Source organism: Salvia hispanica, chromosome 2 (genome assembly GCF_029641045.1).
Source record: "Salvia hispanica isolate PSC_SH4W2 chromosome 2, Shi_PSC_v1, whole genome shotgun sequence".
Classification (NCBI taxonomy): domain Eukaryota; kingdom Viridiplantae; phylum Streptophyta; class Magnoliopsida; order Lamiales; family Lamiaceae; genus Salvia; species Salvia hispanica.
In genome coordinates, this window is record NC_142693.1 from 19,450,137 (window position 1) to 19,521,106 (window position 70,970).

At 36.3% G+C, this 70,970-nt stretch overlaps 7 protein-coding genes and 2 pseudogenes across 11 annotated transcripts; 4 read left to right on the top strand and 5 right to left on the bottom strand.

Annotated features, from left to right (window-relative positions):
- The first annotated feature begins 6,591 nt into the window (after positions 1-6,591).
- LOC125214895 (uncharacterized) lies at positions 6,592-10,918 on the top strand (annotated as a pseudogene). The gene is made up of 6 exons (XR_016135114.1): positions 6,592-6,764; positions 6,860-6,950; positions 8,561-9,021; positions 9,103-9,252; positions 9,372-9,925; positions 10,021-10,918. The product of XR_016135114.1 is annotated as an uncharacterized LOC125214895 (transcript).
- A 6,669-nt stretch (positions 10,919-17,587) lies between these two features.
- Positions 17,588-21,622, top strand: LOC125188598 (uncharacterized). The gene is made up of 5 exons (XM_048085545.2): positions 17,588-17,840; positions 19,100-19,570; positions 19,700-19,849; positions 19,946-20,577; positions 20,709-21,622. The coding sequence occupies exons 1-5, from the start codon at positions 17,759-17,761 to the stop codon at positions 21,312-21,314; spliced, it is 1,941 nt and encodes a 646-aa protein (XP_047941502.2). The 5' UTR covers positions 17,588-17,758; the 3' UTR covers positions 21,315-21,622.
- Positions 21,623-23,031: 1,409 nt separating this feature from the next.
- GRL (transcription activator) lies at positions 23,032-33,083 on the bottom strand. Its single transcript, XM_048098451.2, has 24 exons — positions 32,891-33,083; positions 31,520-31,971; positions 31,339-31,413; positions 30,880-30,960; positions 30,316-30,396; positions 30,133-30,215; positions 29,789-29,873; positions 29,461-29,586; positions 29,199-29,306; positions 28,987-29,031; positions 28,194-28,336; positions 27,676-27,808; positions 27,396-27,506; positions 27,171-27,249; positions 26,608-26,801; positions 26,333-26,478; positions 26,023-26,104; positions 25,841-25,951; positions 25,591-25,716; positions 25,368-25,507; positions 25,192-25,288; positions 24,110-25,101; positions 23,813-24,025; positions 23,032-23,744 (listed from the first exon to the last, which is right to left on the bottom strand). The coding sequence occupies exons 2-24, from the start codon at positions 31,922-31,924 to the stop codon at positions 23,249-23,251; spliced, it is 4,152 nt and encodes a 1,383-aa protein (XP_047954408.2). The 5' UTR covers positions 31,925-31,971; positions 32,891-33,083; the 3' UTR covers positions 23,032-23,248.
- Positions 33,084-38,052: 4,969 nt separating this feature from the next.
- Positions 38,053-40,205, bottom strand: LOC125207260 (glycine cleavage system H protein 2, mitochondrial-like). The gene is made up of 3 exons (XM_048106530.2): positions 40,046-40,205; positions 39,110-39,369; positions 38,053-38,321 (listed from the first exon to the last, which is right to left on the bottom strand). Exons 1-3 carry the CDS (start codon positions 40,119-40,121, stop codon positions 38,193-38,195), a joined length of 465 nt encoding a protein of 154 aa, XP_047962487.1. The 5' UTR covers positions 40,122-40,205; the 3' UTR covers positions 38,053-38,192.
- Positions 40,206-40,847: 642 nt separating this feature from the next.
- LOC125209540 (Tetratricopeptide repeat (TPR)-like superfamily protein) lies at positions 40,848-44,212 on the bottom strand. The gene is made up of 8 exons (XM_048109145.2): positions 44,079-44,212; positions 43,556-43,734; positions 43,246-43,478; positions 42,671-42,920; positions 42,445-42,590; positions 42,155-42,360; positions 41,810-41,934; positions 40,848-41,661 (listed from the first exon to the last, which is right to left on the bottom strand). Coding segments are annotated over exons 1-8 (1,776 nt in total). The 5' UTR covers positions 44,081-44,212; the 3' UTR covers positions 40,848-41,026.
- A 731-nt stretch (positions 44,213-44,943) lies between these two features.
- Positions 44,944-49,646, top strand: LOC125201728 (DCD (Development and Cell Death) domain protein). Of its 3 annotated transcripts, none has more exons than XM_048099963.2 (3): positions 44,944-45,074; positions 45,898-46,307; positions 46,405-49,646. In XM_048099963.2, exons 2-3 carry the CDS (start codon positions 45,906-45,908, stop codon positions 49,321-49,323), a joined length of 3,321 nt encoding a protein of 1,106 aa, XP_047955920.2. In that variant the 5' UTR covers positions 44,944-45,074; positions 45,898-45,905; the 3' UTR covers positions 49,324-49,646. The 3 variants fall into 3 exon arrangements, with proteins under 3 accessions (XP_047955920.2, XP_088922026.1, XP_047955919.2); XM_089065900.1 differs by having other exon boundaries at positions 44,953-45,227; XM_048099962.2 differs by having other exon boundaries at positions 44,953-45,193.
- Positions 49,647-50,934: 1,288 nt separating this feature from the next.
- Positions 50,935-56,428, top strand: LOC125203119 (uncharacterized protein At4g19900-like). Of its 2 annotated transcripts, none has more exons than XM_048101408.2 (6): positions 50,935-52,833; positions 53,463-54,707; positions 54,922-55,071; positions 55,296-55,430; positions 55,591-55,785; positions 56,092-56,428. In XM_048101408.2, exons 2-6 carry the CDS (start codon positions 53,500-53,502, stop codon positions 56,276-56,278), a joined length of 1,875 nt encoding a protein of 624 aa, XP_047957365.1. In that variant the 5' UTR covers positions 50,935-52,833; positions 53,463-53,499; the 3' UTR covers positions 56,279-56,428. The 2 variants fall into 2 exon arrangements, with proteins under 2 accessions (XP_047957365.1, XP_088922326.1); XM_089066200.1 differs by having other exon boundaries at positions 50,935-51,481.
- A 183-nt stretch (positions 56,429-56,611) lies between these two features.
- Positions 56,612-57,888, bottom strand: LOC125203133 (protein EXORDIUM-like 7 pseudogene; annotated as a pseudogene).
- Positions 57,889-66,416: 8,528 nt separating this feature from the next.
- On the bottom strand, positions 66,417-66,942 carry LOC125203142 (cytochrome C oxidase biogenesis Cmc1-like protein). Its single transcript, XM_048101439.2, has one exon. It carries the CDS (start codon positions 66,890-66,892, stop codon positions 66,602-66,604), a length of 291 nt encoding a protein of 96 aa, XP_047957396.2. The 5' UTR covers positions 66,893-66,942; the 3' UTR covers positions 66,417-66,601.
- Positions 66,943-70,970: the final 4,028 nt, after the last annotated feature.

Here is a 70,970-nt window from a genome sequence, read left to right on the forward strand (position 1 = left end):
TGAATGCTAGGGAGCATCGACTGTATGCACTGGGAGTGGAAGAATTGTCTGACTGCGTGGAGAGGCCAATTTACCAGTGGCTATAAGGGCACCCACCTGACGATGATCCTCGAAGTCGTCACGGACCATCGCCTATGGATCTGGCATGCATACTGAAGGAACTGGCAGCGAAAGCGGTGCGACGGATTAACATAATTTAAAAATTATTAATCGCACAAATAAATCACATAATAATCAGATCTATTTAGCATATTATTTAGACAAAATCTATTCGCGTAATTCTCAAATGTATCATGCTCATAACTTGAATTAATCATGCTTTAAGAATATTGAAACCTAAAACATGCTTTTCTACGGAGCAGAAATAATACCTAATTAATTCTCCAAAGAATTGAAGATGGCTAGCAGCTTCTCCACGTGATGCTTTGAATAGTAGACCACAAATCTTCTCTCTGGTTCCCGAACTGTACTCCGATATCAGTGTGGGTTGATCTCACCAGAATACTAGGACTTAAATAAAGAAGACAGAAGAAATTCTTTTGGGAATAGGACGAAAAATTCGAGCTCCACTCTATAGGGGGGGGGGACGAAAATTTGATTATTAAAACTTATGATTTCTGTCTCCCTTATTCTTCTATTTATATTAAGTTCCTTTTGGGTCCAGACAGGGATCTATGGAAGGTTTTGGATATGAGCTCATCCAATTTACTTTTAACTAATTAAATTGAACCCACAATTTAATATAAGCTTTAATTGGAATATTACGAGCAGCCACTACAGAAGTAATATTGAACTCTCCCCATCCAAATCCGAAATTATAAGTAATCCGGGTTTCCGTTTAACTTTCATTTCTCGCGCTTAAGATAAAAATGTCCATTAATTAATTAGTGTCTGCTATGGTCTTAATTAATTAACTTCTTATTAATTCCAAGAGTGGACTTAGCATGAAACACTTATTTAATATTCATAGAGTAATCAAACTTCAACTAGCTAGGTTTCGAATAATAAAACCTTGTTTCGCGCTCCTCTTGAGGACATTATCAAACGAGACTCACCTCGCGCACGATTCAACATAATAGCAATCCTAGCACCGCTAGATATTAATCACCACTACCCAATATATCAGGATCATTGGGTTACGAAAAACCTGCACCATTTGATAAGTCAAAGTAATGCATAATCAATACCGTATACTCAATGCTAACCTACATTGATTAATAAACAAATATTTATCAAGACCTCGCCTTTCAATAGATAGCCTAAGGACAAATCTTGCTGTTAGATTCGTTCAGTGCTATACCACACCAATGTCATCTTTTTTCAGTAAGGCTTAGAAATATGTGGACTGACATTGCAACCTTTCTCGATGGATAGTCTAATTCCAACTAGGTTGTGAAATTCATATTTTTCTTTGTTTAGGACTGACCGTGTTACCTTAAAGTGGACGCCGCCCACAACCGGTCTACTAAAACAAAGACTTAGACTTTGTTAAGGTAACTTATACATTTAAACATGCATAAACATCCATTAAATGTAAAACATAACAACATTATGACAAAAATAATCTGTTTTATTCCTTGGAAAATAAAATAAGAGTTTTACAGTATTCAATCACTCGAAACGTGATTTCTAGTATACAAACTCTAACACATACTTCGGTGTAGCCGGGTCGAACAACGACATCAACGTTCTCAACTCGTCCACCCTCTTCGCCGATCAATGCAGGGGTTGCGGCCTGTCCATCGAGTTGACTGCCAACGGCCGTAGATATCATATGGGGTACAACTTGGCCGATGGGATATACCCAAGGTGGCATGTCTTTGTGAAGACGATCAGCTGCCCAATTGGGCAGAGGAGAGTGTTGTTTGCGGCAAAGCAGGAGGTTGCACGGAAGGATGTGGAAAGGGATTTTGGTGTGCTCCAATCGCGGTGGGCAATAGTGAAAGATCCAGCGCATGTGTGGTTCAAGGAAGTCATCGCCGATATCATGTATGCGTGCATCATCTTGCACAACATGATAGTCGAACAAGAAGTTGGACATGTCACCGATTGGATCGATGATGAAGCCGGATCTAGCTCCAGCACGGTGACCCCGCCTGTCACTCGAGGATTACCGATGGGCTTCGGTGAGGTTCTAGAGAGACAGACCTCAATGCGCAGCCAACAAGACCATGCAGCGCTGATGAACGACATGATTGAAGAAGTTTGGAAGCGCCAAGGCCATTGAGGATTTGTAGTTTTTTTATTTCGTAATGTAAAATTTGAACTTTGAATGGAATGAAGTTGTTTTCTCCAATTTTTGTTTTTGTAGTGTTTTAAATATTCAAAAAATAAATAAAAAGCTTAGGGCAGGACTTAGGGCGGGCTATGGTCCACCCCATTGCAGGTGGCAGGGGCGGAGAATAAAATGCTGATGTGGCGGTGCATAGGGCGGGGCTTAGGGCGTCGCATCCTCCGCCCCATTATGAATGCCCTTATCTTGGAACGTCCTAAAAAGAAATGTGAGCAGATTATCTTGGGACGGGGGGAGTATTTATTTATGAAGTCAGTGAATCATTCTCTTCTTTACTTGAAAACTTATTAGTACTAGAATAAATAAATAAATAAGTTTCATTTTCTTGACTACATGAAATTTTGGTCATTGGTTTTCTGTTTTCATAAATACAGTACTTCCTCCGTTCCATTCAAAATGGCCACTTTTCCTTTTTTTGTTTGTCCCAATCAAGATGATCACTCAAGAATATGGCCATCTTGAATGGGACAGATGAAGTACTTTCTTTGTTCCATAAAAACAAACATTGTTTCCATTTTGATCCGTCTTGTAAATAGTCATTTACTATTTTTAGTTATTATTTTCTCTAATGAGACTGACCTCATTCTTTATTAACAGTGTTCTAATCATTTATTTGTTTATATCTCTTACTCCCTCCGTGCCATGGAAGATGACTCACTTTCCTTTTTAGTTTGTCCCAATCAAAATGATCCATTATTTAAAATGGAAATACTTTTATCTCTACTTTATTCCTTCTCTCTTACTTTACTCTCTCCTCTTACCACACAAAATAGAACTGCATAAAATCCCGTGCCGCCCAAGGAAGGGATCATCTTCCTTGGGACGGAGGGAGTATTTTAGCAGATATGCATTACCACCCAAGAATGTCACTTTTATGGAAAGAAATAAGTAATATTTAGTAGTTCTACAATACATTTCTATTTGAGATTAGTGCGGTTTGTGTACCAAATTTTCTCAAAAACTTAATTTTAAATAAATGTTCTCGCCCCTCAACTCTCACAATATTTTGAAAAATTTTCCAAAATCAAGAATTTAGTCACGAGATGATTAAATATCGTGAAAATAAATGTTTTTAAAACTAAACTAAAATTAGAGACATTTTTTATATTAACCAATTCTTTATTTTTTCGATCGATTAAAAGGAATAAATGAAAGATTTTGTTGTTTCTTCAACAATTTCTGATATCTGATGGACCAGTCAGTAGGATTCAAAATTTAACTCAAAAATAAATAATAAAGGCAAAACTAACACAAAAATCCGCATTGAGGGGACGTCCTAATAGAACATCCACAATGGAGCGCCCTATCGTCCACCCTATTGGGCGCTCTATCCTCCGCCACATCAGCATTTTATCCTCCTACCCATCCACCTACAGTGGGATGCTCTATATCCTGCCATATACTCCGCCCTATATCATTTTATTTATCTTTTGTACTCCCTCTGTCCCATGTTACTTGCACTCTTCCATAGCCATTGCATTGCTAGGTGAAGAGAGACAATGAGTTCCGGACGTTGATGTCGTTGTTCGTGTTGGGGTTTGTATACTAAAAGATGCTTCGAGCGTACATGCCTTTGTACAGTCAGCTTGTGCATGTATACGAGAAACGGCACGTCCACTTGTTTACCTAATTTTGAGAATAAATAATATAATATAATGGTTTATTATTGAAATATGATAAACAAGTCTAAGGCTTTTTACTAAGAAGGTCAAGTAGGGAAATTCGATTAATCTCCTCGTGAGTTTTCCAGTAGGGGACTTGACCAGATCTAGTAAGAAGAAAAACGTATTCACAACCTAGATAGGCTTTGGCTACCTATTGGTACGGTTGCGGTGTTTGTGATAATTCTCTCTTACCTAAGACGGGATTAGTAACACCGGTGTGGTAAAGCACTGAAAGGATCTAATATGAAATGTATTCTTTATTTTTATCTACTGTAAGAATATTTTTCAGAAATTTTAGTATTTTCTAGTCTATGGAATTAATATCAATATTGTTTATTCAGTCATACGCCATTTTGACTTATCAATGTGAGAGTTTGTACGTAACTCAAGTTCATGATATCTTGGGTGGTAGTAATTGAATAACATGAAGGTAATGGAATATTATTTCATAGAATTCACGTGCCCAGTATTGTATGATTAAATCCCTAAGGGGTGATCCCCAAGAGGTGTTTGAAAAGGGAATTTATTATTCAGAAAACTGCGCAGTAGGAATTTATTCCACGAATAATAAATAAAGTTTCAAACTAGAAAACTCTTTGGAGAATTAATTTAATTCTAGTCACATAGCAGACAAAAGAATTAAATTGACGGATCAAGATAATCTTAAACGCGGAAAATATTATAAAATAAAATGGACCCAAGTTTTTTGTAATTTGGTGATTTAAGTGGGGTGCAATATTATTCTTTAGTGGAACAAAATAATACTCCATTGATAATATATTAAATCATGGGTCATTTGATTTAATTAGTAATTTATCTAATGGGTGAGCCCAACACTTAAATCATTCCATTGATCCCCTTACTAGCCCATTAAGTCTATTATAAATAGTGAGGAGTATGGAAAACCCTAGCACTCCATTCAACACAACTCTCCTCCCCAAAACCCTAGTAGCCGTCGCCGGCTATCTCTCTCTCTCCTTGCCTCGGTTTTCGTGCTTTGGCACGTGGGAGAATTAGGGTTTTGTTTTGTTCTTGTTCTATCCTAATTCATAGGATTGGATCAAGACAATATCGAGTTTGTGATTGGTTTTCTTTAGATCTCTTCAAAGCTATTTGTTGATTATTCAAGATCCGCCCACACGGATGGATGATCAAAGACAAGGGAATAGTATGGAAGATACATGGTCGATAAACCAAGGATCTCCGGGTGGTGCAGCAAGCAATGTCAATCCGATGTCGGATTATGAGGTAACAATCGAATCTACATCAAATATGCATGATTATGTGTTGATCTGATGTTGTATCTATAGATCTATGTTTATTGCATAAAATTGGAGTCGAATGCATAATCACCTAAATAGATCCGTTAAGGACCTGTTTGTTTTCCGTGTCTTCCGCTGCGGTAGCCCCAACAGTTCGACCCTGCCACACCAAAGTAAGCATGCCAGATTCAAAGCCAATGGTCAGCGATGGCTTCGAGGATCATCGTCGGGTGGTTGCCCTTGTATCCACTAGTAAATTGGCCTTTCCACGCCGTCGGACAATTCTTCCACTCCCAGTGCATACAATCTATGCTCTCTAGCATTCCAGGAAAGTCGTGCACCGTCTCATGCATGTTCGTCAGGGCCTAGCAATCTTCAGTAGTCAGCTTTCGCAAATATGTGTTGCGGAAAGCCTCCACAACTCCCCTACAAAATTTCTTTAGGCACTCGCGGCCAGTTGTCTCCCCGACGTGAAGGTACTCGTCAAACATGTCCGTCGTGGTAACGTAGGCCAATTGACGGATCGCAATTGTGCACTTCTGCACCGGCGTAAGTCCGGGTCCGCCGATGCCATCTTCTGGAAGTATTGATCACGTGCCTCTACTGTGTGGACAATGCGGAGAAAAAGATCCCGCCGCATTCTAAACCTACGGTGAAAAACCGTCGTGCCCCACCGTGGTTCCTCGGCAAAATAGTCTGCGAACAGACGTTAGTGAGCTAAGTCGTGCTCGCGGCGGACAATCGTCTAACGTCAAATCGGCTTTGAGCTTGGACCTGCTCCGCCGCTTCACGCTCGCGCTCCATTTCGGCCAAGCACTCTGCCGCAGCCTAATGAACGCAATCGAATAAGGCCCTCCAAGGTACTCCAGTCGTCGTCGGGTCTCATTTTTTTAGTGAAAGAAAGATTGGTGTGTGGGGAAAAGAGAATTGATGAGAGATAGGAGAGAAAAGCGTGGAAAATGGAATGAGAAATGTGAGGTATATATAGATAAAAATTAAAAAAAATTAAAAAAAAAAAGGAAAACGTGTTACATCGTCTGCGGTATCTTCCGCATGACCCCTAATAGGGCGGACAATACCGCGGACGATGCGTGTTCCGAGGCACATTGTCCGCGAACGATGCATCGGGCATCGTCCGCCTTGCTACAGTGGCGGACGATAGCACGCCCGATGCGGATGCTCTTAGAATACTAAGAATGTGCCCTTTAGATATGTGAAACGATATTTGAGTGTGGTCCGCACCATGCGAACACGACAAAACTTTATAACTAATGGTTTATATTTCAATGGTCATAATTTTTTCATCACCTTGTGGAAATTGCTAGTGATGATAAAGCAAATCTGTCGACGAATATGGAAATTACGATGACATTTCTGCAAATTAGAATATTCAAAAAGAAAAAAATAAATTAATTGGATACTCTCTTTATAATTAGGGTTTTCCAACTCACTAACATTAAGTGAGAAGAATCCAACCTTGTTCTCTCTAAAAATAGTCTCTCTGCAAAAACCGATCTTGAATTCTTCTCTCTTTCTCTGTTCAAGGCAGTAGTTTCTCATCCTTTTTCTTTAGGTGCATTAATTGTTAATTAATTATTTTGTGATAAATATGCATTAATTTCTGTATTTGTTTTGTGTAGCCTGCATATTATTCCGTGGGGATTTTTGTCTCAAAAATGCTGGGAAGACAACATGAAAATGTGAATGAAAATGGTTATTCCTCATCCGATCGTAAGTGTTTTTTTTTCATATGAAATTAATGAAATGATTCTAATCGTAATTAAGAGCTTTTTCTCACATGAAATTAAGGGAAAATTGGAGGTTTTTTAAGAGGAAATATTAATTGAGACGTTTATCTAAAAATACTTTGATTAGTCATAAAACAAATTAATTTATTTTTAAAAGTAAAATGGAAAAATTGAACTAGTAAACTAAATAGGAAAAGTGATAATACATCGACCGTAAAGAATTTGTCATTAAATATAACACACACATAAAAAAAATACTATATCTCGACAGTTTGGGGTGGAATTGTTAGTTATGTGTGGACTGGAGACTTAGGTCAATAGACATTTTGAAATTATTCTGTTTGCTGAAAATTCGAGATAAAATAGGATATTATTCATGTGTTTTCAAGCTATAGTTGGTCACGAAATTTATGAGACATATTTGTAGAACTGCGCCAAAGAATTTCATTTATAAATCTTTGATAATCGAGCATAACTTGGTCGAGTGTGTCGATCTCTCCAATCTTTCATTAGTTATTTTTAGTGGACTTTATAAAACAAAAACGAGCAAAATTACATTTGTATATGTAAAAATTAAACAAAAATACAAAATACTCCCTCTGTCCCGGATAATTCGTCTCACTTTGACCGCGCACAGGTTTTAAGAAATATAATAAAAAGTGAGTTGAAAAAGTTAGTGGAATGTGAGTCCTACTTTTATATATTAGTTTTATAATAAAATATAAGTAGAAATGAGTTAGTGGAATATGGGATCCACTACTTAAAAATGGTAAAAAGTGAAATTGGACAAATTATGTAGGATGGACCGAAATGAAAAATTGAGACAAATTATCTGGGACGGAGGAGTACTACTCATCTGTCCCATTCAAGATGTTTCAACCAATATGTGATATCCTCATTAAAATATTCTCTCTGTCCTAAGGTACTTGAGTCGTATTCCATTTTTGGTTGTCCAAGTTACTTGAGTCATTTCTTTTTTTTCTAAAAACAAAACATTTAATCGCACGTACTTTATTCTTTCTTTGACTTTACTCTCACTCATCTCTCTTACTTTATTCTCGTACTTTATTTAATTCACTAAGCTTAACTTTCTTAAATCTCGTGTCGAAATTAAACGCTTCAAGTAATGTGGGGTGAAGGGAGTATTCCTCAAAAAATCCCTACTTCATCACATTCAACAACTCTGCCCAAAGGAATCTGTCGATAAGAAAGTATCAATTATCTTAAATGAGACGAAAGGAGAATTATTAAATAATTGCTTTAGCGATCTTAGTGTTGAGTCTCAGTCTTTGTTCAGACCCTGCCTCATGGTGTGATTGGGTCGCGTCGGCCTGACCCAGACCCTACCCCTTTAGAATTAGCATTTTTATAAAAATTAATTGTCAAATTTTTGTTGAGAACACTAATTAATAGTAGTACTTAAAGAATAACCGCCAATTTCATTCAATATAACAGTCACTTTTATTTATAGTAAATAGTATTATCAAAATGTCACTTTTACTATAGCCAATGATTCAGTTTAATTAGATTTAAAATTCCACAAGGTCTTTTAAATCGAGCAATCTAACGAATCATTCTCGAACATTCAAGCAGGTGAAAGAAGACCATCGACCGATACCGTTGCGCTACACCGAGCCGCACTGATGGGCAACTGGGATGCTGCTTGGGAGCTTTTAAGCAGAAACGAAAACTTGATCAGAACCGCTATAACAGAAGGAGGTGAAATTGCACTGCACGTAGCTGCAGTTGAAGGCCATGAAATTTTTGTCACAAAATTATTGGAAAATATTGAAATAGATGACATGGAAACTCTTGCACTGCACTATGCTTTGCTGCAGCTGCTGGACACACTAAAATTGCTCAAATTATGTTACAAAAACACCCAGATTTGGCAAATATTAAGGGTGAGAATGGTGTTTGGCCGCTCTATATGGCTGCATTGCTAGGATTTGGTGAAATGGCTAACTTTCTCTACCATAAGTCAAATCTCGGATCATGGACCCCACTAGAAAAGGTCAACATGCTGACTTCAGCAATTGAGTCTGAGTTGTACGGTAAGGTCGTCTTAACTGGCATTAACAATATTGTACTCATAGCATTCTATTATGACATCTTATAATGTGTGAATTAACTAGATTTAGCTAAGAGGATCGTGGGCGACGATAAAACGTTAGCTGTGGCTAAAGACATAAATGGCGAGACACCGTTGCAAGTGCTTGCCCGGTGTCCATCTGCATTTTCTTGTGACAACGGCCCAGGATTTTGGAACAAGATTGCAATAAATGGTTAGTATTTATGTATGGATCCAATCATCCAATCGTTATCTTGTTTTCTTTTTTTGGTTATATAGGATTTATAATTTTTTCAACATAATGACAAGGGTTTAATTACTTAATATATTTAGTACTGCCCTGTATGAAGAAGACAGCGATTGACGACATGAATGCAAGGTGTAATGCCAAAAGATTAATGTATTATTTGATGGATGCTGCTAAATTATGTAAAGAAGATATTGAAATAGGAGGAGCTGTTGAGCCAGCACATGTTGAAGCAACAGTAGTTGTTGAGTCAGCACATATTGAACCAACAACTCATGTTGAGTCAGCAGATATTGAAGCAGATGAAGATAGGGTTACGGATTTTTCAACATCATTTTTTACAGCAGTGGATGCGGGAAATGATGTATTCTTGGTGGAATTATTCAAAAACGACCATGATTTATTGTACAAAGTTAACGAGAAATCACATAGCATATTTCATGTTGCGGTTTTGCGTTGCAACGTCAATGTGTTCAATTTGATGTATGAGTTGGGTGGTACCAAAGATCTGATAGCAACGTACATAGATGATGAAGGTAATAACATATTGCACTTGGCGGGAAACTTGGCTCCTCAAAATAAGCTTGACACTATTCCCGGGGCTGCTTGGCAGATGCAACGGGAAGTATTGTGGTTCAAGGTATGAAATGCGATACTACATTGGATTTTTCGTGTTAGTCTCTCACTTTATATCGAAAGATACGAAATGTAACATGAAAATATAAAACTTTTCAGGAGGTCGAGAAGCTCGTACAGCCCTCTTACAGACACAAGAAGAATAAGAAAGGGCAAACGCCTCACGAATTATTTGTAGCCGAGCACAAAGGTATACGAGCGGAAGGGGAGAAATTCATGAAGCAAACCGCGAAATCGTGTATGCTGGTGACGATACTGATCGCGACCGTAGTGTTCACAACGGCTTTCACTGTCCCCGGCGGATACAACAATAGCGGCGTCCCAATTCTCGAGAACAAGAGGATGTTCGTGATCTTCCCTCTGTCGGAGGCAGTGGCGATGCTCTCCTCGCTCACCTCGATGCTCATGTTCCTCTCGATCCTCACTTCCCGCTACTCTTACGAGGACTTCCTCAAAGCGCTGCCGATTTGGATGGTGGTGGGTGTGTCGGCGCTCTTCTTCTCCATCGTGGCGATGATGGCGGCGTTCTGCTCGTGCTTGCTGTTTTTCGAGCACGGTTGGGTGTCGGCGACACTGCTCTTGACTTTCTTCGGAAGTGTGCCGATAATGTTTGTGGTGTTAAAGTATCATCTCTTGAAGACTATACTGCTTTGTACCTATAGTTGTACTTGGTTGTTCCGGTCGCACAACCGGTTGCACTCCTAGGAATTTGCTTGGGATGCACCGTACAACTAGTTGCACTCTTATGTATTATCACTTATATAGCTCTAATTAAAGCACCTAGTTATGTCTATTGTAATGTAGTAGTGTACAAATATGTTTATGCATGAGGTTGGTAGTCCTACCTTTTATTCAAAGTTGATTATTAGAGGATCCACAATGGTCGGCGAGCGACCGGCTAGCCGATTCCCGGCGCTGATTATTAGAGCATCCACAATGTTTATGTATGAGGTTGGTAGTCCTACCTTTTATTCAAAGTTTTGAAATTTATACTCCATTCGTCCCGCTTTAGCAGTCCCATTGACTTTTCTGCCCTCTTTTTGTAAAAATTATAAGAAATAGTTAAAGAGGAGAAATGATAAATTAAGAGAGAGAATAATATAGAGAAAAGTCTTATCTACATTATTGTCTCTCTTACTTTACCATTTCTCTATTTTAACTATTTTTTATCATTTTTATAAAAAGAGGGCAGAAAAGTCAATTGGAGCGGAACGGAGGGAGTAATATTTTTATTGGTTTGAGTTTTTTTTATTTTAAAAGTAAATCTAATCTTTTTCATACCAAACCCTAAAATCATGCAAACAGTTTGAGTATTGGTAAAATTCCAATAACATGTATACGCATACAACAGTTTTAAATTTGCGTGAAATATTTTTAAAATAATCAACATAATTTCGCATGAAATGTTTAAAAATCCAATTACAAGTACTATATATATTATAGAAATATTACTTATTAAAGTATTATTAAAATATCAGAAAAATCAATTTCATTTGTATAGACAAATTTGATTTCAAGATTCTGTATATTAGTTGCTAATTGATTTAATATACTGAAAATATTATATATAATTGTAGAAAAATAGGAATGATTAAAATGGGATATAGAAAATATGATTTTTCAAAGTAGAAGAAGATAACAATTTTCTGTTATTATTATAAATTCTTCGAATGTGATATTTTAAAAGGTATTCACTGTTACATTTCTTTTCTATATAAATAGAATTTGTTATGTCACTCAAATGCATTGTATATAACATTCTCTATTTCTTGAATGAATGAAGTAGTTTTTCATCTTCTTTTTTCTTGATATGTATCTATGTGTGTGTGTCACATCGTCTTTATATTAGTACATCAATCATACAACACCACTACATACGACCACAATTTCCATATTAATTTAATTAATTTCTATAGATTTTTCCTCTCTAATTTCATAATACTACTAAGTAGCCAGTACATCAACAACTCCAATATTACTATATATATATCAGTTAAATTAGTTGAATTGATATAAGGAACAATGGAAGAATACCTTACTATTTGGGAATAATATTCTCGAAACCCAGTGAGTCCAATTCCTAAACATTGGACATATTGAAAGGAAATATATTGATGGGCATTAGTCCTATTTGGAAATAATGAATTCTATTTCCTATCAATATATCCAATATATTTAGGAATTGGACTCACTAGGGTGTGAAGAATAAAATACATTATTCCTAAATAGGTATTATCCCATTGTTCCTTGTATCAATTCGGCTAATTTAACTGATATATATAGTGATATTGGATTTGTTGATGTATTAGCTAGTTAGTAATATTACTTAAAGAGGAAAAATCTTAAGAAATTAACAATGGAAATTGTGGTCATATGTAGCGGTGTAATGTATTTGTTCATAGCGACAAAATTGAAAAACATTGATATAAGCAACAATGGGAGAATACCTAGCTATTTGGGAATAATGAATTATATTTTCCAAACTCTGTGAGTCCAATTCCTAAATATTGGATATATTTGATGGGAAATATATTGATGGCACTAGTCCTATTTGGGAATAATGCATTCTATTTCCAATCAACATATTCAATATATTTAGGAATTGGACTCACCAGGGTTTGAAGAATAGAATACATTATTCCCAAATAGGTATTATCCCATTGCTCCTTATATCAATACTGCTAATTTGACGGATATATGAATATTGGACTTCTTGATGTACTAGTTAGTTAGTAGTATTACTTAAAAGAGGAAAAATATTTTCATATCGACAAAAACAAAAAATGGTGAATTCTTGGTGGAGCTATTAAAATATGACCACAATTTATTATATTGAGTAAACAAAGACAGACACAATATATTTCGTGTTGTGTTTTCATGCTATTACGTCAATGTGTTCAATTTGATGTATAAGTTGGATGGTACCACAGACTTGATAGCAACCCAGATGCTAATGGTAACAACATGTTGCATTTGGCGGGAAAATTTGCTCCTCACCAGCAGCTCGAACACATTGACGTAGCAATCGAATACCGCAATATGAAATATATTGTGTCTGTCCTTGTTTACTCTGTACAGTAAATTGTGGTCATATTTTAATAGATCCACCAAGAATTCGTTGTTTCCCGATTTTGCTGCTATGAACAATAATTCCGACAAATCTGGAGCGGCGGCTTCGACATCTTGCATACACTATTCAACAGCATCCCATAAAAATTCACTCCACACTATTCAACAGCATCCCACAAAAATTCACTCCACTATTGTTTAGACTTCACAGTTTACTTTCATGTTGTGTGTATTTGAATTCTTCACGTAGATTAATACTAAAAATATTTTGATGAATTAAATATTGTTAAGACACATGGAGAAAAAGAAAACAAAAGTTAGAATTTAGTCGATCGTATTTCTAATTTATACTCCTGTCACATTACCATACGATTTTATACACAAAACACAATTTTCTTGATCTAGCTATCTAAATCATAGTAGGAATTGTAAATAAATGATGTGCACAACTAACAATTTCTTGTAATTAACTTTGTCCCAAAATCCTTGGTCTTTGTCACAAGAAAATATCAATGGCTTCCGCGCTTGCACTTGCAAAAGTGTCTCGCCCGTAGCCATCTTTAGTCGTGGCTTACATTTTATCTTCTTCCACCATCCTCAGTGATCTTCTTCTGCCTTCTCGAGAATATTTGACAATGACTCGTTTAAATTGCTTGACATTGGTGGAATTTTGAATTTAGAAGGGTTTGGACTCAAAGACAGAACCAAGTCCAATATTTGAGAATTTCCTTAACAGGTCGGGTTTGAGTTAGACCTTCTAATAATGACAAAGCCTGCACGATTTGTCGCTCTTAATTTCATGTGTGTGTGGTATTGTGTAGGCCTGCTTATTCGGCCGGTTCCGGTTCTAACCGGATCGGTTGACCGGTTAACTGATTTTAAATTTTTACAAATCCTAGAACCGGAACCGATCGGTTCCGGTTTGGAACTGGCCGGTTAAGAACCGGTCGATTCCGGTTCCGAACCGGAACCGATGTGTAATTTTAAGTCGAATTTATTAATAATTTTAAATAGTTCAATACTAAAAAAAAAATCCAACATCTAGAAATATAACAAATAATCCTTAAGAATTCAAATAAATACACAAAAATACAAACCAACAATACAATAATATTCATATATGGATAAGAGTGATGCCAAGTGTACTAGGTCGGACTAGTTTATGTTAGCAATTTTTTAATTCCATTTTCTCTTTTTCTGGCCAAACAAATATTCAATGGAATTTCCAATACTAATTAACCTTGTTGTGATTTTTTGCTTTATAACGGAACAGTTAATAAATTGTTCACAAACACGTTAAAATCGTATGTTAAATGAATTATTACATAAATTTGTTATAAAGTTAAATTTCTATCATATGAAATGATATTGTATTTGTAAAAGTTCTTTTGGAAATTAATAAAACAAACTTATGATGTTCTACTCATTCTAGTTTGTTCATAAAAAATGTATTGGGGAAATAATTGTAGATTCAAAGTATCACGGTTTAAACATTTTAAATACTTCAGAGCTCGCAAATCTAACAATGTTTAAATCTAACAATCAATCAATGTTTTAAATTATTTTACTTTAATTCAAAATTAATTCAATTAAATTAGATTTATTAGTATATTAAATTATAAAATAAAATAAAATTGGATTATAATCCGGTTAGGAACCGGTCGGTTCCGGTTCGGAACCGGAACCGATTTTATTTAAAAAGTTAGAACCGGTACCGGAACCAATACCGATTTTTTTCGGTTCCGATTCCTCAATTAACCGGCCGATTCCGATTCCGATTCCGGTTAACCGAGAACCGGAGAACCGATTAAGCACCCCTAGTATTGTGTGAATGGAATGTGGATATGACAAAGAATCTTTTCTTCATAAAGAAATAATCTTTAGATTATTATAAAATGCAAATGTTCATGAATATATAAAAACTACTCTATGATATCACATGTGGTGTGAAGATTCAATCTATATATACAATCAAAAGCAATTAATACATTATGTCACAACAACCTACTTAAACTCCACTGAATCGACTTGAAATTATTCTTCATATATTAATTTATTGTAAATTACTAATATATGGGGCCTATCTATACTATATTAAGAAGGCAAATTTATGGTAAAGAATCACAAATTCAAATTCCATTTGATATCTGAATTCTACATCGACCAATTGTATTAAGTTATATACCTCTCTGCAATTTCCTCCACCTTCCACAATATAGATTTTGTGTCCCTTTGTTGAGGTTGATTTTATTGGCCACCATTATTATTTCTTTCAATAATTTTACTTTGGTCTATATATTTATTGACTCGAAAAGTAGAAAATACATCACGCTTGTACTTGGCCTCTTTAAGAGAAATTAAAATTTATTGTTTGAATTTAATATGAAATTAATATGCACTATCCTCTACCAATGTCTATACCACTCACTTCAATTTTTTTTATTTAAAGAGAATTAATAATAGGTTTGGTGAATCGAATCTCACATGTTTGAATGAAGGAGATGCTTTTTACTAAGATGTGCTTCATCGACTCAAATCTAGACTTAATGTTAATAGTCGAGGTCCATCAAAAAGTCTTATTTAATAGTAATATTAATTTTTTAGTGTGGAATTTTATGCAATGTTATTTAGGAAAAATATATGTTATTTTGAGTGATATGTCTAATAAGAAAAATATAATATTTGGAGTAAACGAAGAGAGTACTGAACTGAATTGTATAGTACTATATTCATAAAATATTCAAATATATTAATTTGGAAAATGACCCTACTTTTAATGAGAGATGGACTATTAAAAATTACAAAATCATATGCACTTTCGGCTTTAATATGCAAATTCGGTCGAGTATGATTAGTCAGATTCCGCGGGTTCGATACATTTATGTTCAAACCAAAGAGGAAAAAAAATAATTTGCATTTGACGTTAGCCTAAATACATGTACTATTAGAGTCTAGTTTCCCAAAATCGAAAAATCAATGTACGCACCATTCGCCTTTTATAGCATGTTTAGTATTTTATATTATCTTCTTTAAGTATTTTGGGTTGATTTAAATTGTGACAGAACTTCCCTTTTATAGAACTTCTTTAAGTATCTTCTTCAAGTTTCAATCCTACTTAATAGTTGTAAACAACGTTAACACAAAATAAATATATTTTAAAAAATAAATAATATAGCCGCCAGCCCCACCCCAAGCTGAGGATCTCCATCGAAAAAACAAATACTACTTTAATTTCCAATATTCCATGCATGATGCATCTATCACATATTCACATATGATATTTAATTGGTAGAGATGTCATATATAGATTGTTAGGTACAGACCTATATATTTATTTATGGAGTCAGTGAATCATTCTCTTCCACTCAAAAATATTAGCATTAGGATAAATAAATAAATAAATATGTTTCATTTTCTTGACTGCATGAATTTTTGGGTCATTGGTTCTCTGTTCACATAATACATACTCCCTGTAAATAAAAACAACCATTGTCTCTGTAAACATAGTCCATTTTTATTTTTGATAAAAAAAAAATTATCTAATGAGACATACCTTATCCTCTAGTAACAGCGTTCCAATTATTTATTTATTTATTTATATCTCTCGTATTTTATTAATTGTGCATTAAACCTCGTCTCATCCCAAAATATCAATTTTTATGGAACGAAGTGAGTACTTCCTTCGTTCCCTCGTAGTTGAGTCATTTTCACTTTATTCTCTTTTTTACTTTTTTATCTTACTTTATTCTCTCTATTCTATTCTATTCTATTCATTTTTACTTTATTCTCTCTCTTATTTTTTTATCTATTTATTTAACACACTCAACATCTCTTCCTTAATCTCCGTACGGATTTCACCTCAACTAGGGGATGGAGGGATTAATATTTAGTAGGAGTACTATAAATATTATTTGAGATATGTGCGGTTTGTTTCCCAAATTTTTGCAAAAACTTAATGTTAAATTATAAACGCTCTCAACTTTCACAATATTTTAAAAAATATTCCAAAATCGAGAATTTAGTCATGAGATGATGAGTCACACCTCCGAAATCTAGGTTTTGGGGTATTTTTTAAATATCATGAAAATTAATGTTTTTAAAATTAAACGTAAATTAGAGACATTTTTAAAGAATATATTAACCATTTCTTTATTTTTCGTTTGATGGGAAGGGATAAAAGAGAGATCTTGTTGTTTCTTCAACAATTTCTGATATCTAGTGAACCTATCAATAGGACTTCAAATGAACACAAAAAAAATTTTATGAAGGCAAAATTAACGCAAAAATCCGCATTGTGGGGATGTCCTGTTAGAATACTAAGAATGTGCCCTTTAATGTTTTGAAACGATACTTGTGTGTGGTCCGCACCATGCGAACACGACAAAAATTAATAATTAATGGTTTATATTTCAATGGTCATAATTTTTCATCACTATGTGGAAATTGCTACTGATGATAAAGCAAATGGTCGACGAATATGGAAATTACGATGACATTTCTGCTTATTAGAATATTCAAAAAGAAAAAATTAATTATTGGATCCTCTCTTTATAATTAGGGTTTTCAACTCACTAACATTCATTAATTGAGAAGAATCCAACCTTCTTCACTCTAAAAATAGTTTCTCTGCAAAATCCGATCTTGAATTCTTCTCTCTTCAAGGCAGTAGTTTCTCATCCTTTTCTTTAGGTGCATTAGTTTTTAATTATTTTGTGATAAATATGAACTAATTTATGTATTTGTTTTTGTGTAGCCTGCATAATATTCCATGGGGATTTTTATATCAAAAATACTGGGAAGACAACATGAGGGGATAAATCTGAATGAAAATGGTTATTCCTCATCTCATCGTAAGTGCTTTTTTCACATGAAATTAATGGAATAACTGAGATTCTTCTCTAATTTTAATTGCTTTTTTCACATGGGAAATCGGAGATTTTTTAAGAGAGAATATGAATTAAGACCTTTTTTTCTAAAAAAATGTAAATTAGTCATAAAACAAAATTAATTTATTAAAAGTAATTAAAATGGAGAAATACAGTATTAGTAAAATAAATAGGAAACGTGATGATATGACCGTACAACGATTTTTTTATTCATTTCGTTTGCCATGTCATGTAAATTTGTCATTAATTACATACAATACATATAAAAATAAAATATAGTATATATACTATTCCCTCCGGCCCACTGAAAATGACCACATTCTTGAGTGGCACGGAGTTTTAGGTGAAATATTTGTTTGTGATAGATTACAAAAAAAGTGATTGAATATATTAATGAGGAGAGAGGGATTTAATTCTAAATATAGAAAGTGAACATCTTAAATGGGACAAATTAAAAAGGAAATGTGGACATTTTGAATGAGACGAGGGGAGTATATGTCAACATTTTGTGGTGGAATTGTTAGTTATGTGTGGACTAGAAGACTTAGGTCAACACTCAACAGACATTGAAATTATTCTGTTTGCTGAAAATTCAAGATATAGACAAGTTCATTTATTTTTTTAATTTATTCATGTGATTTCAAGCTATAGTTAGTAACGAGATTTTGAGACAGATGTATAACTCCGCCAAAGAATTTCATTTATATATCTTTATAAATCAAGTGTAACTTGGTCGAGTGTGTCGAACTCTCATCTTTCGTTAGTTATTTTTAGTGGACTTATTAATAAAACAAAAACGAACAAAATTACATTTTTATATGTAAAATAACTAACAAAATGCAAAATATAGTCCAATAATATTGCATCTGTCACATTCAAGATGTCGATCTTAAAAAAGTGATTATCTTAAATGGGACGAAATGGATAAGTTTTTAAAAATTGCTTTAACGATCCCAGAGTTGTGTTGTGGTCTTTGATAAGTCTCTGCCCAGATCCTAGCCCTTAGGAATATACTTATTCATCAAATTAGTATCATTTTTATGAAAAACTATAGTCATTTTTTATTGAGAAAACTAATACACTTTCTTAAAGAATAACTGTCACTTTTATTTATAAATATTATTATCAAAATGTCACTTTTATTATAGCCTAAATTTATTTTTAATACTATAATTTGAAATCGAGCAATCTGGCAAACAAATCATTCTCGAACATTTGAGTAGGCGAAAGAAGACAACGGACCGACAGGGTTCTACACAGAGCTGCATTAAAGGGCGACTGGAATGATGTTGAAGAGCTTTTGACTGAAAATGAAGACTTGGCCAAAACCGCCATAACGGAAGGAGGTGAAATCGCACTGCACATAGCTGCAGTCGAAGGCCATGAAACTTTCGTTTCAAAATTATTGGAAATTCTCGACATAGATGACGTGGCAACTTTGAACATGAATGGGTGCACTGCACTATGCTTTGCTGCCGCTGCTGGCCACGTTGAAATTGCTCGAATTATGTTACAAAAACACCCAAATTTGGCGGATATTAAGGGTGAAACTGGTGTTTGGCCGCTCTATATGGCTGCATTGCAAGGATTTGAAGAAATGGCTGACTTTCTCTACCGTAATTCAAATATCGGACTGTGGACCCCACTAGAAAAGGTCAACATGCTGACGTCAGCAATCGACTCTGAGTTGTACGGTAAGGTCGTCTTAATTGGAATTAGCATTATGCAATTCAAATCTTCTATATTGCATTCTATTATGACATCTTATATTACTATATTCGTTGCATTCAAGTATGACATCCTATAATGTGTGAATTAATTAGATTTAGCTATGAGGATCGTGGACGAAGATAAAACGTTAGTTGTGGCTAGAGACATAAATGGCGAGACACCATTGCAAGTGCTTGCGCGGAGTCCATCAGCATTTTCTTGTGACAACGGCCAAGGATTTTGGGACAAGATTGTAAGAAATGGTTAGTAATTTATGTATGGATCCAATAATTATCTTGTTTCTTTATAGTAATTTTTTTCTGCTTAGTGACAAGGTCTTAATTTCTTAATATTTTTAGTACTGCCCATGAAAAAATCGGCGATCGATATGAATGCAAGGTGTAATGCCAAAAGATTAATGAATTGTTTGTGGGATGCCGCTGAGTTATGTAAAGAAGATATTGAAGCAGCACGTACTGAAACGGTCGGAGTTATTGAGCAAGCACATGTTGAAACAACGACAGTTGTTGAGACAACACATGCTGAAACAACGGTAGTTGTTGAGTCAACACATGCTGAAATAGTTACTCCCGCTGAATCAGTAGAAATTGATCAAGCAGCGGGAGCTACTGAGTCGGAAGATATTGAAGCAAACGAAGCTAGGGCGGTAGATTCTTCAACATTATTTTTTATAGCAGCGGAGTCAGGAAATGATGAATTTATAGTGGAATTATTCAAAAATGACCATAATTTATTGTACAAAGTGAATGATAACTCACATAGCATATTTCATGTTGCGGTTTCGCGTCGCTACGTCAATGTGTTCAATTTGATGTATGAGTTGGGTGGTACGAAAGATTTGATAGCAACATACATAGATGATGAAGGTAATAACATATTGCACTTGGCGGCAGAATTGGCTCCTCAAAATCAGCTCGACTGCATTCCCGGGGCTGCTTGGCAGATGCAAAGGGAAGTACTGTGGTTCAAGGTACAAAATTTTCTACTATTATATTTCATACTCCCTCCTTCCTGTAAAAAATATGAAATTTCTACTTTATCAACTTTTTTCTTTCTAATGATGTGTGGTCATCCTCCATGAACTATACTTCAAATTCTCAGGCTGTCGAGAAGCTCGTACGGCCCGCATTCAAACATAAAAAGAACAAAGAAGGGAAAACGCCTCGCGAATTATTTGTAGCCAAGCACGAAGGCCTCCGTGCTGAAGGGGAGAAATTCATGAAGCAAACCGCGAAATCGTGCATGGTGGTGACGGTGCTCATCGCGACGGTGGTGTTCACAACGGCCTTCACCGTCCCAGGCGGTTACAACAGCAACGGCGCCCCTATCCTGGAGAACAAGAGGATGTTCGTGATCTTCCCAGTGTCGGAGGCGGTGGCGACGCTATCCTCGCTCACCTCGATGCTCATGTTCCTCTCGATCCTCACGTCCCGCTACTCTGACGAGGACTTCCTCACGGCACTTCCAATTTGGATGGTGGTGGGCGTGTCGACACTCTTCTTCTCCATTGTAGCGATGATGGTGGCGTTTTGCTCGTGCTTGTTGTTCTTCGAGCACGGGCGGGCGGCAGCCGCCCTGCTCTTGGTTTTTTTTGGAAGTGTGCCGATAATGTTCGTGGTGTTGAAGTATCGCCTCTTGAGGACTATACTACGTTGTACCTATAGTTGTACTGGGTTGTTCCGATCGCACAACCGGTTGCACTCCTAGGTATCTACTTGGGATGCGATATGTACCGTACATTTGGTTGCACTACTAGGGATTTGCTCGCGATGCCGGATGTACGTACAACCGGTAGCACTCTTAGATATTATCACTTATATAGCGCTCTAATTAAAAGCACTTAGGTTGTCTCATAGTGTAATGCATTAGTGAAACTGGGTGTAATGTATCTACTCGGGATGCGAGATGTATCGTACAACCGGTTGTACTCCTAGGTATTTGCTCTGGATGAGGGATGTACCGTACAACCGTCACTCTCTTAGGTATATAATCACTGGGGAGTGTTATATTGCTAACTCAATACTTAATTTTTAACTACAACTAAATAATAGTCATTAGATATTCAAATTAAGAGCCTAGATCATTAGCCTCGGAATGTCAACACGATAAAAAAAAACGTCAATAAGGGTATTAAGGTCAATTTACAACAAATTAGGTATAACTAACTTTTGAAAAATATCCCATAATTTTAAAACGCATATAACTTTCTCAATTTATATTATTTTTTCGCACAAAATATATCAAATTAAAGAAAATTTCATAAGGATTCTAACGAGATCTCACTTGCATATGTTCCGATGTCAAAATTTGAAAAAAAAAATTAAATTTTTTAAATTTTTTCGTACAGCAACAATATCAACATGATATATAAAATATGTCAATATAATACATGTAGGTGGCGTTCAGTTGCCATGACTAATTATCATGAGACTATCCATCTAGGATTAAGTTGTGGGATTATTTTAGTTGGAGGTGGAGACTATGACTAATAATCATGAGACTATCCATCTAGGATTAAGTTGTGGGGGTCAATCTTATGAACCAAACATGATACATATTTAATCATGAGATTTAGTCTAGCCAACCGAACACCCCCGTAGAATGTCAATATAAACTACTACCTCCGTCCACCAAAATTTGTCCCACTTTGACTCGGCACGGGTTTTAAGAAATGTAATGGAAAGTGAGTTGAAAAAGTTAGTGGATTGTGGGTCCTACTTTAATATATTAGTTTTATAATAAAATATGAGTAGGAATGAGTTAGTGGAATATGGGGTCCACTACCAAAAATGGTAAAAGTGAAATGGGACAAATTTTGGGGACGGACGGAAATGGAAAAATGGGACAAATTTTGGTGGACGGAGGTAGTATGTGTTAACATTCTCAAAGCATTGTGTTGATATTTACGAATCACTATATCGACAGTTTCATCTAAAACCCTAATTTGGTAGTTTTTTTATCTTTTTCAGTTTAATTAATAAAAATGAAAATTACACGTGGCAAATTGTATACCACAAGTTTTTTAAAATCCTACGATTTTAAATTAGTTGTGGTTAGCAATTAAATAACGGGTTAGCAATTGATCATCCCTATAATCACTTAATCACTTGTATAGCTCTAATTAAAGCACTTAGTTATGTCATGTTGTAATGTAATATTGTACAAATATGTTAATGTATGTGGTTGTTTGTCCTACCTTTTAATCCAAGTTGATTATTAAGCATACTGCATACATAATACTATCATTTTCTTGACTTTCTTTTTCCTGTGGAAAGGTGGGGTAATGGAAAGAGAGGCTGGCATTCCAAAGTCAGTTGTAACTTTTATTTGAAACTTAATTATTGATTATTCCTTGTCTTTTTTCATAAATACAATTCACTTCATCGAGTTGATTATGACTCGAAATGAAAATGTAGAATATGAGAATCACAAACTAAATACTAGTATCCTTCCATTGTGACATTTAAATTTATGTTCATGTACAGTACTAAATAAATAAAAACATAAAGAAGAGTTATTTTTACATTAAGATTGAAGTGTTATTACAGGCAAAAAAACCACTTAAACTAGGAATATAAATAATGTTATAATAGAAGTTGTACAAAATATACAAAATTGCTTCACGATTGTTACAGCTCTCTTCATTTATATGATATAGGGCCGGATCTCGAAACAGCAAATCTGGGCAAGGGACTGGGACCAGTGCTAGTTGACGTGGACCCTCCGGCGAATTTCGGTTTGTGGCTTTGGCTGTAATCCAAGGGCCCGGATCGCCTGACATTCCTATTTCTGCTATCGATGCTTCTCGTACCAAAACTGTCCATCTCATACTGATCTTGACCGTGGGTGGACGACGGTTTGGGATAGCCCGAGTCGAGTGTGTTGGACAGTGGAGTTGATGAATCGCCACGCGGTTGCCTCAGCGATGGGGATCCATGAGCAAGGGACATGGCCGGAGAATGCCTTGGCGAAGAACCACTTATTTGTGCGAAGGGGGTGGAAGAATTCGAGTAGCATTGGCTGTAGATGGAGCGAAGAATGGTGTAAGGCACGTGAGACTCCAACGTGCTCCGTGGAATGTGTGGTGAGATCTCGCAGATTTGATCGAGAAAGATCAGCTTCGCCACAAGGTGGGACCTGCATAAACCAAGATGAGTATGTGTAGGGAGGGAGAGCTGATCAAATTGTGACATTTTTCGAATTACCTATTGCTTTCACTCCAAGAGTCCAGAATTATTACTGCTGAGAATTTGATGAAAAGCTGCATTGTGGATTTTATGCTTGCATCGATGGAAGCGTAGTTTGGTGCCTCGGGGTCCAATGATTCGCTAATGTGTCCGTTTGAAAGTGAGTGTTTCTGTCGATACTCTCTTTCGAGCCTCACGAGTTCACTTCCCGCAATCACTGCACATATGCACCTGATAAAAGGTTTTTTAGTCTCTAGATTTTGAGATCATTTTTATGTAATCTGCATAAAACAAGTGCCTATTGCATTTGCATACCTGGCTAAACAATGAACGTTGTTGCTGAAGCCTCCAGTTTCGACGTTGAAAGCAGTTGTATACCAGATATTAGATGTCATAAAAGTTGCAAATAGATACGGCAGCAAGCTCCATGATCCGTCAGTTGCACCCCCGACCTCTTCCAGTATCAATCTGATCCATGCGAAGTCGTGATCACCAGCCACGTTTACAGAGTTCGCTACTCTTCTCATTCTCCTGATCTCCTTGTTTTCCGGTATTTCATCAGGTAAGTGATTTGCAACACCCGTTAGCAGCGAATGAATCAGAGGAGCGCCTTCTTTTAAAACAATACCCGAAGCTTCGGCCAGAAGGGAATCGAAAGCAATGGCTTGCCCCGCCTGGATGCAAAACCTAACCATCGTATCCATATCAACTATCTGCTTTATATTCGCTTCCGTTTCTATCCTATCACCAGAATGCATACTCCCTGCAACTGCCTCCAGATTCTCACGATTTGCACGCAATGTTGTGTCAATGCAGTTCAGTAGAGCTGCAGTGTGCTCTTTTAGCATCCGATCCAGCCTGTCAACTCCGTAGCTCCCAAAAGTTCGAACAAAGGCTTTTAATTCCGTGAGGTCAGTTACTGACTCGGCAAAGTATCCACCAACTGGCCTTGTGCTCTTAAAGCATCGATGAAGAGGTGCAAAGAGGATTCCGGCACCAGCCACATCCTTAACAATGTTTTCTATGTACCAATTGCATACAGCTTCAGTAGCTGAGCCTGTCTGCTGTTCCGCGGGTTTTTCAAACAACTGTAGAGATGAAACAGGACCTGAGTAGGTCTCTGCAAGGAGAATTTCACGAATGCCATTGGTGAGGTCCATGCTGACATGTTGCTCTGCTAGATGAACTATGGAAGTATGTCTACGGATTAGTGACTCTAAGACTGATGGTCTCTGAAGATCGGAATCAGTTTTCAAGACAGTGAGCAATCTCCTTTTGAAGTTCCCTAGGATGCATTCTCTCATATACTGCATCACAAATGGAAATGAATTGAGAAAGATTCAGGTATGGGAATCTAAAAAATCAGCAACTTATATAACCAAAATGGGACGTTTTACCTCTCTGAGAACAAAAACATGGTTTAAAACACATATAGGCTCCATGTCATTCAGGACAGAACAGAGATTTGTCAACCTCTGCATTGCAGCTTCTAACCTGTCATCGAAACAGAAAATAGAAAATTTGCAACCTAGATAGCATAGAGGAAAAGAGGATAAAACAAAAGGAAACTCACATTTTGATGGAGCTGTTGTTTTCTGGATAGCTCTCATAGCCTGGTAAATGAAAACCATATGAACCCTTTGGAGACTTTGCTGAAGGAATGGATAATCTGGATGTCAAGTTCATGAGATTCGCTGCTTGGTCTGGGAGAAGCTGAAACTTACACAAAATTAATACAAGAAGAGCAATATGTAAACTATGGTTCGTAGCTCAGAAGCAAACAGAGAAGTAGCAACCTGCATCTCCAGGGAACCGAATCCTCCATCAGAGTCGAGAATATTAATTAAACCTTCCAATCCTCCCATTATAGATTCAATAAGGGACTCAACATATAGAACAGCGTCACGGCCAATTTTAGTCACCTATATGTAAAAGAGTTGAAATTATGGACTCTGACGGGAAGTCTAGCACTAAAAACTAGAACAAAATAACACCACTTATTGACTATGACTTGACTAATGTGAGGCACTGAGTTTTTGAAGATACCTCCTCTGGAACAATTGGTGAAGCACATTCCGGGAAACTGCTAGCAACACCAAGCCAAGCACAGCAATGTTGGGGACGACCCTCGGGCCCAAACATGGTGTTGCGGAAAACCTACAGTACCAGTTAAGTCAGATTGACAGTATATTGTATTCTTATAAGATTTTGTACATTATGCAACTTACGGCTGTAAGATGTAGATGGTAGAAGTAAAGTTTCTTCAAACCCCCAAATTTTGTTAATTGAGTTTCAAGCTCATCAACACATCTGCATATGTTCAAAATGTGTCAAACTTTTCATACTCAAAAACTTTTGCGTTATGTACTGATCAGTCAAGGGGTGTTGTTAACATAAGAGCAACCATAGAGTATTTTACATAGAGGAAACAAGAGAAACGATTCTAAGAAGTTTTCCAAGACAACTTTGTTCAAATTAAAAAGTAACCAGACTGCATGTACAACATTCTTTCAGAAGATGTTTGGTTAAAGTGAGAACCTGGACCAATTGTATGCAGCATTTCCTTCTGACAGCAACCCCTCTTTGCCAGTGGATACAGTCGCTTTCTCTAAATGTCTAATGTTGATTGATGAACGAGCAGAAGTGACAATCATCAACACGGTTAACCAATCTTTGCGTAACTCCTGAATGTCAGAAAACAATCTGTAACTAGAAGCAAAACTAAACTGAAGAAGTGATGAAGCAACAGTATTTCTAGAACTTGGAAAAACTATGGGTCGATAGAATGAGCAGCAAAGGAATAAACAGCATACCGATAAATCACATGAGATTGTGGAAATATTTTCTCCCTGAGGTTTTGGTATGTTTTCTAGATGTTGAACAATCCTTTGGAAAAGTCCCTTTAAGGTAGCATCTAGGTCAAGTGCCACCATTCCAGGAGTGCCAAGCAGGAAACGGATTCTACCAGCACAGGATGATAGGTATGATAAGGCATAGCCTCTAATGGCTGAGAGAAACAAATTTCTAGATTTCAGTAATAAATCAAATAAAAAGGAGAGTTCAGATTATGCCACTTTGTTTTCCAGCAACCAATGTTAGCGGTGACACACTATTGCTGCAATAAAAGTGAAAAATCTCAGGAGGGCTCTACAAAGCTACTCTACAACACAATGCTATGTTGGAAGTATTATCAGGCCCATCAGATCAGAATCAAAATAATTAATTCCATGTTTTGACATCAATTTTGGAAGTTGATTACTGCAATGAATGAAAAGTTCAGCCATATGCTATAGGTTACACGGAAAAATATTTACAGTCTCATGCAAATCCAACATAAACTTCAAGGTCTGAAAATTTCCTCCACAAGGAACCTAACCTGCAATATACTTGCGGACCAGACAGCAAAGCCGGTCCATCCCATCCAATAAGAAACCAATGGTTGGGTCGTTTGGATCCTGTAATTGTAAATTAAGTAAAAAGATGAAGTGTTTAGATGCCAAAAAAATCAAGAAAGGTAAAATGATTATATTTCAATAAAATAAACAGATCCAACAAAGAACAGCCCCACGACAAAAATACATTTGCAAGAAACTTTTCTTACATTTTCTACTGACACAACTCGAGCTGTTTTGGATTTAGAAGATGCTACTCCGACATGCTGAAAGTACCATAAAACCTCACTCTGTGCAAAAGCCAAGGCAGAAAAAACCATCTGCATAACCAGCAGCAGATAAAACTTAATATATACGTTGACCTGCCGTCGTCTAACATAATGTAAGTGAATTACTTGCTCCTTTCTTTCTCTGATCCATACTCTCTCAAACAAGATACATAGTCCAAATGAGGATATTGGAAATTCATTATGCCATAGACATGCACACCTGGATATTAGGAGCTAATAAACTGGGTTGATCAGTGAAGAACAGGACCATTCTTCCAATTTCCTGCTTTAACATTACTCTCCTTTCGTGGTGTATGCCATCACAGGAGTAAAGGGCTTGCTCGTGTACCTCACTGTACAGTAAAAAACCACATCAAAAAGGTAATTTGAAGAGGTATAATCATAATTTTATAAAAGATCCAAATAATATATAACAGTTCTGAGAGGAAAGCTTAAGGGAGAAAACTGAATTATGTCCAAATAAGAAATATGTTTGTGCTGAAAATGTAATGAAGCTATGGCCTATGTGTAGAAGTTTCTGAATACAAGTAATTGCCAGTGTGTTTTTATGTGTGTTATAAGCAGATTTTCCAGCAATGTGGTAGATTATAGGCAGGTGATACAATGTTGGCATATCTTCTGATCTTAATATGCAAAGCTTTAGGTGATGTTTCTTCCCAAATAGGCACACAGTCACCAGATATCAATAAGTTAGATAAGAAAGTCTGCATGTAATACCTGATCATTTTCTCTACCTGCTTTGCAACACTATACTCTAGGTCTGCTTCTTTTTGCTTCGTTCGTCCAGACTTTGCCATCTTTTTCGATTCCAATATTCGTGGTAAAACGTATAGCTGATAGTCCTCGTGCAATAATATATGCTGCACAAACAAAACAGAAGGTTTAGGGAAGCTGTTCCATACTAATCCAAAAGAAACAAAAGCAGTCACAATCACCTAGTTTGGGATTTAAAATAGATGAAAAGATACCAAACTATATCAATAGGAAAAGCTGAGTGCAATACAGAAATTTCTGCCCTTGTAACTAAATGGAAAATATCCCAATCTCAACATGAATAGTAGAGACCAAAAACTTTACCATCCATTAAAGGGGGAGATTGGTAACTTTTATGTAGCTGGTCATGGGAGGTGCAGAGAAATCTAGTTGTAAAATCCTCTTCACCACATTACCAGCAGTTATTGTTGTTAAGCAATACTTGCATTGCTTAAAGTTCATTATAATTAGAAGCTCAGAACCCAGTTTTCTTATAACTTTTACAAAAAAAAGCCTCATTATCAACACAAAATAGAACTAGCCGCCATAATGCAAACCTCTAATAGTCAGGATAAGCAGGTTCACAGCAAGGAATATACAGAGTATAGAACATTTAGTTTCATACAAATGATTAATGGAAAGAGGTTTGAAGGACTAGCAGTTCTCCATAGTTTACAACATCCTTCTATTCCTTGCAAAGTGCAGAATACATAATACCCAGACATAAAGTGTCCCTTAAGTAGGATATAAGACTTACTTCATCCCTGAATAGTGTAAGAACTAAGTTTTCCTTCAGCACAACCTGATATGAGAATGAGAAACACACATGAAGGACTGTCAGCTATAACTAGAGGACTGCATCCAGTAAATCAAAGAATGGAAAATATAGCATGCAACCAAAAGTACCATGGACGGCATAATAATAAACATTATAAAGACAAAGAAGAAAAGGGTGGCAACATAGTGTACCAAAGCAATGTCAATGCTGGTCACTCTAAGAAGCTCATCCGGACAAACCAAATATCCAAACAGCACCCACTCACGATAAGAAGTAACATTTGCAAGGTCCTGTGCTCTCTGCATGTATTGTGAAAGAGGTAAAAAAGACTCAGTCATATTTATTGCATAGCTTTCTTTGTAGATACAATTTGTCAATTACATGGTAAGTCATTCTGCAACCTTCCGGAACATGCAATAATGCATTAATATCAAAAAATAGATGACTTGTTACCATTGGATGTGCAGAGTTTGTAAGTATGTCAGGGTATCTAGGATGAAATGGACTCAGAAAACCCTCATTCCGCAGCTTCCTTGTATCTGTAGATAAAAAGATAATTGGGCCCACAGCCTCTAAAACCTGATATAAGAATTTGCAGAATTAAAAACAGTGAACCCGCTGAACAGTACAAAAACAGCACAAGCAAACTCTCTATTTCTAAGGAAGCGAAGGGCCATGAAAATAATTAATTAACATTGGTTGGAGGACTAAGGATCTAAGAGAGAAATTTAATTTGCAAAGGAAGAAATGTAGGATTGTAGGTTGAGAAAGAGAATATAACCTCTCCGATTCTAGGACTAACAAAATTAAGATCTTCATGTAACCCCTTCAATGGTGGATCATAAGAATCTACAAATTGAATTAATCTGCAAGTCAAAAGAGAAAAGCAGATTAGCAGAGTTGTAATAAAAAATCAGGCATTCAAGAAAGAAAAACAAATAACAGTTTGTATGACTTTTCTTTAATAAGAACCTGAAATTTATGTTGTACAATTAATCATATGATTCATATCATCTACAAGACTACAATAGCATATTTCTTCAGAAAGAATATGTTCTCAAACACATAAAGCATGTCAGGAAATCCCCCTCAAAAGGTCTTGTATATGATAAGAAGTTATCTCACCTATGGTAAAAGTCACAATCACGATCATTCCGTGCCATGGAGTGCAAAAGATTGTATGTTTGCAGCATCATTTTCCTAGGTATCTGTAGTGCAAATATTTGTTCATGTAAGAGACAAAATCAACTTAATTTTCAGCTGAAAAGATGAAAGGAAACAGATCAGTGATGCCTGCCATAGACTCACCTTCTGAGAATATAGATTAACACGAATAAACGAGCAAAAGAGATCCATAAACGCATGTAGTATGAGAGAGTTTTGGTGTGGCTGCAAGGAAGGCAGTAAAACTATTAAAAAGTTATTGGTAATACAGTGTCGAATGTCGATAATAATTCTTTGGAGAATATCACATGAGTTCTATACATATATAGCATGGGTAGTAATAAAATGCAAACTCATATATTGTACAAACTCCAAACTATGATCTGGACCATTAAAAAATATCAACAGATGACAAAATAGTAGCAACAGAAAATGTCAACACAGTGTCAACACAATATCAACACAGCATCAACCGTTGACACTGTGTCGACATTTTCTGTTGATACTATTTTGTCATCTATTGATATTTTTTAATGGTCCAGATCATAGTTTGGAGTTTGTACAATATTTAGAGTTTGCATTTGATTACATTTCTATATGGCCTTGTAGATAACAAATGTGTAACCATCACATGGATATTGTAACATTCGTAGTTTCGTACATCTCCAGCTTTTCAACAAGAAAATTAATATTGTTTCCATTCCATACCAGCAAGGTAATCACAGTACTGCTTAGGTCCAGAATAAGTCGCAAAGATTGTTCTCGGAATGCCATCAGGTCAAGAAGTAGCTGATGCAGAGATGGAAATAACCATGAAGTAAGTCATATGTAATTTGATATCAGATAAGCTAATGGGACAAAAAATAATTCTGAAGTTTTTTGTATGAACATTTAATGCTTTTCGGAATGAGTATGCCTGCAAAATACTTCACAGATGCCTGAATGGATCTACCCCTAATCTAACCAAATCATAGCAAAAAGGAAAAACATAATAGTCTTAAACATATATAGTTACTTTGTAGTAAACTTTTAACAGAAGCAGATTGTTATCAACCAAAACAGTTATCCCTGTCAACTACAAATAGAATGCCACAAAATGCAACATGGAAATTAAAGCATAAATAGCACAATAAAGGTCCCCCAACCCCAACAGGAACATTATCTTACCTGAATCCATGGCTCCATGCTCTGTAAATGAACCTCGGCACTATCATTAATGGCATCCAAAGCAAGCTTGTCAACCTACCACAGAATTTCATGAAACACTGACACTTTAAAGCCAATTCACATGGCACAAAATTGGATAGAATGTTTCTGAGACCAACGAAAAGGGATCTATAAGTGCTACCCGTTCGAGCTGCAGTTTGCTGTGATGTTCAGGAAACTTCTTCTCTAGCAAAGTACAAATCTTCGGGTAGTTAGGGAACAGACCAGCTTTCCAAAACGCTTCAGAGTAGATATGATTAACCAAATCAGGATAATCCAAAATCTGATTAAGTCTATACATTTTCGCCATTAGCCCTTCAGCTACATGAGTGAGCTGGTAAACCCATTGCATGTTCAGACCCTTCTGGGATGAACTACTTGAGTTTTGACTAGTCATTCCTTCGGCTCCAGCATTACTCCTGGATGCTGCATCAAGACCCAAGTACTCAGTCCACCTAGTCGGACCCTCCCATTCTCTCGACCTCACTGATCCTTGTGTGGATGATAATACATCTTGAGCTGGGAAATTCGGTCTGGACTTTGCCATCTCTGTCACTCTCAAGCAGAATTCTCAGCCAAAAACAACTCTCCTTCCTGCTTCATAACCCCATCTTCACGTAATCAGATAATTTACATGATTATCCAAATTAAAATTACCCATTCATTTTTCCAAACATAAACTCTCCAAGAATCTGCAACTGACATTTCTTTAACATAGATAATTTACTACTTTCGGGATGGAATTGGAAACCTCAGATCGTATAAACATGTATTATACCTGATCAACTCATGAACTAACTAGTAGCTTACTAAGATATCTTGACTTCCAATACACAATTTCAACGATTAGACATCCCTGGACTTTTTCCACCATTCTATTTCCTAAGTGCCACATGAAACAAACAATAAACACACAAACAAATGCAGAATCCCCGATCACGACAAGCAATTGACCGTCCCCGCCGACAACCTCAAATAAACACATTTAGGAATTACACACACATCAATAAGTAATTTCAAAATTCTCTCTCTGGCCTCTGCGTGTATAATTACTAGTAAGACAGAGGGAGAATGCCATTAAGTTGAATTCTCAACCAAATACCACTCTTATTCCTGGTTCATACCCCATCTTTCAGATATCAAGCGGAGTAATTCACAAGATTATTCAAATTTCCTAATTAACACAGATAAATTCACTACTTTCAGGAAGGAATCGAAACCTCGCATCGTACTATAAACATGTACACACCACAGCTTCAGCACAAAAACATCTCCAATTCCTATACACAAGTAGAACAATTAGGCATCCCCGGACTCTCTACACTATGCTCTTTTCCAAATGCCGCCAAAAAAACACATAAACGAACACCTTAATCCCAATCACAACAAGCAATTGGCCGTCTACCTCAAACAGACACATTTGGCGATCACACACGGCAATAAGTAATTCGAAAATCCTCGCTGCACAGTAAGAATACCATTAAGTTGAAATGAGGAGGTTACTGGAGCTCACCATCAAAATTGTGCGCGAGTGAAAACAGCTCCTTCGAGCTCAGATCCAGCTGCTGCAACTGCAACTTCAACTTCAGCTTCAACTATTACTCTCTACGCTGTAAATGCCGGTAGTAGCAGAAATTACTCAAGCTGATTTTGTGAGCAGATTGTTTAGAGAGAGAAAGCAAAATGCTTCCTTCCCAGCACGATGCGACCCAATTTTATTTTCCTCTCTCTTTTGGACTCGTGTTTTTCTTTAATTCGAGTATTAACCCCATTTTTTCTTCAAATTTCATCTGCGCCCCTCTTGTAATTGCAAATAATTTAAGAAATTTATAAAATAAAAACAATAATAATAAATTGTCTAATGAATCATATCTTTATATGTATTAGTTTTATTATATTGAATGTATGATATATTTACTAAAAATGGTATAAAAGAAAAAAAGTAAATAAAAAAGAAAAATGACATAATTATTTGCAAATAGTTAAAATATTAGCCTGTTTTTTGGCTAAGTTTTAAAAATAATTTCTTTTTTGGTTATTTAGAAAATATATGATCTTTGGACTCAATTTGTAGGAGATGACATGAAATCTTTTAGTCAGAAACGTGTAAAGTCTAAGCACGATGTGCATATTCTAATTTATTTCGTAATTTAAGTGTGGAATATATTTTCTACTTAGCATCTAAACAAAACAACATAAGAATTCTGAACACGAGTAATTTATTTTGTAATTTAATTCGCAATATATTTTTTATTTAAATATTATAACAATGTTGACGTGATACCAAAAATATTTTTCGAACATATAGACTCTTACCATATTTGCAATTACGAATTACGATTATGTTATACTCTCTATGTCCCGCTGTCTCATTGACTTTTCTACCCTCTCTTTATGAAAATGATAAAAAATAGTTAAAGAGAAGAAATGGTAAATTAAGAGAGAGAATAATATAGAGAAGAGTTTTATCTACATTATTGTCTCTCTTACTTTATCATTTCTCCACTTTAACTATTTTTTATCATTATTACAAAAAGAGAGCAGAAAAGTCAATGGGACTGCTAAAGCGGGACAGAGGGAGTAGTTTACAAGATTAATCTATATTTACGATTCAACCATAATCACATACTGTGAAGTGTGAACTATAAACATGGGTGTAATAAAATTTTAATTAATAAATAGGGATAAAATCATTAAGTGAGATTGATTTTTTATCAATCCCACAACTTTAGACTTTAACAATTTTTTCAATTGTCACGTAGCCAAGAAAATCTAATGTCCTGCATGTCTTATTTTTTAATGTATAGTCGACTTTTGGGAATTTTTTCTACAAGAATGAACAAAGATGAACTTATAAGACATAAATGCATACGTACATCAAAAAATGAAAACAAATAAGTAGAATGCTAGTAGATTTTTGGTCATTTAAGAAAATTATCAAAATTATACTATATAATTGGTTATTTTTTAAAAATTATCATTCTTATAAATGGCGTTAGTAAATTTAGAAATCGTATAATCACACTAGCAATGGTAGCTCTCATTCATTAGAAAAAAATCATGAAGAGAAAAAAATCATGAAGAAATATATGGTAAGATGATTACATCTAATCAGTACGGCATTAATGTTTAATAATAGCACTAATCATGATGTTAGAGAATAGTAAATCGCATTTTATTTACCACAAATTACGTCACTCTTCGATAAATACTTGGAAGATTACAAAAACAATGACGTAAAAATGATATCAATACCAATATCAAATTTTTAAATGAGAAAGTGGACAACATACTTAACTTTCACATCAAGCCTGAATCATTAAATATTTACTGTCACACACAGCAAAAATTAGCTAGCATACTAGGCTTAATCAAAATTATTACACAGGCACAAAAAAATTCAAAAATGTAGTACACAACTTTCTACAAAGATGAAATGGAAATTAACATGAAATAATGACTACTTGATGAAGATTGCTAACTATAATCATAGCTTCAAAATGAATGTTTTATACATGAAGATTGCTAACTTTCTACTAGAGACAAAAACGCAACCAATTGGAATCTTGATTTAGTAGATCATATGTATCAATATATGTAAGAAATGGCAGAAAAAGGTGAGACATTATTTAGCAAGGAAAAAGAATTCAGTAGCAAAAAGTATACAAGTAGTTATGTAGATGGATGAGTTCTACCTATCCCAGATATTTCCACATTTGCATCATCATTTTGTATTTGGTTAGTTAACATTTGCTATATTTAAATTTTTAGAAAGTGAGGAAGAGTCACTTTCTTGTTGTCACATTGCAGTTTGGGGAGTAATAATCTAATGAAACAAAATTTGCATTCCTAGAATCCCACATAACAAATCCTAGGTGGTTCTAGAATGCCATGTTGGCGATACACATGTCATCGCCAACGTGGCCAATAGATCAAAATTTCGTCATCAGTGGAACTTTCAAGAATTATACCTTCTACAACGGGAGCGCTTCGTATTTCAACAATCCAACATTGTACGGTCTCCTTCTCGTTGGCACTAAAGCAAGGAGTATTTGTATCAAAGAATGGCGATTAATCAGATTTTCTAGTGTACCTCGTGGATTTCCTGTCTTCAAGGGGATATACCGGGAATCTGGGGAACGAGCGGCTTGGCCTTCTTGATTTGCTCGACTAGTATGGCTTGAGTGGTTAGGATCATACCAGCAACAAGGGCGCATCTTGAGACCCGGCAAGGGTCAATGACACCAGCGCGAATTAGATCTTCGTATCTCCCAGACCCCAGTCATTGCATCATACCCGAAATTCGACTCACAAGCTTTAATTTTTTCCACAACCACATCTCCATCAACCCCTGCATTTGCTGCAATTACTCTTGCTGGTGCAAGAAGTGCCTGAAATTTGTTCCATAGAATAGAGTTTAGAACTGTAAACTAGCCAACTGAAATAGCATTCTCGTGTACGACTGAATTAACGCGGAAATAAAGCATCATAAGAAGGCCGAAAACAGGTCACAAACCAGGTAAGTACAAAGCAAGCATGGAAATTTGCTCCATTAATTTCATAATTTCTTTGGATTGATATCTTTAAATTTATGCTCTGATTATCAACATTCAAACATACCTGTCATAAGAGCAATATCTTGCAATATAGCTTTCTTTCCTTCTCCAAGCCCTGGTCATTTTACGACGGCAACATTAAGCACGCCTTGCATTTTGTTCAAGACTAGAGTTTCCAGCACTTGCCGAGATATGTCTTCAGCAAAAATCAGTAGAGGGACACTCAATTGTGTAGACTTCTCCAGTAACGGAACAATCTCCTTCACACTGGATATCCTTAGATCGGTCACCAGAACTCTCGTATTTTCAATTCCACTAACGATTTATCCTTATTTGTCACAAAGTGCGGCGACATGTATCCTTTATCTATCTGTAAGAAAAGACTGCCTGAACAAAATTAAAGAAATAATGAAAACTATGGCAAATGAGAATACTATATGTACGACAAGAACGACTGGATATCGAATCACTAAAGAATTCTAGGTTCGCAATGTCTTCGAGGTAATAGAATTGGCACAGAAAGATGGCGATTAACACATGATAATCAAGTCAGTTTATGCATAATTACCTTCATTCCTTCATCAACTGTCACAGAAGTTTCAGATTACGAAGACGATTCAATTGATATCACACCATCAGGGCCAATTTTTCTCAATAGCTTCAGCAATCAAGTTTCCATCATATTCATCATTTCCAGCAGACAATGAAGCGAACGAGGAAAAACAACTCAAAGATGCATAATGAATCAATGAGCTATGCATTGGATATGGTAAGTAGATAAATGAAACCTTTAATTTCATCACTCCCTCTTACAGCATAACTTCTCTCTCTCAAAACCTTAACCAATTCCTTTCTTTAAGGATACAGGGTTAGCCCCATTAATAATCCATATCTAATCAGGCCAACAAGATCGCAATGGTCGTGCCATCACCAGCTGAGCCATTTGTTTTGGTTGCAACCTGTAAAAGCCATCACCAATATGATAGCCAGAAGATTGGGTGCAATATAAAGTAGTTACCAACATTGAGAAACTGAGATCAACCTCTTGGATTAGCAGCACCCCGGCATTCTCAATAGTTACACCATCGAGTTTCTCGGACTCTGAAAGGACAACATTTCGCCCTGCATTGTTTAACAAAATGCAAATAAGATTTAAATGAATAGAGCATCTATCAGCAAAATGAGGAACAGTTTCAAAGTAATATACAGACATAAGGCAACTGAATCACCCATAATTTACAAAAACAGGATCACCGAGCTTTACCGAAAACCGAGTAATAGGATCAATTTTTACCAACTTGCATTTCGAAAATATTGAAAATACAAGCACAGGAGATCATGACACTTCCACAACGAATAATTCAGAAAAGCATTACAACCAGAATGAGTTTAAAAATAAAATAAAAATGATAGAAATAGAGATGCATTTCCAAAATATTGAAATCATGCTACTGAGCCAGACAGTTTAGCAACGATCAATTCAAAAATCTAGCTCCAGCAAGATTGAAAAAAGCATTACCTACCAACACAAAAATATCCAAATTTCAAAAATCGAATTTATAAAAAAACAGAAGCAGAAAACCTTTCGGCCCCAAAGTCACAGAATGATCCCCGAAAGCAAAGCATCTCTGCATTTTTTGTCAGACCTGCTTTCACCACTAGCATCGTCTTCCTCGAGCCTTTTCTCTGCCATAGCCCGTTTGCATTTGATTTTCCACGTAATTACTGAGCAATATCGGAAGAAGCTTCAAGCTGAAATTCTGGAATTGATGAAGGTAAACAGCAGTTGGGTTTTTGGGAGGGTTTTAGTGTTTTACTGATAAGATACTCCAATGTGTGTATTTTTTTATAATAAATTATTCATTGATATTAAACAATTATAGTATCATAACCTCGTTCACATAGTAAAACATTAGTATTGCTGTATTGGTAAGTAAATAAAGAAATCTTCATAAAATTTTAATTTTGAAAAAAAAGAAAAAGAAATGATAGATTCACATTTGTTCTTAGTTGTTAACCACTCTATTTATCAATAAACAGTGACAGAAAGAAAACAGCTAACCATTTTCATCCCATCAAATAAATTTATATATGCAACACGACACAACAAAACAAAACAAAAGGAGAATAACTGCAGCCATTTATCACCATTGTCCAAATGTTCAAACACAACAAGAAACAAGGAAACTTGAAAGAGAGAATAAAATATAAAATCCAAAATCCCTTCAAAGAAAGTGATTATTGTGGCATTGAAATTTGTCAGTGGCTAGCATCTTCTTCTTCACAGAACTTGGTGTAGCGTTCGGGGTCCATTAAACAGGGGAGGTCGCTGTCGTCCTCCAGCTCTACCTTTATGATCCATCCATCTTCGTAAGGGCTCGTATTTACCTGAACGAAGGTAAGAGGCAAAGATGTTTACATGAGTACGAGGACAGATTAGTTGGTGGAGACAATAATTAGGGAGGACATATAAACACAAAATCTGGCAGTTCTTGATGACTGATGCAAAGATTTATGTTTATATGCAGCTCTCATTCAAGCAACGGATTATCTGATAATAATCGAGACATGATAAAGATATGGATTTATAGCAGATGCACAAATATGTTACTTCCAAAGATAGTGTGGCAAAGAAAGGAATATGAGGATGATGCAGCAGCAACGACACAAAAAGGACGCAAATACATGGCTGCCAATATACATATAATCGTCGTATCATTTCCTTTTTTCATTTTGTGGAACAAAGGAAAATTAGCATGATATCAACGAGCGGTTTCTAATATGTATCAGCACAATACACTTGGATTTAACGAGCGGTTTCTAATAGTCCTCTTCATGACTCATGAGAAAGTAGACCGATGAATTTCCACTTGCTTGGTGCTACTCCAAAGATCTACAAATAGGTTAATTACATACAGGCTAGATCGGAATGAGAGGAATCATATTGCAAATTCAACTCCGGGGTCGCACATTCTTTTCTTATTATCTACATGAGGGAAAAGTTGTAACCACAGAACCTCCCCAAATCTAGAAAAAACATGCTTCATCGAGTCCATGGAAAAAAAAAGAGTACTTTCAGGATAATTGGGGGAGTGGGAGGCTGGGAGCAATCTATGAATAATATGCAATCATGTTAACAATGAGAATAAAGTTAGGCTAGTCTCAGAAAGGCTCACCAAACCAGGAGAATCACTAAGCTTTGTGTTAACTTCGACCACTTTCCCTGAAACAGGCGAGTTCACATCGCTGGTAGCTTTGACACTCTCAACAGCACCGAAACTTGCACCTCGCTCTACCTTACTCCCCTCCTCGGGTAGTTCGACGTATACAACTTCACCCAGGTGGTCTTGAGCATGATCAGTAATACCCACGGTAGCCGACTTCCCATCCACTCTCACCCATTCATGAGAATCAGCATACTTTAGATCCTTCAGAACTGCATTAATTGAAACAAAAAGCATTTACACAATTCACAATTTCACATATCGACTATACACACCATGGAATGTCACACTAATCACTAGACAGCTTAAAAAATTACCAGAGAGTGCAATGAAATCTGTACATTTCTCCACAGTCCAATAAATCTAATTATCCTTACCACCTCCAATTAATTTAGAGATATCAAACAAAGCATATCAAATTATATAGTATTCCACATAATGTCAACACTAAAAAACCAAAAAAATCACCGTAATTTTCAATGAAATCTCTACGGTGAGTGACGATTAAGGAAAAAAATTCATAAACATTAATCCACATTTCGATTCAGCCCACTGCAACTCTAATCAGCCATTCCACCTCAAATTATTTCACAAATATCAAAAAATCACATCAGATGATTTTAAAACACACACAGAGAAACGCAGATCGTTTCACAATCGGAGGAAATTCCAGATAGCTAACATTTCGCATCACAAATAAACGTCAATCAATAAAAGCAGCAGCGATCTCATAGAAATATAACGCCAGCTAACATATCGGAATATCAGATCCTTCATAGCACAACAGATCACAGTGTTTCCATCAAATACAGAAAATGCGCGACGTTAAAATGGTGAAAATGCCAAATCAAATATACACCGATGCAAATTAAACACAGAGAGACTTACCGGTAGCAAAGCCTCTGCAAGGAACATTGATCCGTAGGAAAGAAGCAGCTCTGGTTGCCCACAAACTAGTCGCCATTTTCAAACACAAACACCTGAATCCACCGCTTCGCAGCTCTCAGTGTGTGTGTGTTTTTTTCTGTGAAATATTTCGTTTAATTATGATTTTTTGGAAAACGGCTCTCTTAAAGTGGCGAAGGTTGGTAGGGTAAATCGAGCTACAATTAAAAATTAATTAAAATATTAGTGTTAGTAAAATGTGAAACTCACTTTATTAATGGGATAAATTTACTAATATACTCTATAAAATTTGAAAAATATAGTAGGAGTAACTACTATGTAGTTATTCTTTTGAAAAAAAAATACACTTTCTCTCATTATAGTAAGTAATCGACAGTAATTAAATAAATTACCGTTTTAACAAAAATAAATAAGGAACAATAATAATGAGATGTTGGTGGTTGATGTGTCAGCAAACCAACTAAAAAAGGTTGGTGAATTGTGAGTATGAGTGCTGTCCAATTATGTCCCAAATGCTATAATATAATGTAGTCATTCACAAAAGCATATTCAATTTATTTTTCTCAATATGTCGTTAGTGGAATATAGTAGTAGTGTATAATAATGTAACATAAAATTTTAATCAAGAGTGTTTAACCTGTGTCAATTTATTAGCATCTATTACAATAGTACAAAATATTTTTTCAAATTATCAAAATTCAGCGTAAACGCATTACACACTACTAAATTAATTCAAAAGAACAAATTGCACGGTAATAAATTGTTTCAAAATAACAATGATAACTAGTCCAAAGGTTTTTCATAGATAAAAAATACAATAGTTTAGTTACAAGTACAGAAGTTGAACTGAGTTCTAACCGGTTTCAATTTCCGACACTATGAGCTCAATCTCAACCGATAAAACTAGGTCGAAATCGGTCAGGTTTCGGTGTTCGATTAAAGGTGATAACTAGTGTAAAAAGATCAAATAACTCGACCCATCTCATTAGATGGTTCGATTCGATAGTCGACCGAACCGGCCGTATGCTCCCCCCTATACCTATGAATGGTTCTAATCACATTAGTAACTTGCTCTACTTGCTCATCACTAGAGCAAGAAGCTAGCAACACTCTAGCAGTCCCACTATCAGGATAACAACCACTATCAATCATCTCTTCAAATATCTCAATGCACCTAATATATTGCTTTTTCCTAGAGTATGCTCCAATCCTTGACGTCCACGTCACCGCATCCGCCATCAAATTCTTCGTCGCGATCGACGCGAAAACCTCCTCCATCCTCTCCACGAACCCCGCGCGCCCGTACACGTTTATCGCGATGTTGTACGTGCTTATGTCGGGCTTGCACCCGCCCCCGCCCTCCATCGCGGCCATCACCTCCTCCATTTTCTCGAGATGCCCTAGCCGGCCGTACAAGTTCATCATGGCGTTCAGGACGAACGTGTCCGGCTTGATCCCCGACTCCTGCATCCGCCTCACAATCTCCTCGCACCTCGAGACGTCGCCCGACCTCGAGTAGGCCGAGATCAATAGCATGTGCGATTTCATCGTTGGTTCTATCCCAAGACGATGCATCTCATCAAATACCGCTTGCGCACCTGATTTAAAAAATATAAAAAATCAATAAAAACATCACTTTACCTCAATTTTGGCAAAAAAAATCAAACCAAAAACCGAACACTCAAAAGTCAAACCTATTCAAAATGTTGCAGTAATACACCAACATAACGGATTTAAAAAGAGTACCTTTATGGAGACCGGCTCGACCATACGCGTCCAACATTATGTTATACGAAGCCCTATCTGGCTCGCACCCCATTTGTTGCATGAGCGAAAAGATCTCCGCTGCGCCATAAGGGAAACCTGCACGGCTGTCAACATCCACCTCTTAGACGGGATACGTACACGCCAAGTAGGTAGGGGGGCTTAAGCTCCGTCTACAATTTTTTTAAAAAAACAGCCCTTATCGAACCTGATGCCTAGACAATTATAAAAAAACACTAGAGCCCCTCCCAATATTTTTTTTTGCGTCCACCACGGGATACATACATAACATATATGCCAAGCAGACGCCCAAACGCGACAATTTACCTGTAGGCTTCCATGAGAGCATTGTAAGCATAGACATCAGGCTCAAGCCCTGCCTCTTGCATCAGCTCAAAAATCTCCTCTGCTTTCTCACACAAACCATCTCTTGCACAAGCATTCACCAAAGCAGTGTATGTGCAAATATTAGGCTTACATTTGTTAGCTCTCATCTCTTGAAACACCTCTAATGCCATATAAGATTTATTATCCTACAAAAAAAATTAGTATAAAAATTTGTCACCAGATTTTGATACTACTACTAATTTACTTATAAAAATAAAATAAAATTATACCTTCCCATATAAGTTGATCAGCAAGGTGTAAGTCTCAACATTTGGTACACAATTTTCTCTCTTCATCTTTTGGTATACAGCAAGAGCATGCTGAGATTTTCTTGCTTTCATTAGCCCATCAATATAGGCATTATAAACAATTGTGCCTAAAAAATCGAGTTCGTTAATGCACCTAAAGCCAAAGGTATCAGGTTCGAATCAATACGAACATTGGATATATACATACTGGGAGGAAAGCCGTTCCTTCGCATCTCAGCAAACACGGCCTCAGCGTGCTCCATCTTCCCGCACTTGCAATACGCCTTGACAAGAAGCGCGTATGTGTCCTGTGTAGGGATGCAACGAGCTTCAACGAGGTCCAAGTAGATGGTTTCGGCCTTCTTGAACTGTAGCTTCTGACCGTAAGCCTCTATTAGCAGATTGTAGCAGATAATATCGGGCTTGAACGTGCTCCGTTGCGACATCCATTCGCACAACTGATAAAAAAAGTTGCAAATATGGCCCGAAATGTTTAGGATCGACCGCACATTATTAGTTTGATATTGTCCACTTTGGACAAGTCACGCAGATTGTTTTCCTAACTAATTGAGATTGGACAACAATTATACTGCTTCCAACTTCCCTCATTCTCTTACGTGGAAAGGATTTGCAACCCAACAGAAATCAACGTGTTGTACCTCGAAAAATGACAATAACATGACAAAAACGACGCCAAACTCCCCATTCCCCGTCTCAAACGCCACACACGCGGCAAAAAAAAAAAAACAGAACGCTATGCGCAACGAGTGCTAGAGCACGTACCACTATGATCGGGTCCCATTTCTTGTTCAAACGAAGGCGAACCGCGATGCTGATCAAGTCATCCCAAGTAGTATTAGTAGGAGGCAGAGTGTCCAAAGAATACCAGATTCTGCTAACATCCTCCTCCTTCTGCACGAAGTTGAGTATCTCTAGTGCGATAGGGCTCAAAACGGGGAAGACCCCGTCCACAAATCCCGAGCCATACTTCCATCCCTGCCCTCTCAACGAGCCGCCTACACTCGCATTGCAACGACTCAGCCACATGTTAGAGAAGAAATAGAGCAAACTATTATGCAGTTTTAGCTGTGACCTTTTTTTCTTGAGACCTTTTTATGGTTGAAATGTCTCAATTTTCCACCTTTGTTGATGTAGAGGCTGTCTTTTTTCCACTTCTCAGTAGATTGGTCAGTGTTGGTACATTTTGGTCTTAAGTTGAATCCACATTCACAATTAGAGATAATGTAGTTTGAATAGTATTTCAAAGATAACCTTCATATGCCAAGAAAAACGCTCAAGTCAAAAAATGGCGAGTTAACAATACTTTAAACAGAAACAAAAAAACAACAAAGCAATCGTTCTATCTAAAATCAGAATGAGAAGTTGCGATATTAAACTCAAAATAATTAACGGGTGCCGCCTACCCTAAGCGGCCCACACATGTATTATGGGAATTTGCACTTCTAAGAAACGAAGAAGCTAACTGAACTTGCACTGTTCATCAATGGCAGATATCACACAAACCCATATAAATATACATTAAACTACAATAAAATTTGTGTCCAAAAAACTATTGATATCCAACAAAACCTTACGTTAAATAAAAAAAAACTTACATGAATACACAAAAATATGAAGACACAGCTCGATTTTGATTGCTTATTTGAGTATTCTATATACATTATGTAGACAATTTCTATGGATACATATAATTACATAATGCCAGTGTAAGAGATAATATGTGTGCGGTTCGGTTACCTTAAATTATCCGTAGCAGAAGAAGACAATTTGTGTGTGTGTGTTTTCCCATTTCTAAAATAAATAATCACATTCATTTAAAATGGATGATGCAAGATAGAGAGAATTCATATAGCTGGAAAATATTTAATCAATTTATAGTTTGCATTTAAAAGTTGTAGAATGAATTATAATTTGACAAATTTTATAGAATATATAATATGAACAATAGATAATTAAATCAAGCATTACAATTGAGGCTATTCAAATCAAATTACTCTCACAGGTTTTAACTTAATCAATGCTTTTTCGATGCGAGATTAAAAAATTGATATTTAGTGAATTAAATGGAAAAAATATTTATCAAGAGAAACAATAAATACATAAATATGAGAAAGAAAGAAGTAAGAAAAAACATAAAAAAATTAATTTTTGAGGAAATAATATAAGTTGGCACGGTCCCCAAAGAAACGCAAATTGATTATATCGAAATGAGAGAATGTACTATATCCGTCATATTCTGGATCATCTATCAAAATTAGTGTTTTACTTCTTTTGTATGTACTATATCTCAATAATAAGGTGTTCTTATTTTCACTTCAATCATTTTTTATTTCTCATTTTTTAAAATTATGAATTATTTTTTTTATCAATTTTATAGTATTAAAATATGTAGCAAATTATCTAGTGTAATTATTTTTTCAAAATATAAAACGTAGAAAAATGTCATGCCCCACTCCTGTATTCCCATCTTCACCACCTATACATATATATAGCTATGAGTCGGTATAGTTTTTTCGCCGCTCACTCAAGCTCTGAATATTGCAATGTTCTGATTCATGTATGCTAAAAACTTGATTATATAGAATTAAAAGGTAAGGATTAGGATTGGAAATCCAACAATTTGGCTACCCCTCGCTGAAAAAGAGGAGCAGTTTTCACGAAATCCTCTGTTTCTCGATTTTTCCGCTATCTCAATAACCCTAGCGAGTTGGTAAAATTGCCTCTTTTCAGTAAGCGTTGTCGTGGTAATTGTTGTTGTTTTCTGATTTAGAATATCTAGTTTTTTGAATGCATCGTAGCAGCTGTGGAATTCATGAAGTGTAATTTGCTGGATGTTTTTTTTGGTTTTTTTGTTTTGCATTGGTGTTCAATTTCATTCGGTAGTGTGTTTTGATCGCCATACCGCGATCTTCATTATTGCTACATTAATGCGAATTCCTGTTTGATTTGGAGGTATAGATTTATTGTTGTCAGTTTGAGGAAGGATCCAGATCTTCACAATTTTATAGCTGCTGTGATATTATAGTTACTGTTTAGTTTTATTCCCTATGATTGGTTCACGATGAGGAACACGGTGATTTCTCAATTCCTTCCTTGTATGTAGATCTATCAGTGGTTTTACTTGGAATTTTATGCAGAAATCATACATAGGTGATTCTTTGGTAATTAGAAAGTAATCAGAGATATTGAAATGCTCTGTATCACATATGATGCTTTAAACTTGAGAAGATAATCAATATTTTCCATATGTGCTTTGCTTGAAGTTCCATTTGATAGATTGTATCTCAAACCATTAGAAAAAATCTTTGCTATAGTTGATCTTTGCAATTTTTCTGCATGTTGGTTGATTTTTCATCTTCTCTGTGGGTCTCTCGTATGCTAATTTCTACAAGTGGATTGCAAATCCGCTTGCAGTTGGAGTAATGGACAACCATGGGCATGGTAACGGGGCTTCTGGAAATGTTCCTGAATTTGGTGCAATCTTTCTTTCAAACACTCAGACCAAAAAAGAATGCCTTCGACGGAATATATTTGCACTACCATCTTCGCATGCTGAATTTGTGAGACATGTTAAAGAGGGAATGGTTTTGTTCCTGTTTGAAACTAGAAAGAGACAACTCTTCGGAGTTTATCAGGCATCCTGTGATGGCGCGGTGGACATTAATCCCCACGCATTTAGTAGTTCAGGGCGGCATTACCCAGCACAGGTTCGCTTTAGACAAATATGGCATTGTGATCCAATCTCTGAGAAAGAATTCCAAGATGCTATCATAGGGAATTACTTTTGTGCAAGGAAATTCAACTTCGGCCTCTCTAAAGATCAGGTTAGAAAAGCAGGTTTCTTGCTATTTACTATTAACCTTATCAAGGAGATCAAAGCAGCTAAATGTTATTGTTTTCAATTTCTTCTTTTTTGTTTAGGTTCACAGGCTTCTTTATTTGTTCAGTTCAAAAAAGATAAAAAGAAACATCCCCTCTCAGCCGCAGTCAGAAGCTATTGTTGAAGTATCTAAGGACAGAAGGCTGGTAGGAGATGACAGAGACAGACATGGACTAAGTGAGACAGGATACATGGAATCTACTGAATATGATGACCATGTGAGCTCGTTGGCTAAAGGCAGAGAAGAAAACGTGTTGGTAGAGAATAGGGCCAATGCTGATGGGAAAAAATATCATTTTTCTCATGATGATTTTATTGCTAAAAGGAGAAGAATAGGTAAAGAATACCCTGAGCATTTTCTGGATCCTTTAGATGCGAGAGTCCGCGATGATTATACTTCTTTGCAGAGGAGTACATTGCGGGAGGACTATGACATACTCAATGGTCGGCAACAGACATTTGCAAGTGATAACTATGGGAGTTCCCTGGCTCAAGGCAAACGTGTGATTGATGATGATAGGTTCCTGTTAGATGATTCTGTGATAAGAGACTGCGATAGTAATGTGGTTAGGTCTGTTTCTATTAGTGATCACGACATGAAATTATGTAGGCAAGAAAGAGGAATGGTAAAGGATTATGAGCGGTTGATGGGGAGGAAATCGGAAAATACCTTTGATCCTTCTACCAGCCATTTCCATAAAATAAGAAAAACAAATGCAGCTGGGAGGTTTCAAATCGACGAGAATGAACCTCGTCTTGGAACATGTTTTTCCGGAGGCTTATCTTCCAAAACTGATTTACCTCCATGGCATTGTGGTTACAGAATTATTGAGGGAAGGAAGTACCCAGTTCTGGAAGGAAGATCAACTGAAAATATGGTGGATAAAGGTCCACCTGCACTGGCCACAAAAGATGGAAATGTTGCGGATGAAGACAGGCAAGTATTAGATAATGCAAGGTATAGAAAGAGTGAGAGAGTAGATAATAGAGAGGCTAGTCATACACATAGTAATCCTGTCATTTCAATGAAGTACCCTTGTTTCTCCAAGCCAGAACAAAATTTATCTTCATTTCCTGATAAGTTTCCGAAGAAACAGCTCTCTCAATTTACCGTCTCCAGTAATTTTGACATCTCGCCCTCCATTTTTGAGGATGCAACTATTACAAGGACTGTCCCTTACTCACCTGATCACCCCAGTCTTTCTCATGGATGCTCCTCGTCAAAGGAAGCTAACCGATTTTCTACTTCAATGCAAAAAACCCACCCGCGTGATGGTTCTTTGGGGGACTTCTATCCGCTATCTAGTAGTAATAGGTTGCAGCTGTATCCTTTGGAACCGGAAAAATCTATCATACCTCAAGATGCCACACTTGGATATAGAGATAATGGTTTAGCGATGAGCACACCAGGTCTCCAGAGTTCTTTGCTTCGAGAATCTTCCAGTTCTTTTGTAAACCCGGACCTTTCTATGGACATGGATCTGAATACATCTGCTCCTGTTAATTACAGACGGTCGTTGTCTTCAAGGCTTTCTCCACCCTGCAGTGATCCTGAGAACTTTGAAGGCAAAAAAGGTTTGTTGGCTTATTACTCCAAATCAAGAGACCATAATTTCAAATATGATGGATATCTTCCTGAGGCATCAGAAAATAAGAGAACGCATGTTCCTCAACATGGGATGGACATTTTTGCTGGCAAATATTCCATTTATTCCGAATCTCAAGATCCGGGCATGGATATTTGTCAGCGAAAAAGAAATTTGGCGATTTATGGGAATCAGCACTTCAGATTGTCTAGAAATATGAATCCCATGGAACTCCACAAAATTTCTGGAGCTAACTCCACTCTTAAGAGGAAAAGTGTTTTTACTCGTTTGTCTTCTACATCAACCCAGTTTAGTGAAGAGAGAAATGACATTGATGTTAATCTTCAAGACTGCTATATCAATGCTACAGCTGATGAACTCATGGAGATGTTGAAGCAGAATGACAATCTGTCACCGAGAAGGCTCGGGAAATCTGGAGTTGTTGGACAACAAGCTAGAGAAAGTGCAGACCATGAATATAAAACCCAGTATCATATGGAAACTGAGCACTCTACAATGGAGACGGAAAGGCTGAGTAATGCAACTCAAGCTACTGCAGATAGTTCGGATGAAATCCCTAAAGAGACTCGAGCTTTGGATTTCAAACGCCGTAGTGAAAGAAAGTTGGTTGGGACTAGTTCTGGTTCAGCCTCTCATAATATTCCCACTGGTGCTAAAGAAGAGGTCAAAAGTTCCACTAATTCTACTTCAAGACGCAAAAAGTTGGTTAGACCTGCTTTCGATAAAATTGATCCAGCTAGTGATGCTGCCACACTTGGTACTAAAACATTACAGCCTCATGCTTCAATCCTCGTGAAGGATGATAAACAGAGTAGTGAAACAGCCACCAGCTTACTTGAGCCTGAGAATCCCTTCAACGGTACCAGGTCTAGCAATGTGTTGGCTCCACACACTCATCAAGAGGGGGACTGTAATAAAGAACCCCAATGTCCCAAGGAGAAAAATGACGCAGTATCTCAAGTCTTGTCATCTACTAGCGTTGAGCATGGAAACGATGACCTTCATGTTGGTAAAGAACCCCCATGTCCCAAGGAGCAAAAAGACGCATTAGCTCAAGTCTTGCCATCTACAGGCGTTGAGCATGGAAACGATGACCACCACATTGGTAGTTCAGAGGTTCCAACGGAAACATCTCAACAGTTGATTTCTGATATTCAAACTTCCGTTGATGGAATTTCAGCCGAAGATACTGATGATACTAACATCACCAGCCGGAACCTTCCGGAACCATCTTTTGAAGGGTCCGAACCTGGTGCTGGTTCCAGGAAGGAACTTACTATGGAGAAACATCTGAACAAATTAAAAATCATACTAACTACTATGAAAGATATGAAGGCTTCTTCTTCTCAGTGAAGCCACAGCACATGGTTTTTGTTCGTTACATCATCTGTAGTCTTATAGCGCGTTAAAATGCTTTTGGCAGATCTGTGTACTAGCATCAATATGGATGTCCCTGTGAAGGTCTCGAAAGCCAACCTGGCACGACAGCTGATCGGTCAGGCTTATACTTTTTTCTTTCTTTTGAATGATTTTGGTGATATAAGGTGGGATTGATTATCTGCTTGTTGTCTCATTTCATATACTGATGCCCAAATCAGGATTCCTCTTCTGCTTCATATTTTTTCAAAACCAAGTTTTTCAAATCTCTCTCTTTTAAAGTAGATGTTTTCTGGTTACATATATGTTTCAGTGTCCACAAATCATTTGTGTGTGAGATGTATCTAAAAACATTACTACTAATGAAGAAAAAAAAAAGTTGATAGTAAACAAGATGATGGATTTCTAATGATGGTATCGAACACTCACTCAATGGCCCAACGTATGTACGTTTTTACGTCGGATGTTAATGGGTTCGTGTTAATATCCTATGATCAGATATTAACACGGACGTAGAAACGTGTATGCATTGGGCCACTAAGTGATATTTACCTAAATTTAACCGGAAAAAAACAAGTACGCACTATGCGAGAGAGAGGGAGAGGGGCGTGAAAGAGAAGCATGGAATCTCCTATAGCTTTCTATGTTATCGTTACATTGCCTTTGAAAAAAAACAGAGTTGTCAATATACTATTTGCCTGGATAACATTCTGCTAGAATTAGAATATTTCAATTCCACAACACCTAGATAACATCACACACATTCCCATCATCCTTTTATCTTATCTTGTATTTCGTCAACTACTCCATTGGTCCTGTTATGTGGTTGTCCAACTATAACCGGCCTAATTCGATAAAAGAAAACTTCTATATACGAAAATTTAGTCGATTCTAATGAACTTTTGGCGAAGTCATCAATTTTTGGTCTGTTTTCCATGATTTTGCCATTTTTTTCGAATTGTAACTGAAACCAGAGACATTCTCAGTTTTGGATCGAAATCGCTGATTCACAGTTCAGAAATATCAGAATTGGAATCAAACTAGTATAACTGATACGCCAATCCGGTTTAGCCGGGAAGCACCAATTACAGTTCCAAAAAAAAAGGCATTTCCAATCCGGTTCCGAATTTTAAAGCCGGTCCGATTTTAAACAGGCATCTCTCCGATATCATATTTGATATATTAACACTATTAACCTTCTATCACTTCCACAAAATAATTCACACTAATATGGCTAATTCGTATGTAAAATACCAAGTTCGTGCTTCGTTCAAAAGCAAAAAAGTTAAGAAAAGAAAGAGCATTCTTCGTTAATAGAATCATGATATCTAATTAATTTTCACATCAATACTATTTCTAACCAAAGAAAAGGGAAATTACTTTCAAATAAGCCACGTGATTCCATGCATCAATCGACAACTAGACGATGACTTTCCACGATTAAAAGAATGTGATTCCATTACAAGATCCTCCAAATAGTCAACGCCACAAACCACTCTCAACTCACTATAAATAGGGCATGCTTCGACTCTAACCGAAATCATGTCGAAAAACAATGGAAGCATTGATTAATTTTGAGAAGAGGAGAGGTCTAGCATGAAAGATGCAGAGGCTCATTGGACAGCCAGGAATGGCTTGCCTATAGAAGCCTTCGCCACGACATCAGATATAATTATATGTCGTGGCATGGCTTCTCGGGCAAGTTTATTCCTGGTTAACTGATGGCCTCTGATTGCTCATGCTCGATCTTCTTCTTCGATGATGATGTCACATTGTCTGAGTATTTGGATGGCGCGACAAGAAAGAGGTCTAGCATGATGGATTGGAGGCTATTGGGTTAGCCAGGGATGACTTGCCTATGGGTTTCTTGCACATACTTCCAATTGCTTTTGGATGTTTGGTTTGGCTCATATGCAAGTAGGAATTGGCTATCTGATGGCCTCTTATCATTCATGCTTGATCTACTTCTTTTTAAAAAATGCATTAGTTCATTGTTATGTTTATTTGTGATTGTAAGTGATGTTTATTCTTATCTCTTGATCGATCGTCTTTTCCTCAAAAGCTCGGCCCTTGGGCCTTGACAATGTATATTGGGTCCGTCTCCATAGTGTCAAGATTACATTGCAAACCACGGGTATGCATTTCTCCTCCACTCTTGTGACTAATTATTCTCAAAAAAATCTCATTTTTGCTTATCCCATGTATCTCATGATTATTTTTGTAATGAACCGAACTCCACCATGTATGCTCGTGATGGTTGGGTTCTCATGTGAATTATCTCTAGTGTATGTGAAATTACACTCCCTCTACCTATAAAAATAGAAACTTTTAGGATGATACGGGTTTTAATACATACTTAATTGGTAAAGTAAGAGAGATGTAGAAAAAAAGGGTTATCAAAATTAGAATTGTGCTATTTTTATGGGACAAATGAAAATAGAAAAATGTCTATTTTTATGGGAAAGATGGGATATAATGACTTTGCATATATGTAATACTATGATATTACCTAATGGCTAATGCATTTATAGTGGTAGGATTCACACAACTCCGAACACTTCAACACATAGATTTAGAATGAGATATTTATTTCACTTAAACAACTACAAAATTCTTTTATCAAAATTTGTGTTGTCCATAGAATGATCACAATGTTTTTGCAGATGATGTGAGTATTATATAGATGAAACACATCCGTCAACATATATTTATATCTCATACTACTAATAGTTGATCCATAAATGAAACTCAAGAAGTCGAACACAGTGAAAAAGATTATCGCATATGTTGAAAGGTACATGCAGCCTTCACCGACATTGGATGGCAGACGAAGAACAATATTGAACCTCAATCCTAAAGGTCTGGGCTAAGCTACTGCACCTTAGACCTTACAACAACTCCAAAAGTCAAATTTAATGAAGTTTTTCGACTCTCATGGACCGACGGTGTAGACGTGTAATCAGTAAACCTCCGAGCCACGTGAATGTCTTATCCTATACTATTGTATTTTACACAAATCACCTATCCTACATTTTTATCAGTCTCATCGTGTTTCACTATATATCATGCATTACCATACAATACAACATGTGATAACAAATTGAAATACTAGGCTTATTACGGAGTATTAAACTTCAAGAGTCAAATAAATCACTATAAAATAATTATTGAATATGTATATTCACTTGGAATAATTACATTTATTATGCCAATTAATCACCAAAAAATTAATTAATCTGAACTCATTGTGCCAATAATTAAAATAGGCAACCCAATTAATACTCCTATGTACACTTAATTCTTTACCCCAATTTTCAATTTAGCAAAAGGCCCTATGTTAAAGCCCATCCCATCTCTCTCTCTTTCTCCTTCATTTCCGATCTCTCTCTCTGATTTCTTCATCTCAAATTCCGGCGAGCTCCTCACCGGATCCCCATTCACGCCTTGGATCAGCTCAGGAGGCTCAAACAAAAACACAAAATCAAGGTCGCTTGTTTCCTAATTTGTTTTGCAACTATCTGTTTCGATTCCAGTTTCATTTTCACGATCCATTTCACATGAAATTGACCGGATGGAAAGTTGAAATGCACAATTCATACACTGTTTCACATAGTTGGAAGAGATGATTTAGGTCATGTGTAGTGTTCTGTAGAAAACTGCGAAATCTGATGATGTGTCTGCACTATCAAACTGTATATTTTTGTGTTGGATTTTCTGTGATCAATTGGTTTTGATGTGAAATTAGGTTATGCTTTCTATCGGTTTTTCTGCTTCTACGGTTTAGGCTGGCTTAGTTTGTGGAAAATAACAGAAATTGGATGTGTTATCTATTTTTGAATTGTGAAAATCTGATAAGGAAAAATCATTGCTTGTATTAAGCACAGGATTGGATAACATTCATCTAGAATTAGAATATTTCTATTCCATCAATTCAGATAATGTAACTTAGAAAAATTTCTGATGAAATACACAGAAGCTCTATTCAGCTCTCTCCTAAATCCGCTAGTGGATAACAAGAGTGATGAACTTTGTGAAAATGTCTTTTTTCCTGATTAACTGCTATGGCAATGCAAATTTCAAGTCGGTGAATAATCTTACCTTTGGCCTTTTGACAGGTAAACATCATTTTACTGCTGGCGCTGCCCTCATCGCATGCTTCGTCAACTCCGTACGCGGCGGAGGCCCCGCTACGGCGCGCACATCTGCGCCCTAATCGCGGCGGTGCTCCTCCTCCTCTCGGTGTCTCTCCTGTACAGCCGCCTTTCCTTCTTCAGTTCGCAACCCCAACACCCCCTCCATCACTCACGCGACAACTCCTTCAACCCTCTCCTCGACGATCTCGACTCCGAAACCCTCACCACCACCAATCCCAATGACGATCGCATTGACGAGCTCGATGACGTCATTTTGGAAGAGGGCGGTAGCAAGAATAACGAGGAAAACCTCGCCGACGAAGAGGATGATGACTCCACTGTGCAGAATCAGGGCGCTGCCAGTAAGTCTAGTTACTTTTTTGACCATGTGAACAGCGTCGTTCGGAGATCATTCAATCGGCGTTCTATTGATGAATGGGAAGACTATGTTCCTTTCAGTTTGAAACATAAGTCTGACTTAGGCTTTGGCATTGATGAGTCTAAACTTGTGTTTGGATCGGACGATGTTTTGGTGGACGATAAGTTGAGAAAAAAATTGAGTGAAGTGAGGAAAATTGAGGATGCATTGCTGTTGAAGGGGTCTGTTTTGAGGGAAGGGTGGGGAGATTGGTTCGAAAAGAAGGGTGATTTTTTGAGGAGAGATAGGATGTTCAAGTCGAACATTGAGATTCTAAATCCTTTGAATAACCCAATGTTGCAGGATCCTGATGGAATAGGTGTAACTGGATTAACTAGAGGAGATAAGATTTTCTTGAAGGGTCTACTAAATGAATTTAAGCGGACTCCGTTCTTGGCTAAGAAGCCATTGGCTGTTTCTGAAACACAAGACGTCGTTATAGGCGAAAGAGGTGCTGAACATGATAAGGAGGTCAATAGAGTGGAGAGAAGAGCTTTGACCAATGACAATATTCGCATGGTGAGGAAGAATGAGGGTTTAGAGAGAGAATACTATGCAGATGGCAAGAGGTGGGGTTATTATCCAGGTTTGGATGAAAGGCTGTCGTTTGGGAATTTTATGGATGCTTTTTTCAGAAGAGGGAGATGCAATATGAGAGTTTTCATGGTGTGGAATTCGCCTCCATGGATGTTTGGTGTTCGGCAGCAGAGGGGTCTGGAGAGTCTTCTCCATCATCACCCAGACGCATGTGTAGTGGTGTTCTCTGAAACAATAGAGCTCAATTTCTTTAGTGGATTTGTGAAAGATGGGTAAATTCCTTTAATTTTCAAGTTTTTCTTTTTTTATTATGTATGTTTTGCATGTGCTTCGTGTTTCCATGTTGGGATGCATGCGTTTGGCATACAACATCAAGGATTTTTGTCCATGGCATGCTTATGTTAACCATATTCTTGCTGATCAAGTGCAGTTTCATCTTTTTTGCTTCTGCTGTGTAATTTAGAGTTACTTTTTAAATCTTTGAAGATATAAAGTGGCTGTTGTGATGCCAAATCTCGACGAGCTGCTGAAAGACACACCAACACACATATTCGCTTCAGTTTGGCATGAGTGGAAGACGACAAAATATTACCCAGTTCACTACAGTGAACTAATCAGGCTAGCCTCCATCTACAAGTAAGCAATTAGTTTAAATTTTTGCTTCTATGAAGAAATACTGCTTTAATTAAATATGCATATGAAAAAAGATAAGAGATCTTAAATTTGTGTACTGTGATTTCTTGATTAATGAGAGATGAAGGGAAGTGTTTCCCTGATTAGATCATGATGTGCCAGTATACTTATATCTTGTATGAACTTTCTTTATGGATTCCCTGAATGTTTTTCTTTATGAACTTTAGGTATGGTGGAATCTATCTTGATTCAGACATTGTAGTGTTGAAACCTCTCTCCGAACTCAATAACACTGTTGGATATGAACACGAGCTTGGTGATAAAACTTTGAATGGTGCGGTGATGGTGTTCAGAAAGCACAGGTAATATAGAAACTTCCTTTCTGCTTCCGTGTTTTGTAACTTTTCAACTCACTCTTTATGTATCTCAGTCTCAACTATCATTCTGCAGCATTATCTATTTCTACTTAGTGCTTCGAATAAAGCAGTAGATTCTTAGTTAACATTCTTAATTTCCACGCAGTCCTTTTATCTTATCGTGCTTGGAGGAGTTTTATGCGTCATATGATGATGCCCAGCTGCGGTGGAATGGAGCTGATCTTCTAACTAGAGTGGCCAAGCAATTTTTGAGCAGCAAAGACGTTGCTGATGTGAATGCTGAACTCCGGTTGCAACCATCTTCTGTCTTCTTCCCCTTCGACCATAATACAATCTCTAGGTATATACATTCTCACTGCTTTCTAACTTCATCTTATTTATTAATAACCGGAGAGGAAAATAATCGTTTTGCCAACTTGCCTGGATCTGTTTGCTATAGATTATTTACTACTGAAGTCAGCATCAATTCTTATGACATTTACCGATATGAGTGTTTTGGTTGGATCAGCTCGGCATAAGTTTAGACTATCTCGTTTCCTTGCATTTTCATTGAAGTGTCAATGTACTAAAATTCCGGGTCTTTGTTTCTTGAAGTGCTATCCGCTCAGACAACATTTTCTTGATGTCTTGCAACATTTTTTCTCAGATACTTCACTGCTCCGCAAACAGAGATCGAAAAACACGACCAAGATAATCTCTATAACAAAGTTATGCAGCAATCAGTCACCATTCATCTATGGAACAGCGCGACGTCTGCTCTGATCCCGGAGCCTGAGAGCCTCGTTTTTAAACTGCTTAACCTGTATTGTATCCATTGCACTGATGCATTATGAAGATCTAGTGAAGGAGATCATGTCTCTTTTGCCTATTGCTGTCTGTACTCTGTATAATGTATATATTTAAGAACCTAAAGCAATTTTGGAATGTATTGATGCGGCAAAATATTCAAAAAAAATTAGTTTTATTGTTCGGATTTAGATATACATGTAATTTTGTATTAAATCAAAAAAATTATCATTCCTATATGTTGTTCATATTTTTCGACCAAATGACATCTTTCTAAATAAATGGATAACATTGATTAACTTATCATCGACGACATTCACAAATGATTTTTCAGTTATCATATCTGATATAATTTCACTAACAAAATTAATCATGAAACATTTGAGAGTAAATTCAATATTCATAGTTTTTTCTGGCAGACTTTCAAAATGGCAAAATGGACCATATATATAGACAACAAACCTACTAGTCTACAACTCTATAACAAGTATACTTATCAATCAACATAAACACCTAAAAAATCACCAATACTCATCAAACTTAATTGTAACCAGAAGTTGTACAAAAAAAAAATCACCAATTGTCTTCAAAATTAATGATTACCAGAAGTTGTACAAAGCTTATTTAATCCAATGCATTAGGCCCAAAGCACCTCCCCCTCACAGGGTCCCACACCCACTGCACAAGGTACTTCCTCCCCTTCACCCCATTAAAATTGAACCCATTGCCCTTTGAGTCCTTACCCACATTTCCAGTATAGCCTCCACCAGCTCCACTCCCATACACACCCAAACAAAAATCCCCTATCTCGTTCGGCGCGAGCGGGTCGTCCCCCGCGTACCACGCGTTGATCAGCGGATTGGTCGACACCTCAGCAAGCTCGTGCGCGATCACACTGATCATCCCGTCCGTCCCGGGGTCCCCATTGGGCGGGCCCATAACCCCGCTCCCCGCCGGCGGCGGCAGCCCACCCCCGGGCCACGCGAACGGGTAGGCGCACATCCCGGGGCACTGGGCCCCGCTGTTGCCTATCCACGCGTACGGCACCGTGGCCCCCGCCACTGACGCGTACGTGAAGTAGTGGAACCCGCACACCGCCCTGCAGAAATCCTGTACCTGGACATCAGGCGATGTCAGCACCAGGTACAAACCGTTCCTGTAATTGAGGGGGAGCGTGCCGTTTTTCGATGTGACAGCATTCTTGATGATGGACTGCATAGATAGTCGTGTCAGGCTTTTTCCATGGGAGTAGACGTGGTCGCTGAACTGGCCTGACAGGGCCACGTTTTTTGTCACGTTGGAGCCAGTCTGGTCGGTGTAGAGGGTCACGGTGCTCCACCACTCGGCCACCGAGGGAGATGGGGCCGGCGAAGAAATACTAGAAATAAAATCCCTTATGGTGGATTGATGGTTGGGATCCCATTTCCCATACCATATTATGTAAATATTGATAGGGGATGTAAGAACCGGCCCCATGTGATATTTGAGGTCTATGAGGTTTGATGAACCCTCATGGTTCTTTTGTTGGTTGAAGGAAAAAATTGGATGGTTTTGGCTTCTTGAAATTGGAAGAGAATGGAATAGTGAGGTGTACAACACTAGGGCTAGAAGAATTTGGTTTTTCAACATTTTTTTCTATAGGATTAGACTAGGCTACAAATATCTCTTATATATAGGGAGAGGAGACATTTCTTGTGGTGGGTAATGGGAGCATGTTCTACATAAATCATGTTTCATCATTGCCAACTTTTAATTAATGGCCATGTTACACTTTTTCTTCTTTAATTATTCGTTTCTCCACATTTGAAATAAGGCTGAAATAGAAAGTTGAAAATTTATTTATTGGAGTTTACGAAGTTGTGATTTATTTAGATTTTGGTTTTTAATGCACTATGCGAAGGGTGTTTAATTATAATAACTGTGAAAGATAAAAATTGAGCTAGCATAAGAGGTGAAGGAGCTGACTCAGAGCTGAGTAGACTGAATGACTAAGCATCTAGTCAGCATCAAAAAGTGATCAATTAATTAGCAGTTTGTTAGTCGTGGAGCTTGCTTTACTAAATATCTTAGTGTGATAGCTGATAGTATAAATAGTAGTCTCATATCACTTTGTAAGATTGATTGAAGCATTATCAATAAAAATCTTTTTCTTTATGGATCGTATGAATCCTATTTTGATAGTTTCTACATGGTATCAGTAGACAATTGTTGCTTCCGCTTGTTTTCTTCTTCTTCTTCGCGATGAATCGTCGTGGAGGTGGAAATGCAGCTCCGATTCCTCCGTTCGAAGATAGCTCGAGTCCTTATTATCTTCATCCCAGCGACAATCCGAGTTTTCAGCTAGTTCCTCATGTTCTAACTGGCTCCAATTATATCAATTGGAGTAGATCGGTCACCACAGCTCTTTTGGCGAAGAACAAGCTTGCGTTTGTCAACGGTGTTCTTCTTCGGCCGGCTGATGATGATCTATTGTTTCCGGCGTGGCTTCGATGCAATAGTATGGTGGTATCGTGGCTTCGGAATTCAATTTCACCTCAGATCTGCTCAAGTGTCATGTATATTGACAACGCACATGAGATCTGGTCCGATCTGCGCGATCGCTTCTCTCAGCTCGACACAGCTCGAGCCTATCAGCTGCGACAGAGGATTATGTCTCTTTCGCAGGGGCAGGATGATATCAACACCTATTTCACCAATCTGAGAATACTTTGGGATGAGTATAGGCATTCTCAGCCGATTGCTTGGTGTATTTGTGGCACATGCCGATGTAACAGTGCCTCTAAGTGGCATACCTACCAGGAGGAAGAGTGTAGCATGCAATTTTTGATCGGCCTCAGCTCAAGCTTTTCTCAGATCCGATCAAGTATTCTGTCTATGGTTCCTATGCCTCCTTTATCCAAGGTTTTCTCTCTTGTTTTGCAGGAAGAGAGGCAGCGCACAATTGATGGAAGTGCATCGCCTACATCTTCTGTTATTTCCTCAATGAGTGAGCAACCGTATTCTGCTAATGCTGCTCAATCATACAATAAAAACCGTTTGTGTTCTCATTGTGGCAAGACTAACCACACAGTGGATAAATGCTTCTCACTTCATGGTTATCCTCCAAGTTTTGGTAAAGGAAAAGGCAAATTCAATGCTAAGGAGAGCAATTATTCAAAATCTGTGAATTTTGTGGAGGATAACTTTGATGATTCATGTGATAAATCTGCTATCTCTCCATCCACTGGTATTACCATGCCATCTCCTGAGCAGTGTCAGCAGCTTATTCACCTATTGCAGACTCAACTTGCAGCTGCTGCCACTTTCTCTCCAGTAATATCTTCAACTTCTCCATCAAACTCTTCTGCCGCACTAAATAATTCCCCATCCCCAAACTGTGCTCCTTTCACAGGTACTATCTCTTTCATTCCTTTTGTTGCTTCAATCACTACATCATCTCCTATTTGGCTGCTAGATACAGGAGCCACTCACCATGTTTGCAGTGATTTATCCATGTTCAATACCTTTTCTGCTATTAAAAATGCTTCTGTACATCTTCCCAATGGTGCAACTGCTCCAGTTACACACATTGGCACTATCATCTTAAACTCTTCCATAACTCTTCTATCTGTCCTTTATGTTCCTAGCTTCACTTTCAATCTCATTTCCATCAGTTCCCTAACCTCTTCACTTCCATGTACTGTGGTTTTCACTCACAATTCCTTTGAAATCCAGGGAGTTTCACAGGCAACTGTGATTGGGAGGGGTAGCCGAATAGGCAATCTATACACCCTAGAGGTTTCTGATTCAGAGGAAAATAAAGGTTCTGTTATACCTTCCTCTTTTACAGCTTCTACTGTTATTCCTTGGGCCAATTCTGCTGTTAGTTTTGATGTATGGCACAAAAGATTAGGACATTTATCCTATGACAAATTAAAGTCTATGACTGATGTTCTTCATATCACAAATAAAACTGCCTCTTTGTGTGAAGTTTGTCCTCTTGCAAAACAGAAACACTTGTCTTTCTTAAGATCAGATAGCATAGCAGATAATTGCTTTGATCTTATACACTGTGACACTTGGGGACCTTTCATTCCTTGTACTAATCAAGGTTTCAAATATTTCCTCACCATAGTAGATGATTGCTCTAGATTTGTTTGGACTTTCTTGATGCAAAACAAATCTGATGCTGGGGTTGTTCTTCCTAAGTTTTTCAACACAGTGCTTACTCAGTTTGGGAAGAAAATTAAAGCCATTCGATGTGATAATGCCCCTGAGCTAAATATCCCTTCCTTATACTCTTCTTTTGGTACTGTCATTCAACACTCATGTGTTGAGACTCCTCAACAAAATGCCCGGGTAGAGAGAAAACACCAACATCTGTTAAATGTTGCTAGGAGCCTGTTGTTTCAATCCTTCTTGCCCATCCAGTTTTGGGGTGACTGCATTCTAAGTGCTTCTTATCTCATAAACAGAATTCCCTCATCTGTCCTCCCACACAACTCAACTCCCTTTCAAATTCTTTTCCAGAAAATGCCCTCTTATTCACACTTAAAAGTGATAGGATGTCTTTGTTATGCCTCAACTTTACAAAGAGGCAGAGACAAGTTTTCCCCTAGAGCAACTAAGTGTGCTTTATTGGAATATCCCTCAGATTACAAGGGATACAAACTTCTGGATTTGCAAACTATGCAAGAGATTGTCACAAGAGATGTGACATTTCATGAAAATGTTTTCCCTTTCTCACATTTATCTCCCTGTGAATTTCCAAATCCTCCAGAAATCTCAGAAACACAGCCTAATGCACCCTCTCCACCTACTGTGGTTTTACCAGAAAATAATGCCTCTCACTCATCATCTTCTAACTCAGAAAATAATCACTCCATCTCCATCACTTCTAGAACTGGCAGACCTATTAAACCACCCTCTCATCTCACTGATTTCATATGCAATTCTGTGAGTTCCTCATCACCTTATCCCATATCTTCCTACTTCAGTCTGTCAAAACTCACTCCAGAATACCTCAAATATATTGTTCTCATGTCTGCCATCTATGAACCTGCATCATATAGCCAAGCCTCTCAATGTCCTGAGTGGCAGCAAGCAATGCAAGATGAGCTATCTGCCTTCTCTAGAACTGACACTTGGTTTGTCACTGTCTTGCCTCGGGGAAAAACACCTATTGATTGCAAATGGGTCTACAAAGTTAAATATAACCCTGATGCATCAGTTGAAAGATATAAAGCAAGGCTTGTAGCCAAGGGCTTCACTCAGTTAGAAGGTGTGGACTTTCTGGACACCTTTTCCCCTGTAGCTAAGCTTACTACGGTTAAGCTTTTGTTGGCTCTTGCTGCAATTAAGGGATGGTCATTATCTCACCTTGATATCAATAATGCCTTCCTCTATGGGGATCTGAAAGAAGATATATATATGAGCCTTCCACCAGGCTACAAAGTTGACTGGCAGACTGTTGAAGGGGCAACTTCAGATTCAACACTAGTCTGTAAATTAAAGAAGTCTCTTTATGGTTTAAAGCAAGCATCGAGACAGTGGTACTTAAAATTTTCAGAGGTGTTGAAGGGCTTTGGTCTGCAACAGTCTGCATCTGATCATTCATTTTTCTTTAAAAATGATCACACAGGAGCCTTCTTTGGCATTGTTGTGTACGTTGATGATATCCTAGTAGCCACAACTGACCCACAAATGACAGAAAATTTCAAGATTTTCCTATCTCAGTATTTCAAGTTCAAAGATTTGGGAGTTCCTAAGTATTTCCTTGGAGTTGAAATAGCAAGAAACAAGAAGGGGATCTTGATTTCCCAAAGGAAGTACACCATGGACTTACTGAGAGATACTGGAATGCTGGGTTGCAAACCTTCTGCAGTGCCTATGGATCCTCTAAAGAAGTTAAGGCTGGATTCAGGAAAGCCTATGAAAGATCCATCAAAATACAGAAGATTGATTGGCAGATTACTTTACTTATGCATCACCAGACCTGATGTAACATTTGCTGTTCACAAATTAAGTCAGTATGTATCTAATCCTACTGATGAACATTGGGAAGCAGTAGAGAAGATTTTGAGATACTTAAAAGGATCTCCAGGCCATGGCTTGTTTTATTCAAGCAGCTGCAAGCTCAATCTCAGTATATTCTCTGATGCAGATTGGGCATCATGTCAAGACACAAGAAAATCCATGACTGGCTATTGTCTATATCTTGGGAGTTCGTTGATATCTTGGAAAGCAAAGAAACAAAACACCATTTCTAGATCATCAGCAGAGGCTGAATATAGGGCAATGGCACAAGCTACTTGTGAAGTAGTATGGGCAGTGGCTCTTCTTGGTGATTTTGGAGTGAGAGTTGATAAAGCTGTGCCCCTATACTGTGATAACCAGTCAGCAATACACATTTGCTCCAATCCGGTGTTTCATGAAAGAACCAAACATATTGAGATCGATTGTCATACCGTGAGAGAAAAGTTTTTGGAGGGAGTGATCAAACCTTTGCATATCAGAAATAATTTACAGGTTGCTGATATCTTTACCAAGCCCTTAGGACCGATGGCATTTCATTCTATACTTAGCAAGATGAATTTCGAGAGTCTCTACAATCCATCTTGAAGGGGCATGTGAAAGATAAAAATTGAGCTAGCATAAGAGGTGAAGGAGCTGACTCAGAGCTGAGTAGACTGAATGACTAAGCATCTAGTCAGCATCAAAAAGTGATCAATTAATTAGCAGTTTGTTAGTCGTGGAGCTTGCTTTACTAAATATCTTAGTGTGATAGCTGATAGTATAAATAGTAGTCTCATATCACTTTGTAAGATTGATTGAAGCATTATCAATAAAAATCTTTTTCTTTATGGATCGTATGAATCCTATTTTGATAGTTTCTACACGGCAAATTGCTATTACTATCGTAAATTTTAATCCAATTCTAGCCATTTTCACAACGGTCAAAAATAGCCAATTGGAGTATATCATTATTTTGACAGTTTTTTAATTGCCCCATTAATTTCGATTTGGAGGGAAATTGTGTATGTTTTGAAACCCAAAAATACTTTTGTGAATGATATGTACATAATTGCAAATAAAACATGGATTTCGGCATAATTTCATACGTCAGTGGGACAATTGAGAAAATTGTCAAAGTTATGATACCATTGGTTATTTCTGAAAGTTACGGGATTGTCCAGAACTTTATCAAACTTCATAATTTTTTCGACAATTTGCCCCAAAATAAAATTTCTTTTATCAAATTAGTAGAGGGGTATGCTTTTTGGTGATTATTTTTTAAAATTTTCAATTTTATAATACTAATATTTGACAAATTATTAAAATAGAACAATTGTATAGTATTTGCACATTAATCAGAGTTATTAATTTTTATAGTCAAAAGGCCATATAAAAATGACAATATATATAATTTACTGTCCTTCGACTAAACCCCAATTATTTATTCTCCACCAAATTTTGTAGAAAAGGACCACGTATATTAATTGTGTTTATGACTTTATGTGTTCTTTACATTGAATAGTAAAAACTAGTGGGGATTACTTTGTCATAATTCATAAAGCTAAAATATATTTGTAAGAATGAGTATTTTTTTTTCAAGATAGGGATAGATGAGACGCAAATTTAAAATTATATTTTTGTAAGGTAAATAAAGAAATAATTAATAATTACTAGTATCAGTTTGATAACTAAAAGCATCAAAGTTAGACAACAACTTGTAGATAGTATTTTATAGGTAAGTGTACACAAATTAGACAGACTGTAAATTTCTACAATATTAAATATTTTTTTTTTATAAGTAAATGTACATAAATTAGACAGAGTGTAAATTTCCTCAATATTATTAATACTTTTGTATTTTAGTCATTTGATAGGTAAAGTGTACACAATTAAGACAGGGTGTAAATTCTCATAATATTTACAGTGTGTAAATTCCCACAATATTATTAATATTTTTGTTTTTTAGGTTTTTGATAGGTAAGTGTGCATAAATTAGACAGAGTGTAAATTCCCATAATATTTAGACAGATTGTAAATTTTCACAATATTATTAATACTTTTTTTTAAAGTTTTTTGATAGGTAATTGTACACAAATTAGACAGAGTGTATTCTTACAATATTTATACAGAGTGTAATTTCCTACAAATATTATTAATACTTTTCTTTTTTAAGTTTTTTAGTGGTAAATGTACATAAATAAAATGTAAATTCCCACAATATAATTAATACTTCTGTTTTTGAAGTTTTTGATAGGCAAGTATACATTAATTAGACAGAGTGTAAATTCCCACTATATTAATTGTACATTTGTTTTTAAATGCGGTTGGCAGATCATCAATAAAGTATTTAGTTACCAACGGTAAATACCTAACAATTGTCAATATACCTTGACCAATAGTCAAATTTACCATGACTAAATTGATTGCATGTTTATGTGTTTGGTATAGTGGTTATAGTATAAAATGTCTGAAATTATAAATTAAAAAATTTGAAAATTATTTGTTCAATTATTTAAAAAAATTAAATAAAATAAACAAATCGAATACATAGATTTGATTTATTTTTCTAAATATATTATGTTGGTTTGTTTCCATAAATTCATACCTACCCTACCTTCGTTAGAACATGTAGAAAAAGGTTAAATTTCATCATTAATTTTTTGCTTTAAGATTTGTCTAATCAGAGACACGATTTTAGGCTAAACAACTGAGCAAAGTTGATTAGAATTGTCTAAGGCAGAAACAGAAAATTATAAAAGCGTTAAAAAGTTAATAGTGCTACTACTACTTTATTATTTATACTATTTTTAAAAAAATTATCATTTCTAATTACATAATTTGAGGCAGAAAAAAATGCAAATAATTGAAAATACTCAAAATAAGGAAAAGAGATACTCAATTATGTGAGATTTATCATACAAAGAAAAAAGATAAAAAAAACGAAACAATTTAAAATTTTAAAGGACCGCTCTCCCTATTTTGCGTCTATAATTTACTTATTTATTTTTTGGGGCCAAATTCTTTAGTGTAACTTTTTTTTAGAAATAATTTAGTTTAACTTTTGGGTTGATTGGTCATCGGAAAACTACTTAATTTTGATTCCATTATCTGAAGCATGTTTTTTTATAAAATTATACTCCTACTAAGTAAAACTTTGTTAATTAATCTTTTATATATGGGCTTTTGATTGTAAGTAGTGTAAGGGACTTTTTATTAATGGTTCCGTTTTTGAATCGGGTAGGGCCATAAATTGCACACATATAACATACGTATTTGCAAATTGCAATCACTCAAAAAAATGGAGAATAAGAAATTATATTTCTGAAACTGCAAAATATGCTAACAAAAAATAATCATAATATAGCCGTGGATTTTAATACTATAATTATATAAATAGATAACATTATTTAATTCATAGGCGGTGATGCTCATGTATGACTTTTGAATTGTCATAAAGATAAAATTTCATTAAAAAATTTCATCATAAAATAATTGAGAATAAATTCAAACTTCATAGACTTTTTTGACAGATTTTGAAAGTTGCATGGCCAAATTTTATGATTTTTTTGACAATTTACTATATATAAGTATCAGAATAAGAATTACATTTTGCCATTTTTATTTGTCCCTAATAAGAAGTATAAAGTCTTTATTTAGTGCGGAGTAATTTCAAACTACCACTCCACTCTCTAAGTGTCGTTAAAGACTAATGCGTTCTTGAATAACACTATTTTAGATGTAATTATTGAGTGGATTGATGTAGAGAAAACAATATGGTAGCATATTTTCATGAAAAGAGAGACTAAACACATTTTGTTTCAAACAATGAAAGAAGTTATCTTAATTAGAACAAAATTAAAAATGAAACAAGAAATTACGACGTGAGTACACTAAGAACATTTTCTAGATCCCCGACGTTAGCATCACGATGAACACGGAACGCATCAAGAGGCACTACGACGACGACCACCCTAGCATCGACCCGTTCAAGGTTCGGACATCGACTACTCGGCTCCGCGCACACAGGCACAGGTTCCCTAAGTATTTATTCTCATGTTGCTCTGTTCAAGTTCATGTGTGATAACAATTTCAAGAAATGAGGTTTTCAGTTAATTTGCTTATCCATTTCTGGTGAATTAATTGAAAAAGATTCGATTTTTGCTGCTAAATCACAAATTGAAGGCGAATGCATTTCCTCAAAACCTTCAATCTTCAATCTAAGCTCAATGTTTCCTAAAAAATCACAAGAGCATAAAATTCAAATTCGAAACCCTAAATCCTACATACATATTCAAAAATCCCCAAATTCGTGTACACATACATACAAATAAAATCCCCAATTTTGAAATTAGGGCATCGGAAAATTGGGCGGATTTTCAAAATTCGGCTTGATGAGTGGAGAGGCAGACGGAGAGAGAGAGCTTCGCTTGCTCGCACTGGCGGCGCTTGACGGCGGTGCCGCCGCTGGAGCAGAGGGTGCGCACGGCGTCGGACTCGTCGGGGCAGGCCGCCGCCACCATGCACTCGGCCAGGGAGCGGTTGAGGTGGCGGCACGCCGCCTCGCGCGTCGGTCCAGCTGAGATGCGGCGGTGGCAGTCGGATAGGGCGTGGTAGAGGCGATCGCAGGCGGCGATCGGCGGCGGCGAGTTTCGTTCGCTTGTTGACATATTGTGGGCCCGGATTCTCAAATCACAGCTCTCTCTTTTTCGGTTCTTTTAATTATTTAAATATCTGAAAAATAACATATAAATTAATTTTGATTATTTTCATTTTTGCAATTTTGTCGGCCCAATTATGGTAATGGGTTTCACATTGTTGCAGGCCGGCCCATAACGATATAATGGAATTAAATTAATCTTTTAAATTTTAATGTTATATCATGATTAAAATATATAATCCCCACTTTTTGAATATACACTTTAAAGTATGATAGCTTCTACTCATAAACAATATGTTTTGGTCCATGTTACGACTCGATTATTGGGGTTTTCACGCGCTCTAGGTGGTGAAAATATTTTGTAGATACTTTTGTTCTTAGATATATTTATTTTTACTTTTTAATCAATATAAACTATACGTGCAGACAATATTCAATTCCTAAGGAAATTGTAGATGCATCTAGCAATTCATGATATATAAAAATTCTGGATGTATATAGTGGCAAATGGCAATTCATTTCCTCTTCCAAAATTATTTGGTTAATGAATATTTGGGCCTTGATTGCAGGAAGATTGGATCAAATCATTGGCCCAATACACAAAATCAAGGACATTTGTGGTTTTTTATTGGGAGAAATTAATAAGCTACTCTTGCCATGTTTGTATACTTTATACTCATTCCGTCCTTTCTCCGTCCTCTAAAAATAAAAATAAAAATATCCGTCCTCTAAAAATAAAATTTTCTATTGTTTCTTTGAATGATATGAAACTCATTTTCCACTTATACACTTTTATTTCTACAATTCTCTTATTTTACCAATTTTGAATTAAAATTTATGTCATTTTCAAAGTCTCTATTTTTAAGAGACGGAGGCGTGTATACCAAAAATTGTTAAATAATATATTAATGAGAATGCAACGAATGCAATACTAAACTCAAAGACCGTAGTAACTTTGATTGCAAGAAAAAAAAAACAAATATTGTGATTATGATTGATGACCCACAAATTAGAACTATGTGAGACAACATTACGAATAAAGATGGTTCTAGCATTATATTAACGATGATAACAAAACAATAATGCATTGTAAATGTGATGTTTTTAGGTCAATTATAGTAGTAATATTTAAAAAATAGGCACCACAATAAAAATGAATATATATTTTGTCCTAAATGAAAAGATTAAATTTAAGTGGAGGAGAAGGATAGAATATTAGAAATATTTTCTCCTAAATGAAAAGATTAAATTTCAAGGCTTTTTAAGCAACTAATTTCAGCAATTCGATCGCCAAAATTTAGTAGATGTATAACCATTATAGTCGTTAACTTTCAATACGAATTCTTTTGGTTTATATTTTCAATATAAGTGGTTTTATATTTTTATAACAACCCCATTCTTTTTCTATAAATAAATTGAAAAACAGATCTCAATAGTTGTATTTGAGCCTTAAATATTAGCCACTTTACTACTACACCAACACAAACATGAAAGAGAGAGTGGTCCTTTAATCTTTCTCTTCTTTAGTTAAAGCTAGCTGTGTCTTTTATTACTCCCTCTATCCCGTAATAGGAGTTCTATTTAGTTTTGTCACAAGTTTTAATAACTCTAAAGAAAAGTGAGTTCAGTAAGTTTGTGAAATTCGGGTCTCACTTATATATATTATATTATATTTTATAATAAAATGTGATTGAAATAAGTTGGTGGAATGTGGGGTCTACCTACCATTTATGATAAATGTGAAATAAGCCTCTTATAATGGGATGACCGAAATGACAAAACATTACTCTTATCGTGGGACAGAGAGTATTTGATTTCATTATTTAATCATAGACACAGACAACAAATCCCAACTAAAGACAAATATATGTTCCCCACCCTCTTTAGTTGTACCCTTCCCCACATAAACTTTTTAGTTTTTATTTTTGGAATTATTTGATTATTGGTAGAATTATGGACCTTGCACTTAAACTGTAATTTAAATAAAATAAAACTATTGTTGAGAATGTGAGAACATATGCATTGAACATGGAAAGTTCATTCACTCACAATGGAAATTAATTTTACTAAGAAAATATATATGCTCCCTATAAAAGATCTATATATTCCCTCTATTATTTGAACTCGAGTATGCGACTAGAAAATATGACCAACGTATATCTTTATAATCGAATAAACGAAAAAAAGTATCGATTTTCCCAACAAAGATTTTTAATAGAATCTTTCACTATTCTCTAATCTAATAAATATCTTAATTGGAATCTAATTAGCCAATAGTTAACTTGAGAACTCGAGATGTTAATTTTATGTCGCTCTCCTGATTATCTTTCCTAAACCACGCGTTTAGTAAAAAATGATGATAATATCAATACGTGTCAAACATTTGATGGAGTCTAATTTTAGTAAAAAAAATCAATTTATCATTAGCTTAACCCTTGATCTTATCCAATTAAAAACTCTATTAACAGATGAGGAATAACAGTATTAGCCAAATAAAGGAATAATTGAACTTGAACATTTCATATATATTTAGGAAAACAAACAATGGCCTTTTCTTAAAAATAAAAATTAAAAAAAAACCTCTCCAACCATCCTTGGTATATTTCAGAGACTGGAAAAACTAAGGATTTATTTAACTAAGAATCTCCAAACTCTTTGATATAGATCAAAGTATAATCCTAATTTATAAAATATATGAAATTATAGACTTAGGTTTAATTGAAATGCGGATCATTGTAGTTTCATAGGAACATTATTATATGACTAATTCATAATCATATTTACCGCAATATTATTATTAAGTACTCCTAGGTTGTTGGCTGTCATTTACAACATTACAAATTTAAATATATACTTTAGCATATATAGTACTATTGAATTCCTTTTATTATGACGTTAAATTTAAATCATCGTAGTCATGAATCTAATTTTTAATAAAAGGTTATATGGGAATCAGACGATATGAAACACATTTCAGTTGGTAAGACGCTTCTCCTCCAATCAATAGACGAGAGTTCGAGTGACTATAGGGGTAGATGATGAACCATATTATATTAATTACTACTCCCTCCGTCCATCATTAAATGTCTCATTTTTCCCTTTTTCGTTTGTCCGCCAATAAATGTTTCATTTCACTTTTACTACATTTGATAAGTGGACCCTAACTACATTCCACTGACTCATTACACTCACATTTTATTATAAAATCAATATATAAAAATAGGTCTCACATTCCATTTATTTTTTCTACCTACTTTTACTTTATAAAGTCAAATAATTTCTTAAAATACGTGCCGATCAGATATGAGACATTTAATCATAGAGGAAAGTACTATCTTCGAAAAAAGGATACATGGAAATCACTTTAATTTCATAACTGATTGTGCTTACATTGCATCATCTACAAATTCGAAATTATATTATTCAATGTAAAACCAATGTACCTCTTATTCAAACAAGGAATGAAATAAAGTAATTACTGTATTTGAGTGGGTTGTTATAAAGTGGATGAATAAATACATGTATAACAAGATGTGGGGGTCTCATAAAATTCTCTAATATTGGAACCAATTTGTTGGGAGAATTTACATAAAAGGACCAAATATTTTTCAATATATATATCATCATATATGCATGGCTCCTGTTCTCACCCTCCTCTCAAACACAACTCTCTCTCTCTCTCTTTCTCACACACACACACACACACAACGTTAATTTGTGTGTTGGTCCGAGAGGCTGAAGCTGCCAGCATGATCTGCTCTCGCACCTTATCCATTTCCAATCCATTTTTAAATTTTTTTCTCATAAAAAAGAATTCATTTTCGATCTATTTGAGTGCTTCATCAAATGATTCTTTTTTTATAAAAAAAAAAACAGCTTCAAAAAGATGAAAATGGGCGCATCAGGTCATTCTTGCAGCTTCATTCACTCACCAACAACACCACATTCTGATTGGTCATCTCTAAGGTGAGTTATGATTTTGAATTTTTCTATTGTTAGAATAAAACCGTAGAATTAGATAATACAGTATTGAAGATTGTTCATTTCAACACTTTTCTTAAAGTCGCAAATACATAAATATCAGTTAC

Coding starts and splice junctions, on each gene's coding strand:
- LOC125201728 (XM_048099963.2), top strand. CDS start 45,906: ATGGACAACCATGGGCATGGTAACGGGGCTTCTGGAAATGTTCCTGAA. Junction 46,308..46,404: donor TCGGCCTCTCTAAAGATCAG/GTTAGAAAAGCA, acceptor TTTTTTGTTTAG/GTTCACAGGCTTCTTTATTT.
- GRL (XM_048098451.2), bottom strand. CDS start 31,924: ATGGCAAAGTCCAGACCGAATTTCCCAGCTCAAGATGTATTATCATCC. Junction 30,961..31,338: donor GCATGGAGCCATGGATTCAG/GTAAGATAATGT, acceptor TCTCTGCATCAG/CTACTTCTTGACCTGATGGC. Junction 29,874..30,132: donor GATTGTGACTTTTACCATAG/GTGAGATAACTT, acceptor TTTGACTTGCAG/ATTAATTCAATTTGTAGATT.
- LOC125203142 (XM_048101439.2), bottom strand. CDS start 66,892: ATGTCAACAAGCGAACGAAACTCGCCGCCGCCGATCGCCGCCTGCGAT.
- LOC125203119 (XM_048101408.2), top strand. CDS start 53,500: ATGCTTCGTCAACTCCGTACGCGGCGGAGGCCCCGCTACGGCGCGCAC. Junction 55,431..55,590: donor ATGGTGTTCAGAAAGCACAG/GTAATATAGAAA, acceptor ATTTCCACGCAG/TCCTTTTATCTTATCGTGCT. Junction 55,786..56,091: donor GACCATAATACAATCTCTAG/GTATATACATTC, acceptor ATTTTTTCTCAG/ATACTTCACTGCTCCGCAAA.
- LOC125188598 (XM_048085545.2), top strand. CDS start 17,759: ATGGGGATTTTTATATCAAAAATACTGGGAAGACAACATGAGGGGATA. Junction 17,841..19,099: donor TGGTTATTCCTCATCTCATC/GTAAGTGCTTTT, acceptor ACATTTGAGTAG/GCGAAAGAAGACAACGGACC. Junction 19,850..19,945: donor GGACAAGATTGTAAGAAATG/GTTAGTAATTTA, acceptor TAATATTTTTAG/TACTGCCCATGAAAAAATCG.
- LOC125209540 (XM_048109145.2), bottom strand. Junction 42,921..43,245: donor AATGGGACCCGATCATAGTG/GTACGTGCTCTA, acceptor TTTTTTTATCAG/TTGTGCGAATGGATGTCGCA. Junction 42,361..42,444: donor TGATCAACTTATATGGGAAG/GTATAATTTTAT, acceptor TTTTTTTTGTAG/GATAATAAATCTTATATGGC.
- LOC125207260 (XM_048106530.2), bottom strand. CDS start 40,121: ATGGCGACTAGTTTGTGGGCAACCAGAGCTGCTTCTTTCCTACGGATC. Junction 39,370..40,045: donor TTGCAGAGGCTTTGCTACCG/GTAAGTCTCTCT, acceptor CAATTAATGCAG/TTCTGAAGGATCTAAAGTAT. Junction 38,322..39,109: donor TTAGTGATTCTCCTGGTTTG/GTGAGCCTTTCT, acceptor ACCTTCGTTCAG/GTAAATACGAGCCCTTACGA.